The sequence below is a fragment of the Bufo gargarizans genome, chromosome 5 (assembly GCF_014858855.1).
Source record: "Bufo gargarizans isolate SCDJY-AF-19 chromosome 5, ASM1485885v1, whole genome shotgun sequence".
NCBI lineage: Eukaryota > Metazoa > Chordata > Amphibia > Anura > Bufonidae > Bufo > Bufo gargarizans.
In genome coordinates, this window is record NC_058084.1 from 331,478,467 (window position 1) to 331,540,210 (window position 61,744).

At 44.9% G+C, this 61,744-nt stretch overlaps 1 protein-coding gene across 1 annotated transcript; it reads right to left on the bottom strand.

Annotated features, from left to right (window-relative positions):
* Positions 1-2,467: 2,467 nt before the first annotated feature.
* RANBP9 (RAN binding protein 9) lies at positions 2,468-60,716 on the bottom strand. Its single transcript, XM_044293133.1, has 14 exons — positions 60,437-60,716; positions 30,530-30,641; positions 21,981-22,033; positions 20,410-20,577; positions 20,009-20,031; positions 16,933-17,108; positions 15,845-15,957; positions 14,179-14,287; positions 12,767-12,858; positions 11,501-11,648; positions 8,568-8,689; positions 6,272-6,423; positions 5,315-5,426; positions 2,468-3,418 (listed from the first exon to the last, which is right to left on the bottom strand). The coding sequence occupies exons 1-14, from the start codon at positions 60,582-60,584 to the stop codon at positions 3,288-3,290; spliced, it is 1,659 nt and encodes a 552-aa protein (XP_044149068.1). The 5' UTR covers positions 60,585-60,716; the 3' UTR covers positions 2,468-3,287.
* Between the last annotated feature and the right edge of the window lie 1,028 nt (positions 60,717-61,744).

Sequence of the window (61,744 nt, forward strand, 5' to 3'; positions counted from 1 at the left end):
TAATGTTAGTTTACAAGCCTGTAAACGAGACGTCACTGTGCTGGCCACGCCCCCCTTTACTAGGATACTTAACCCCTTCAGCTGCACAGCTCTGCAGCAGGAACAATTCTGGGCACTGGAGCTGAATACTAGAGAGAACATTGCACAAGAAGGTAGGGGGAAGATCCTGTGTGTAATAACAGTGTCATTATACAGCTGGGACTTGTAGTTCTACACATACAACATGCTGCAGAGTCTCCCAGCAGGCAGACATGTCACTCAGGGCAGCTCTTGTATTCACTCCCTTAGCAGTGCAGGGGGAGGGGCAGAGATAGTTGTTATTGCATGTAAACAAAGAGACAGAAAAGAACCAGGGAAATTAGGAAAAAAAAAATATATATATTTTTGCATAAAACTTGCTTAGCTCAGTTATATATCAGATTTTCAATGCTATATTATTTTTTTTCATAACTCGGACAACCCTAAGGATCAACTACAGAAGTTATTCAACAAAGTCACACACGACTTCGCGAATAACTAACTTCGGCTCATCGGAGCCCATACATTCTAATACTGTACGGAGACGGATCAGATGAAGCTTGCTTCACTCATCACTATGGCTGAACTATCTTGAGAATAAGTTATAAATATCAGATCAGTGGGGGCCCAACACCATGCACCCCCGCCAATCAGCTGTTTGAATAGAAAGCCTTCTCTTCGTTGTTTACCTGCTCGCTGTTGCAACCGCAGTGGTGAGCAGGTATAATTACATCTTAGCCGCCCCATTCACTTCAGTGGGACGGCTTCTTCCTATTCACTTGAACTTGGTAAATGGCCTGGGAGAACAGGAACAAAAATGTGGGTATTGTAGTTTTAGGTTCACAGCTGGAACAGCTGTGGAACAAGTGGCGTGCTTGGTTGCATGTGTTGGGTAAAGAAATAAAAACACATTTTTTTGGAGTACAATATATTTCAGAACTAAGCATTTTCAGTGCTTGTTAGTGATTATACAACCAGAAAACTTTAAAGGGGTTTGTCCCATCTCACTGTTTCTACGGCAAAATGGGACTAAGTGCTGGCCCCAGATGGTCGAACTAATTAAAACATCCGAGTGAGCCAGCGCTCCATTATTTCCATGACTGCCATTGTAGTGAATGGGAGCAACACAGAAGTTACGGGAGCAGCATACTTTGCTCTGCTACACTGTTTGTCTGCTCAGCAGTTTACCTGAGCCCAGCCACCTGGGGTCAGCGCTTTGTCCCATCTCATTGTGGAAACGGCGAGATGAGAAAACACCTTTAAATCGGTTGTGCCATGAAAAATATTCTACATCTGAATACTTTTATAATTGCAAGGGAGCTGGCGTAGATTCAGAAGCGGCGGTGGATCCGCTGAAGTTATGTAGAGGATTCTGCCTCCACATAACTTTGGCGGATCCACCTCCAGCACAGGGCCTTATTAAGACTGGTGTCTAAAATGCCTTGGACTTGGAAAAAACATTACCAAAAATGCTTGTTTAAAAAAAAAAAAAAAGTAACAAAAAGAAACGTGTATAGTGATATAGTGATATTTTTGCTCAACGCTACTTGTTGTTTTTGCTTTTAATAGAAAACTAATTATTTTCCGCCTGCACAACAGTTGGGGGAGAGGGTCACCTTGACTAAGGACCACTTGAAGCATAAATGTTGGCGATATTGTTGGGGTGCTGTATTCCTAGTAGCCACTGCTGCATTTATATATTTTTTCAAATGAGGTAATCCTTATAAGAACTCAATAAAACACACCAGGATGTGTTCTCCGAATTAAATTTTTATTGGCAGATTAATTTAAGTACAGTTACATTTTTATTCAATATTTTAGCACTTAAAAATTAAAGTGTACAAAGGTGAAATTAAAGATACCTAGAAGACTAAATATTTGGTTCTTTTCTATAAATAAATGATTAAAGACACACCAAATCCCTATTTATATAGTGTGAAGAAGCTGTCCTGTTACAGAAGGAATAGAGAAATTCTTCACGTCACACGCTGTGCTGACATGTTACAATAAAGTTTATCACACAACAGGAAAAAAAACAACGACACAGCCCGTAGCAAGTACAAATGTCAAAGCTGGCCGTATCAACACATCCTGGGACTATAGAGTTGAGGTGCAGATTAAAGGGAGTCTATCACCAGGAAATTCACTGTTAAACCAGGCACAATGCCTTCTAGGGCTAGCTTAACTGAATGTAATGATACTTTTTACTTAGCTCGATCCATTGCGTCATTCTGGAGAAAAGGTACTTTCAAACCATATGCAAACGAGCAGTTAAGTGCACCAAGGGCGGGCCCAAGCCACTCTGTGCACTCTTGCTCCTAATGCTTCCTCTGCCAGCCCCTCCCTCTCCTTCTTGATTGGCAGGGTGAAGCACAGGAGGAAGGGTGCACAGAGTGGCTTGGGTCCGCCCTCAGTGCACATAGCTGCTCATTTGCATATGGATTAAAAGTACTTTTTTTCTCCAGATTAAGTGAAAAGGTATCATTACATTTAGCGGAGCTAGACCTACAGGGTCTTCTGCCTGGTGAATTTTCTGATGATAGACTCCCTTTAAAAAGAGAAAACAACACCCCTTTTGGGGCATTTCAAGTTTCATGACAGAGATGGCAAACTCTGCAGTCTGAACTGTATGTCATTATCCTTAACGGTGCCCTCTGTGAGAAAACAGAAGCAGATTGATGTCTACACATGAGACATGCCACACACAACCTAGACGAGATATTACATATGTCCTGTGATCTCGGTCACAGTGCGTGCAGGCTCAAGATATACAGTCTGACCAGCAACAATCTGGAGGCCATGAACTGTGCAAATAAAGAAGAAAGAAAGAAAAGACGGTGCAGCCGGTAATCACAAGGATTCTTGCAGCACGGCATTTAAGTGTCTATAATGCATTCCAAAATAAAAATAATTATAATTAAAAAAAACACACAGGACTGCGGCAAGCAAGCTGCTTGGCTGTTAGCGTCGCCCTGCGATTTGTTGTCCACTGTACCTCACGTATTGTAAGAGGATTAACACAGATTAATATAGTCAAATCAAATTATTGCTGGTATGGCAAACCAGAATTACGTAGCAACATCCTCTTAAAACTGAATGAAATAATAAGAATAAAAAAAAAAAAGGCTATTTAAAGTCAAATGATAGGGACGTGCTTGTTACAAAACGTAATAAATGAAACAAACGAGTTCCAAGTATCTAGAGCTGGTCTATGTGTCTTACAGTATCTCCATACTGCATGTAGTCTCCCAACTTCTTCTACTGCATAGCTAATGTAAGTAATCACTCAGCCTGGCAAACGCGCAGGAGCCGATGCCCGAGTGGGCCATCATCTCTAAACACTGCGCAGCTTGCTCTAAAGCCAGGGACAGGGGAGGCTGCTTTGGCAGGTTGTGAATATCTGTAGAATGAAACACAGAAAATATGGTTAGGAACTTACCAGACCACTGACAACAAGATACTCCATTGGGCTACAGTTGTCCGAGACAACTTATTACAAAGCAAACCAATTATTTCCTAATTTCCACCCCCTATGTACCTGCCTCACTTCAGCAAATTGCATTTATTATGTAGAGAAAGTTAATACCAGGCACTTACCAATGTATTGTGGTGGCTGAATTCATTCTTCCATCACATTATACTCTGCTTGTTTCCATGGTTACGACCACCCTGCAATCCAGCAGTGGTGGCCGTGCTTGCACACTACAGAAAAAAGCACCAGCCTACATGCGCTCCCCAAAGTCCCAGCCACCAGAGAGGCGGGTGCTTTTTCCTATAGTGTGCAAGCATGACCACTGCTGCTGGATTGCAGGGTGGTCTCTAACCATGGAAACGAGCAGTGTATAACGTGATGGAAAAATTAATCCAGCCAGCAAAGGAGGCAATATGGACAATCACAATACATTAGTAAGTGCCTTTAACTTTCTCTACAGTACATAATAAATGCCACTTGCTGAATTGACACAATCCCTTTAACCGTATGGTGAGTGACATGCTTTTTAGGGTCCATTCACACGTCCATATGATGAGCCCACCATGGCTTATGCTACAGATGAGCGACACATTTTGCCTAAATTGCCAAATCGGCAGAATCCAGTGGGATTCAGCTGCTACTTTTGAAATTTGCCGAAAGCTAATTGGAGACCTGGCAATTTCTTATACAAATCATGTTGCAATTCATGGACTAGATTCATTGAAACCTGAATGGAGCAGAAAAATGTTCTCCTGATACAAGCTCTAAAATGTGAACGGAAATATGGCACATTCCAGTCATCAGGAAAGGCTGGGGTAAAAGAATGGCTGCTTGTGTGGATGAACATGCAACCCCCCTCACTGCTCAAAACGCGCATACACAGACAATGTTGCATTGAATTTGGCAGAATTCCCAGAATGTTTCTATGGTGACCAAAGCCGGGACATGACAGACTACTGCATAAAAATATCAGGCTTTGTGCTCAAAATCTGTGCAGTGTCTAATGGGCGATGGCAATAGCCAAGGTTACTTTCACACTTGTGGCAGGACGGATCCGACAGGCTGTTCACTCTGTCAGATCCGTCCTGCCGCTCCCTCCCCATTGACTATAATGGGGACGGAGGCGGAGCTCCAGCGCAGCACGGCAGTGCGCGGCGAGAGGCCACCAGACTAAAAAGTCGGATACGCAGGACTTTTAGTCCGGCGGCCTCTCACCATGCGTCAATAAGGACAGAGCAGCGGTCCGGCGGCACGGCGAAATAGCGGCAGGACGGATCCGACAGGGTGAACAGTCTGTCGGGTCTGTCCTGCTGCTAGTGTGAAAGTGCCTCACATGCCAATCTTAGTGAAAAGCCCTGCAGAACATGATTTGCCAGATTTATTAAGAGGCAGTCTCCGCACATATCACCAGAAAATCTAATTGAATTATAATGAATCTGTTGGGTCGCGGCAGGCCACATGTCTCCCACAAGCCCTAATCACTTTTCTCACCACTTTTTACACTTTTAGTAAGTCACAAATCATGCCACAAATATGGTGTGCACAATAATCGGAAACTTTTTTATTTTTTTTTATGAATGTTTTTGATGAATCTTCCCTTTCATTTAACATTTTTGGTAACAAAGAAGGGAAAGAACGTTCTAAAATTTACCTGTACCCCTTCACATCCTCTCCCATCCCCTGGTTGAACTTGAAGGCTATGTCTGTTTCAGTTGTGCTAGCTATGTAACCCAATGAATTAAGGTTGTACAAGCAGGTACAATACAGTGATCCAGAAATGGTGGGAAAGTGCCCTTACTGGTCTGTTAACAAAGCACTTCTTACCTAGTATTGCACTATTAAGAGATGAGCACACATGTTCCCTCTGTATAGGATCAAGCTGGTAACCAACTGGGCTGCTCCAGGGGTCAGAGTATGCAAGTAAACTAAATGCGTCCTGTGTAAAGGAAGAAAAGTACAAGACAGAAATTTAAGAATGAATTGTAGATTAGTAGGAGATAAAACAATTATAGCATGTACAAAGAGAACCATAGCAAAACCACCAGTGATAAAGCAGCTTCCTCCCAATATACAATATATTACCTATTATCAGATAATATTATTATAATAATTTTAAAACTATTCAGACTAGTCAAGCAGCAATACTGTAGCCACTATAGGGTAAACTGATCAATATTGCAAAATCTATGAGATCCAACGTATTTGACGCATTATAAGACACTTGGGGGGAAATGGCAGTCCATCTTAAAAAGTCAATAATAATGAGCTCTTTCCCTTATGGAAGTGCTTGTTAGTACAGTGGGACAGATGGATACAGCGCCACTGGTGCTGGCTTTACTCACCACTCCCTGGTCGGTCAGCAATGCAGTCTGCTGTGTCCCAACTGCCTACAGGGTCAGGACGTATTTGCAGCAGAAGAGGCAAGTTATTTTAATTTTTTTAACTGATCTGACATCTGATTAACATTGAGGTCTGATCTGCAGTCTGATAAACATTGGAAGGGGGGGTAGTCTGATCTAAGGTATAATTAACATTGGTGGGTCTGATCTGAGGTCTGATGAAAATGTTTTTCTTTCTTATATCCTCTCTCTAGTTGTGTCTTATAAAGCGAAAAATACAGTAAATGACCCAATGTCTACCAATAATCAGAATCAATATCAGCTCCACACAGCCCTGTGTGACTAACTAAACCTCCTGAAATGGAGAGGATCACAGAAGTACAACCTTCAATCATGAGTGGAAGGACAGAGAGAAGAGATCTTTATTTAGGCAGTGATATACCTTCAGCATATTTTTGTTAGTTGCATTTTTTCCACGTTCTTTCCTTAGTTGCTCGCTCATGGCTTGTAGTTCTCTCCCAAAACATATCATCCTCTCAACGGCAGCCTGGCTTCCTCCACACAGTTGGCGTCTTACCTGAGTTGAATCTACCTCTGTCAAAAAGGAAAGAAGGAAAGTTACAATAGGGCATCACTAATGTGATGCCTGAAAGCTTACTGGTAACTAGGAAGCAAACACTATGGGATGGGCCAAAACGAGAAAACTTTTAGAGCCTGTTGACTGTTCATTCCTCAGCAATAGAATGCTATACAGACATTAACACAAAACAAAAAAAACGGTAGGTGGCAGAAGCAGCAAATGTGAGCCCATTGGCTACCTATTTCTCTAGTCCTGGCCTAAAAATGCCCTATGCGAATGAGACAAGGCAACCTTAATATGACTTTCAAGAAAATAATAAGCATTCTTAACACTAGGCCAGGAGTTAAAGGGGTTCCCCAATTGACTTCTAGTTGCCCAATGTACTGCCATAGATCCTATTTGGAAAAGGTGAGAAAAGATAAAGTGCAAAGTTGAGATATGCCACCCATGACCTCGGTTAAAGTAAAGGAATCCATGGATGGCCCATTGATTTTAACAGGCACTGTGTAATCATTCATGACCTTACAGTGTAAACCGGGAGAAACCAATGCTTGCTTCAGCTAAAGTAACTGCTGGAGTCACGAGTAACAGGACCCCCTGCAACCACAACAGTGGTTTTATGAAAATTAGTCCTTTTTAGGGGGCATGCACACTACTGTATCCGTTTTGCAGTCCACTAGTCCTATGGCAGCCACTAACTTCCCAGGGAGTCGCCCCAGACACTAATATCCCTCCGCTGTGAGTCCCTGTGAAAAGCGCATTGTAAATGCGCGTCATTGTCATTAATCGCGGATCCACAAAGTACAGATACGGTCTGTGTGCATCCCACACTTTTTGCAGGCCCCATTTTTAAAAAAGTGCCTATTCTTGTGAGCAAAATGGACAAGAATAGAGTTTGTTCATGACATCTGTGCGCTCACTGCATTGTTTGAGGCCCCGTAGAAATGAAACTATCATATACAAACATAAAACTATCCTCAGGCTTTCTGGCAATATCCTGTAGCAAATACGGATGTAAATCCACAGCAATGGCTGAATGTGCTACAATGCATATAGACTTAGTAGGCCTATAAAGCCAAGTTCAGTTGTACTGGAAATTTTTAACAGCAAAGTTGTCAAGGCTTAAAAACCACATTGTAAAATCCATGCTGATTTTTTCCACCACATGAGGGTTTTTATAAAATCCTAGTTTAGGCGAGGAGGCCTCATTAAATAATCAGCACCAAGTCCAACATGTCTACATATCGCTTATAGGTTAACTGGAAACAGGAAAAGTCACTGTCTTTTCAGACAATTTCATTTCTTATAGAGAATGGCGTAACTAGCAAATTTCTAAATCACTTAATTTAAACAATATGCCCGAATCCACCTTAAAATGCTGAATAGTGATGGTCACTAGGGGCCTCACTTCCACTTAACTTACAGTCCACTGCCCGTTGTCAGGCAAGATCAGTCACTGGTAAGAGACTCTGAATACGGCTGAGAGGAAGTAGGGGAGTGTCAGAGCTAGCCGAGATCCTGAGCCGATAAAATAACTGCTTCTACACTGCTTCTCAAGACAACAGGAGCCTCCTGCCTTTCTGTAAGTGTGATTTCCCCCTCCTTATCTGTGCTATGAGCTCCGGAGCTAAAAACAAACATAATGGGAAGTAAAGGAAGTAGGGTCACTGCATACAGTGTTGGCAGAAGGGAGACATCTTTTGCTTCTGAGTGAAATGTATCTATCTGTGCAGCCCACAACAGAGAACAATATGGCTGAAAAACATTAGGGAAGCCCAAAACAGACCTGCTCCGTCATAGTTATGATTGTACAAAAAAACACATTATGCAAATTATTATTTTTTAAACTCAGGTACGCTTTAAGATATGTACCATTAGCATTACAATTTATTAAAGTCTCATTCTAAAAGCTTATACTAAATATTCTTCCTCATTCCCTTGTGTATGGCCTTCTTTATATTTAAATTAGCCATGGGCTTAAAATGATAGACAACGTGAAGAAGAATTTGTATGAGCCCCACATGTACTCTGTGCGTACAGGCACTGAGTATGTGAACTGCTTCCAATTAACAATTGTACCTATATACATACACACACCTTATGTGTCCTTGTCAGATCTATTTCTAATATTTGTAAGAAAAGAAGTATTAGAGCAAACCCATTTCAGTGTCACATTCTTCCAATTCATTGTCATGCTTTGTGCTGCCATTGAGAAATCCATTAGATGACGCGGCGGCAAAGCCGTTGGAATAGTGATCAGTCTCCATCTCTACATCATTACTGAAGTTAAAGAAAAGAAAGAGAAAAAATACTTTGTCTTAATATCATCTCACAAAGTCTTATGTTCACTTGTAAATGCAATGGAATCAGGGCACTAAATATTTGAAAGGGGTTCTCCGGGCTTTTAACATTGATGACCTGTCCGACACCCGGCACCCCCGCCGATCAGCTGTTTGAAGAGGAGGCGCGCGCCGTCTCTTCACTGTTTACCTTCCCGCCGTCTCCTCTGCAGCGGTGAGCAGGTGTTATTACACCTAACCGTCCCATTCATTTCAATGGGACAGATCGTTCCCATACACTTGATCGGCTGGGTTGCCGGGTGTCGGACCCCCGCCGATCTGATATTGATGACCTATCCTGAGGATAGGTCATGAATATTAAAAGCCCGGAGAACCCCTTTAAATCAATACAAAAGATCCATGAAGAAATGATCTGGTTCACAGCCGCATCTAATCAATGACCTGATAATGAGGTTATCCAAAGCCAGCAAAAGACTTATCAAGAATCCTTGCCAATTCGAATGTAACTTTTATATTCATTTAGAAAAAATGACTTTACAGGGGCAATATTGCCTGATAATTAAGGCTATTTTCACACGTTGCAGTTTTGCTAATTACTCCCCCCCCCCCCCCCCCAAAAAAAAATAAAAAAAAAATAAAAAATTATATATTATATATTATATATATATATATATATATATATATATATATATATATATATATATATATATATATATATATATATATATATAATAAAAATATAAATAAATCAGAACCACAGTGTCAGGACTTACCATCCATGTGGTGAACAACATTAGGCTCCGCTTCGCTTATAAGAAAGTAGCCTTTGCCATGTGAACCCCAGCCCAGGTACCATAGGTGAACCAGTTGAGTTCATTTTTGTGAAAGATAAAAGCAGCATAACCCGAACCCTTCCGGCTCGCATTTACTGATGTCAGTGCACCTACACACTGTTGTAACGTGCGCCTACATCTGGAACAAACTCGAGCAATTTGGCAATCCTTGACAAATCCTCTGCACCTAGCTCAGCAAGGGGTGTGGCTTAATGTAAACAGGGTGTGGTCTAAGGGTGCATTTACACGACCGTATGTATTTTGCAGTCTGCAAAAAATATGGGTGACGTCCATATTCTCTCTCTTTTGCGGGGCCGCGGGACGGACACATGGATGCGGACAGCACACAGAGTGCTGTCCGCATTTTCGAGGACCCACTGAAATGAAAGGGTCCGCATCCAATCCACAAAAAATGCCAACCAAAAATACGGTCATGTGAATGGGGACTAAGGGACACAAAATTTGGTCTCATAGTAAGCCAACCAATAGTTGGTATAGAGTTAGACAAAAGTATCCCTGCACCACATGTATCATCCAGCCTGAGCCGCTGCGATAGTAACAGTCTGTAAGGCTGAAAGAAGACATATCATATGGTTCAGCCTGATATCCTGCAAAGTTGATCCATGGGAAGGTAGAAGCAAATTTTCCTCATTTTAGGGGAAAATGATCAATAACCCTTCTCCAGAATTCTAGCAACTATAACTGTAACCTGATAAATCTGGTGCAGGTCTAGACAGCCTGTCTACACTTACACCATCTACAGGTTTGGTAAATCTGTCTCAATGTCTGGCTATCAGATCTACCTTCTGGTCTCCTGTGTGGCCATAGAGGCAAATAAAATAATTTCATCTACAGCAGTACAAGAATTGGTTCTGTTAATAGATATCGGTTTGCATCATTTTCAGCTATTTGTGATAAATGCTACAATTTTTTGTTGTGTACCTGTCCCACACTAAATTGATACAATACTATAAAAATAAGGTAGTTAAATGTATCAAATGCGGAGAGAAGGAGTAGACGATGTCCATACGTTATGGAAATGTCGGTACATACAAAAATTCTGGGGAGAGGTGTTGACTCAAATAATGGGATTATATAATATTGAGATCCTCCATAGTTTTGTAATGTGTGTGCTGATATATGTAATGTAAGCAAAAATAATGATGGCAAGGGGACAAGAGATCGTAGGGAAACTATTGTTCAAGGCAAGGAGATGTGTAATGAGGGACTGGATTAAACAAATAGCCCCTTCAGTTGAAATGTGGGAAAGAATGGTAAAATGTTCAATTTCCTGTGAAAAAAAAACAGCACAAAGATCCCCCCAATTTAATAATGTTCCTTTTTTGGGGGGGAGGGCGAGTTGTTAGACTGAATGTATTAGAAGGGAGGTGGGGATTTGGGTTGATAAACATATTCTATTGATTTTTTATAATGTATACCAAAAAAAAAACAAAAAAAAACGATGAATCGTGGAAAAGGGATTTTTTTTTATTAAGTATAAAATGGCTGCAATTTTAGATTTGATTCAATAAAGATTAATGTGAAAAAAAATGCTACAATATTATAGAATTATTTTTTTGTCGGAGAAAAAACTTCCTATTAACCAAAGATTAGTAGAAATCTAAATGGCTGCGTGTACATAAAAAGCAAACAGAACACGTATATTATCTGTCAGACAGGCACCATGGGCAGCGTTTGATTTGTGTGAACAGATTTACAATGGTTAATGAAGTATCTGTGGGTTTGTAATGGACCTGCTGTATCAGACTAATGTCAGCACTCTCACTGGGAGCCTCAGCCGGAGCTGTAACGGCACGATCATTATGGTTCTCCTTGCCGCAGTGAGAGACGAGTCACAGGGCAGGCTGCTCTGCCGTCGCTGCACAGATTCAAGCTGACAGATCTCGGGAGACGCTTGCCATCAGATAGACTGCTTACTCGAAGCATGAGCGCCGTACCTGGTGTAGCTGTTAATTTGCTGTGACATAGTCATGTTTATACTGTTCAGTTCTGTTACATTAAGGCTGGAAGGCTGGTGTTTACTACGACTGTGGGACTGGTGGCTTTTGTTTGATATTACACCATTACTGCAATTGCTATCCGAACCTGAGGAGAGAAAGAGAAGGCTGTAAGTGCTGTATACAGGGGGTAAGGGCTCACGCACACAACAGTGTTTTGCATCCACGTCCAATCCGCATTTTTTTGCATCTTGCACACAGACCCATTCATTTCATGGGTCTGCAGAGAAAAAAAACAAAAAAAACGGACAGCCCACGGATATCATACCCATGCTGCCCGCATGTCCTATTCTTGTCTGTATTGTGGATGAAAATATTCAGTTCTAGTGACAGGTATGAGAAAAATGCAGATTGCACATGGAAGGTATCTATATTTAGTCGATCCGTAGTTTGCACAATGCAGTACGGAAATGGTTGTGTACATAAGGCTTAATACAGTATAAGAGATATCCAGCACATAGACTGAACTTATGGTGAACCCTTAAAAGAGTTCTTTGGGAATTATTTAAAATGGCCACCAACAAACTGTCCTAGGATGAGAGCAGGAGCAGTTGCCACCAGGTGCAGAACTGCCTAGCATGGCGAGGCCTCACTACACTCTTGCATTTGCATATACTACATATTGGTTAGTGTTCCTGTCAGGCTGCTCAGCCATGAGGACATAGCGTAGGCAGGATCACATCATTACCATCTATTGTACAGCAGTGTAGTGTGTAGTAAGTCCTCCACAGGCAGCTCTGTAAGAGGTGGTAACCAGTCCTCATATTTTAGGACAGGTCGCTGGCAGCCATTTTAAAAGCAAAGTAGAGATCCACCATGATTTCTAGGAATTTATTGACTGATTTTTTTAAACCTTTTACCACAATCACAATAAAGTGGTAGCAAAAAATATTTTAATATGATTCATGCAGTTTTTCCAAGGACATTTCCAAGGACTTCAGACAAAGCTGCATTCAGAATTATTTTGCTTTCCTATTACCAAAGAGCAGTGCATGTGCCCGACAGCAAATTGCAGAGAGAGAGAGAGAGAGAGAGAGAGAGAGAGAGAGAGAGAGAGAGAGAGAGAGATCGAGAGAGATCGAGAGAGATCGAGAGAGAGCATTAAACAGAGGCATCTCTTTTGGTAAAAGTCCATCTGCAGTCCACAGGAAGTCTTTGTGAAGTTGTTTGTGCATAGCCTTATTACTGGATCTCCCAATGGCCTACCTGAATAACTGTCTTGTGACTTAGGACTGCGACCTCCCAGGCATCTCACTTCACTGTCTGTTCCATTCACCATTTCTATGAATTGCCTAACTCTGAAAAGAAAATTATTTCATGACGGAGCATACATCAATACACGAACACAACATTATGACTAAACGACCATTCTTGGGTTTCAGATTTGACTCCGGTCCATATTCTTGTGGTCCAAAATAAACAAAATAACTGACTTTACGACAGCCTCGATGAAACGTGGCCATGGTGGAAAAAACAGTGTTGTCACCTAGTCAGTAGTCATACAGTTGTCAGAAATTTTTAAGGTCCTAGCTGTCGGCTTTATATCAACAAGTCCCGCTCTCCAAATTTTTTCACACAGGTTCAGTGTGCTTTGGGATTTGGTTTTAGCTGGTCACTTGGCTAATGTCATTTACATGTGAAACCCATTTAATGCGTGCCGTGATCACATACGGTCTGTGTTAGGAACTTAAATTAAAGTGATTTTTCCATAAAGAGAGTAATGACCAATCCTCAGGATAGTTCATGAATATCAGATCGGTCAAGGTCAGACTCCCAGCACCTCTGTCCATCAGCGGTTGGAAGAGGCGAGCACAGCTGTCTCTTCCCAAGGGCTCATTCACACAGCCGTTGTTTGGCCGTTCCGTGCATTTGGGGCCGCAATTTGCAGTCCCCAATGCACGGGCACCATCCGTGCAGCTGCCGCAATGGATTCAAACCCATTTAACTTGAATGGGTCCATGATCTGTCAGCGCCGAAAAAAAAATATAGAACATGTTCTATTTTTTTTGTGGTGCAGAGGCACGGACAGAAATGCCACGGAAGCACTTCGTAGTGCTTCCGTGCCTCCGTTCCGCACCGACATTCCAGATTGCGGCCCCATTCAAGTTAATGGGTCCGCAACTGTGATGTGGGGTGCACATATTGCAGCTCGCACAGAGCGAGTCCGCAATGTGCGAGCATCGTCTGAACAACGGCCATGTGAATGAGCCCTTAGACCGTGACATCACGTTTATTACAGTGAACGCGCCTGGTCTGCACAGCCACTATAAAACATACAGAGCTGTGCATCGTTTGCTGAGAGCACTCACCAGAGCGCTGTGACCTCATTAAACAGCTGATTGGCAGACCGCCACCACTCTCATATTGAAGACCTATCGTGCAGATAGGTCATCAGTATTCTACTTCTGGAAAACCCCTTTAAGCCATAATGATTTAAAGGGGTAGTCTCCCTTCCTTGTGAATCATCACTCTTGTCCATTGGACATGACAGGCGTTACACAGTAAGTGTACGGAGCAGACCTGTAATAGCTGACAGAGCCCATGGAAAACAGTGCAGTTGTAACATACATACAACCCTAGTTAAGAGATATAGATTACAGAATGCAATGGACACTCACTTTAAGGTAAAGAAAAGATTAGGGTTCCTTTCTAGCAGGTTGGGGTATAACTGCTGTGTGGTTTCAATAGCTTCGCCCATTCTTCCTGCCAGCACCAATTTCTGAATCCCTTTTAAATAAGCACATAATAAGTCAATTTACAGACAAATACAGAAAATACCAACAGTGCCACAGTAGCATGACATATAGCATGATACACTTAACTTTTTTGTATTCGGACCGGGAACAAAGCCTAGTTAAAGAGGACCTTTCATGCATTTTTTTGTTTGTTTAATTAAAGGGATTCCGTCACCTCTTTTTACCCTATAGAGATGCAGATGCCGCTAGCATGTCCGCAATATACCTGTCCCATATGAGTGGTTTTATTGAGTGTAAAACATATATATATATATATATATATATATATATATATATATATATAGGAAAAGAATGGGCAGCACTCCGAGAAATAAAAATAGCAAAAAAAAAAAAAAAAGATATTTACCCCAATGGAGCATGCAACATTTCGGCTCTAAACAGGAGCCTTCCTCAAGGCTTGAGGAAGGCTCCTGTTTAGAGCCGAAACATCGCATGCTCCATTGGGGTAAATAAAGTTTTTTTGCTATTTTTATTTCTCGGAGTGCTGCCCATCCTTTTCCTATTTTGTATTTATTGGATTGGCTTTAATCCATTTTGGGCCAGTTGCACCCACTATTTTATACCAGGGACGGTGCTGCCACTGTTTTTCATATATATATATATATATATGTATATATGTGTAAATCAGCCTGGTAAGGAACCAAAAGGGGCTGTACTAAGCGTTCTGGAGCCCAGCCACGTCCCCCTGTGAAGGAGCCCAGCACCGCCTGTAACCAGCAATCTCCTCCTTGCTCACGAAGTCAGATCACCGTAATCTCGCAGTGCGCGAGCTCGCGCATGGCAGTTCCTTCCCTGAGGCTGATTGGACAGCTCACAGCCAGGGAGAAGGAGACGCCCCCTGAGAAACACAGCCGTCGCCTCCTCCCTGTACCAATGGCTATTGATTAGCATACAGGGCCCCAAAACGAAGCGGGGGCACAGCACTGCAATGGAGGAGCGGATCATCAAATAAAATACCAAGGTGACATCTCCTAATTAGAGATGAGCGAACCTCTGTTTTAAGTTCGGCGTCTAAAGTTCGGGTTTGGATTAGCGGAGAATCCCGATCTGGAACCGGATATGGATTCCGACTTCCGTTGTGGTCCGTGGTAGCGGAATCGAAAATGGCCGATTATTGATTCCGCTACCACGGACCACAACGGAAGTCGGAATCCATATCCGGTTCCAGATCGGGATTCTCCGCTAATCCAAACCCGAACTTTAGACGCCGAACTTAAAACAGAAGTTCGCTCATCTCTACTCCTAATCATAAGCTACAGCCTGAGGTATTGATTTAATAAAATATAAAGTGGTGAAACGTCCTCTTTAATAAATATCTGTCTTTCTGATGAATGTACTGCTGTCTATTGTACGATGTCAGTCACATCACAGGAGCCCATAATACAATATGGCTGATTCTCCAGGTAAAATGCAGATATAGCCTGATCATGTGTGCACGCAGGAATACTGAACACAGATCTGTACTTGTGCTATGGCCTTGTGTAAAAGCAAGAAGCATGCTACTGTCTTAAAGCAATACACATCTTACTCTGTCTGTTTTTAATGGAGGCCAGTTCTTCCTGCACAGTCTGGTCTGTAGACTTGGCAAAAGCCTCTGCTGTGGAACAGTAGCCATGATGTACAAGATAAGAAGACACCATCCTAAATAGGAGTAAGACAGGAGCACTATTAGAACACGAGTACAGAGAAATGGCCTTTTTACAACACTGCTGCTCGGCAGCCTTTCCTTTTCTGTAACTAAGGGCTGAGGGCACCAATGGATTATCTGACCAATCATTGCTCACATGGCAGTTATACACACCAACTATCGGTCTGATTGGACAGAAATTGGTCAGATAATCTGTTGGTGTAATACAGCACTAAGGTTTAGTTTTTTTTTGCCAAAGCCAAGAGTAGATTCTCCATCCTGCTGAAACAAATACTGTACTTGGCTCAAAAACGGCATAAAAAACTGTGGGGTCATCTACAAACAGATATACGCCACTTTTGACATATATCAGTCGCAGATTGCGGCGCAAAAGGTTATTTAGAGAAGTAACTCTTCTCTTCCTCCCTGAGGAGGCACTGGGGCACGCTTCCATCTGAAAGAAAGAACTAAACTGCCTCTTAAGGACTCTGTGATTGAGCCAAGCCATTGGAGCTTTTACCACAGCTGGACCTTCGAAGGAACAGACCCTGGGAGAAACTCAGGTAGGAGTGAACTATATCACGAACCAACTGCACCATTCGTGTAAGGGAATATTGGATGTGGTGGAATCTTAGAAGGAGCTAATTAAAAGATTTATATTTGATAGCTTGCGTAGAAACAAAGCTTGTGCTCATACAATATTCTTTCCTACTGATTTCCAGGAAAGCTTGTGCTCATACAATATTCTTTCCTACTGATTTCCAGGAAAGCTTGTGCTCATAAACAGTGGAAAAGCAAGGTAAAGCATGTAGGAGGGACACATCAATAGAAGTTTGAGCCTCTGATAAGACAAAAGCCTTCCTCAGTTTCTCTGGAACTGTCGGTAAGCTGGCGTCACTTATCATAACCTTGCGCCAAGTGATCACAGACACAAAGCAGTCAAAACTGAAGGGAATGAACATCAGGTCAGCAATATCCAAACTCCTTACCTCTGTATTATAGACTGCCAATCACCAGCAACAGGGAACCTCTCAATCTGCGCCTGAATTTTAGTTCTCCACTCTCGGATGTAGTCTTCTATGTCAAAAACAAAAGGACTCTGCCCAAAATTTGCATCAACCACTTCTCCAGGAGTCTGCAGTCCAACTGTTGGATACAGGTTGGGCTGAATAAAAAGACAAAATTTGTTTAGATGTGGGCGCCATACTCTACATTTCAAAGAGATTCAGTAAAGGAGGGTGCCAATACAACTCCAGATCAATTGGTGATGTGGCCACCGCACATAAAATTATGGAGGTCATTTATTAAGACCGGCTATTTTTTGGTTGATCTAAAATAGCAGGTGACTCTTTTCCTTGCTTGTGCCCTATTGTGCAGACATACCTACATGTGATTTTTAATCTGTTAATTACATGGTGCTAACATTCTGTAGCTCTAGAAACTTGCTCAAAAAGGAATAAAGCTACAAATATACTTTTTCACAAAGTAAATTCATTTTGCGCAATCCACCTGCCTACACCTTAAAGATGCAAAAACATTTCCACTACCAAACAATTTAGGATAAGTACACAGTTAGGAATTTATCATGTGATCTGTTTTTTAAAGGGAACCTGTCACCAGGATTTTGGCCATAGAGCTGGGGACATGGGCTGCTAGATGGCCGCTAGCACATCTGCAATACCCAGTCCCCATAGCTCTCTGTGCTTTTATTGTGTTAAAAAACCGTTTTGATACATATGCAAATGAACCTCATATGTGTCCTGTATCCGGAGATGAGTCCAGCGGAAAGGAGCCCAGCACCACCCGCGTGCTCCGAATCTCCTCCTTGCTGGCTGACGTCACAGAGCTGGAGCGCCGAAATCTCGCGATGCGCGAGCTAGCACATGCACAGTGTCGGCATCATGTTCATTCCCTGTGCTGGCATCAGCACAGGGAATGAACTACGCACGCGCTAGCTCGCGCGGCGCGAGGTTTCGGCGCTCCAGCTCTGTGACGTCAGCCAGCAAGGAGGAGATTCGGAGGACGCGGGGCGGTGCTGGGCTCCTTTCCGCTGGACTCATCTCCGGATACAGGACACATATGAGGTTCATTTGCATATGGATCAAAACGTTTTTTTAACACAATAAAAGCACAGAGCTATGGGGACTGGGTATTGCGGATGTGCTAGCGGCCATCTAGCAGCCCATGTCCCCAGCTCTATGGCCAAAATCCTGGTGACAGGTTCCCTTTAAGTCATTTTGGATGGAGGCAATGTTGCCATTATTTGTGACAAATTTAACAAGGTTGCAGGTGATAAGTTTGTCGCATCTTTGAAAAAGTTGCTTCAAGTTTCACACCACCTCCCTTACCAGAATCAGACTGCGCAAAAGAATGTGACGTTTTCAAGTCGCAATTAGTACAAGTGTCTACATCCTGGTCAGGCATCAAGCCATGCTAACTTTTTACTCCATATTCACGGCACAAATGGTTAATAAAAGTGCCACATGGCAAACAAGGTGCAAGTTTCATAATAAATGTGGGCTATAGTGCTTAAATGGGTTGTCCCATGTCGGTCATTCCTGGCAGAGGTGGGAACAACAAAAGTAAGCGCAGGGTAAATATGTGAGCGGCCGACTTTTCGCTGTTTCTGTAAATCCCATAGCAGTGACCAAGAGCTACACAAATAGCACAGCAAGCTACACCGTTTACATCCTGGAGGGCTGACTGCTTGGCCATAACCATAACTTTGCCTCCCCGGGGGAAACGCTTCGTCTACTTTCACACTTGCGTTTTGGCTTTCCGTTTGCGAGATCCGTTCAGGGCTCTCACCATCGGTCCAAAACGGATCAGTTTACATTCTAATGCATTCTGAATGCAAAAGGATCCACTTAGAATGCATCAGTTCAGTCTCCGTTCCGCTTCGGAGACGGACATCAAAGCGGTGCTTGCAGCGTTTGGTTGTCCGTCTGATGAAACTGAGCCAAATGGATCCGTCCTGGCACACGATGTAAGTCAATGGGGACAGATTCGTTTTCACTGACAATAGAAAACTGATCCGTCTTCCATTGACCTTTAATGGTGTTCAAGATGGACCCGTCTTGGCTATGTTAAAGATAATACAAATGGATCAGTTTTGTGCGGATCAGTCATGGACGGATTCATTCAGGTAATACAACCATCTGCATCCGTTCTTAACGGATCCGTTTGTATTATCTTTAACATACCCAAGACGGATTAGTCTTGAACACCATTGAAAGTCAATGGAGGACAGATCAGTTTTCTATTGTGCCAGATTGTGTCATAGAAGACGGATCCATCCCCATGGACTTACATTGTGTGTCAGACTCAGAACGGATCCGTTGGCATCAGTTTCATCAGACGGACACCAAAACGCGTTTTGGTGTCCGTCTCCAAAGAGGAATGGAGACTGAACTGATGTATTCTGAGCGGATCCTTTTCCATTCAGAATACATTAGAATGCAAACTGATCCGTTTTGGACTGCTTGTGAGAGCCCTGAATAGATCTCACAAACGGAAAGCCAAAACGAGAGTGTGAAAGTTGACTTATCTGAACGGATCAGTCCATGACAGATCCGCACAAAACGAGAGTGTGAAAGTAGTCTTACTGTGGGTTTTCCTATTCGTTTAAAGGGGGCAGTCCGAAATATCCCCCAATGCAGGAAGTATAATAAAAAATAAGGTATACTAACACATTTCATCCCTCGAAGTTTCCAACATTGCTGCTCTGATCATTGCAGCCATGTCATTTTCTTGGTTACAGCCATGATGTGACCACATCTCTCGGACACTGCTGCAGCCAACCATTGGCCTCAGTGGTGTATGTCACATAGTGTACACGTCATGGCTGCAGCCAAACAAAGCAGAGAACTAGAGCAGCGGTACTGAATAAAATAAGTGAGTATAGATATTTTTGACTATTTTATTACTTACTATTTTATAATTGCTGCATCGGGGGGAGACATTTTAATAACCTGGACAACACCTTTAATAACTAAATAGAAATGGTACAGTGAACATAACCCCAACTAGTATAGGGTTAGAGAATTTTACGGGAATAAAGCTTACCGGAAGATCTGTGAACGCAATACCTGTGCAAGGAAAAGATAAAAACACATTGGTAAGGTACGTTCTTTTATAGCATATATTAGCATATCAACAATGACTTTCGCAAATATCATTTGCAAGCCTGAATTATATGAATCCTTCCTTGTGGCTCCTGCAAAATCCCCTGGAAAATATAAATACCACCGCCCTCTAACGCAGCCAATAGTCAGAGCAGTGTCGAGATCTGCCCTGAATACACACAGGTTTACAGTCAAAGAATGAGGGATTGGATGGATGGTGGCATAATGAGAGCATTCTTCCTCTGAAGACTGACATTAGAAGTCACTGAATGGTTTCTATTCACAGGCCTCCTAAAATTATCTTCCTATATCACACGTAGCACAAACGTAACAGTTTATTACCTAGGCTGTGGCCATTTTTTGTATAGAAGCATGTATTGTCGATCAGGTTAACACAGCATCCAATGACATCGCCAGTTGTAAAAGTCGGGCCATATGGCTGGCCAGTTCCAGAGGAGCAAAACGAATGTCCATCATCTCCGTGATATCCATAAGAATGTTTATCCCAACCTTTTTGTTGCCAATGCGGAAAGCAAAAAATTAATTAATAAATAATAAAAAACAACAAACAAAAAAATAAAATAAAAAAAAACACCACAACAACAAAAAATTTGATCAAAGGCGATGTCAAAGTTATTTTTATTGATGACCTATCCTCAGGATAGGCCATCAATATCGGATCGGCGGGGGTCCGACACCCCTGCCGATCAACTGGTTGAAGAGAAGGTGCGTGCCGTGCCATCGCTGCCTTCTCTTCACCGTTTACCTGCTCGCCGTCGCAACAGCGGTGGGCAGGTGTAACTACAAGTAAGCCACTTGAACAGGTACGAGCTGTCCCATTAAAATAAATGGAATGGCTTCTTGAATTACAACTACCCACTGCTGCTGCGACAGCGAGCATGTAAACAATGAAGAAAAGGCAGCGCTGGCACGGCGCAAGCCTTCTCTTCAACCAGCTGATTGGCAGGGGTGCCAGGTATTGGAACCCTGCCCATCTGATATTGATGACCTATCCTATTGGACAACGTCTTTAATACTTCCCAATAACAAAGAGGATCTACTGGTATAACGCACAGTATGCGTTTCCTTCTGCAGACAACGGCAACATGACTGTACTGCACACGTGCCAACACTGTGGTACTGTGTAAGTGCAGACCACATAACTTAACTCAAAAGAGAACTGAATTAGGCCTCTTTCACGCGACCGTTTTTTTTCCCCCGTTTATGGGCAGTTTTTTGCATTCCGTATACGGAACCATTTATTTCAATGCTTCTGCAAAAAAAACTGAATGTACCGTATTTCATATGCATTCCATTTCTGTATTTCCGTTCAAAGATAGAACATGGCCTATTATTGCCCGCAAATCACATTCCGTGGCTCCATTCAAGTCAACGGGTCCGCAAAAAAATAAAAAAACACACAAAAAAAAACGGAACACATACGGAGATGCATTCGTACGTATTCCGCATCCGTTCTTGCGGAACCATCTATTGAAAATTTTATGCCCAGCTCAATTACTGTAATTACCGTATATGCCATATGGAAAAAAAGGAACGGAAAAACAGAACGGAAAAACAGGACAAACGGACCAACCTATCCGTGAAAAACGGACCGCAAAACACTGAAAAAGCCATACGGTCGTGTGAAAGAGGCCTTAACATGCTAAAATAAGATCATTAAAGCCAGGGATTTATCATTTTACTGCTTATATTTTCAAGACCTCTGTTTGAAATTCCCTCTGTGCCGGAACATTACACTGAATACTCAGTACTATTCTGAGTGCCATTTTATGTCTGAGCAACATGTTACATAGCACCAAGAAATAGAAATTCATATTTTAGAAGTTTCAGTCATGATCTGCTTGCAGAGTACCAGCTACTCAAACAAAGAAGTGTCACGGTACAGGCCTTACCTGGGAGTCTGTTCAGATTGACACCCTGTGTGGATAGCCCAATGCCCATATAACTGTAAAGGAGAGGTACAAAGAAATAAATATAAAAATCTGGTTAATTTTGAACGAAATCATTGAAAATAAGGCTACTTTCACATCTGCGTTGTGCTGTGCAGTTTGGAGATCCAGCATGGGGTCTTAAAACCGCAGAACATCTCTCCAGTTTTGTGCCCATTCATTGTCAATGTGGACAAAACTGAACAAACCAGTACGGAGTGCTCCAGAATGCATTTCGTTCCAGTTTGTTGCATTCCCATGCCAGTTTGTTGCATTCCCATGCCAGACTCAAAACCGCTGCAGGCAGCATTTTTGTGTGCAGCAAGGGAAACTGAACATGCTGGATCCGGCACCAAAAACCATGCAAGTCAATGGTGCCAGATACGTTTTTTTCGGACACAAAGCCCCCCCACAGATTCGGTGCCCATTAACCTGCAATGGTTTTAGTGCCATATCCGGATTATTCATTTTTCATACAATACAACCGGATCCGTTCTGAACAGATGCAGCCAGTTGCAATTATTATTGCTGTGGTGTTGAGATCCCATGCCAGATCTCAAAACCGGACAGCAAAATCACAGATGTTAAAACAGCCTTAGGCCGAATGCACACGGCCGCGTTCCGTGGCCGAGAGCGGTCCTTGGTATGCCGGGCTAGATTCCTGTTCAGAGCAGGAGCGCACAGCGTCACTGGTTGCTATGACGCTGTGCGCTTCAGGTCGCCGCTGCACTACAGTAATACACTATACGAGTGTATTACTGTAGTGCAGCGGCGGCATGAAGCACACGGCATCATAGCAACCAATGACGCCGTGCGCTCCTGCTCTGAACAGGAATCCAGCCCGGTATACCACGGACTACTCTCGTCCGCGGAACACGGCCTTATAGAAAAAAAAGATTCCACACCAACCAAAGCACTCATGAGAACTACTGTCTAAAACCCTCGTAGTGGAGTAGAGCTTTCCTTTAAGACATGCTACATAAGGGTACTTTCACACTTGAGGCAGAGGATTCCGGCAGGCAGTCAGATCTGGGAATCCGCACGCAAACGGATGGCATTTGTCAGACAGATCCGGATGCGGATCCATCTGACAAATGCATTGAAATACCGGATCAGTCTCTCTGGGCAGACTAGATGGGCCAAATGGTTCTTATCTGCCGACACATTCTATGTTTCTGGTGTCATCCGGAAAAACGGATCCGGCATTTATTTTTTTCAAAGATTTAAAAGGCCTGCACATGTGTGGACCGGAAGAACGGATCCGTCAATGCGGCAATTTTAATGCCGGATCCGGCACTAATACATTTCAATGGATACGGCAAGTGTTCAGGATTTTTGGCCGGGGAGAAAAATGCAGCATGCTGCGGTGTTTTCTCCGGCCAAAAAACGTAAGAGGGACTGAACTGATGACATCCTGATGCATCCTAAGTGGATTGCTCTTCATTCAGAATGCATTAGGATAAAACTGATCAGTTTTCTTCGGGTATTGAGCCCCTAGGACGGAACTCAATACCGGAAAAGAAAAACACTAGTGTGAAAGTACCCTAAAAGAATCAACAGTATGAAAAGTTAACTACAATGAACTCTGCGGCACAGAATAAAACCAGAAGATAGGCAGCTGCAACTTCAAGGTTTTCTTATCTGTGCAACTACTTGGCATTCAACTAATGCATCTAAAATAAAAAAATAAGCACCTTTGCACATAGTCTTGGTAATAGATTATATATATATATATATATATATATATATATATATATATATATATATATATATATATATATATATATATATATATATAGAGAGAGAGATATACAGGTCCTTCTCAAAAAATTAGCATATTGTGATAAAGTTCATTATTTTCTGTAATGTACTGATAAACATTAGACTTTCATATATTTTAGATTCATTACACACCAACTGAAGTAGTTCAAGCCTTTTATTGTTTTAATATTGATGATTTTGGCATACAGCTCATGAAAACCCAAAATTCCTATCTAAAAAAATTAGCATATTTCATCCGACCAATAAAAGAAAAGTGTTTTTAATACAAAAAAAGTCAACCTTCAAATAATTATGTTCAGTTATGCACTCAATACTTGGTCGGGAATCCTTTGGCAGAAATTACTGCTTCAATGCGGCGTGGCATGGAGGCAATCAGCCTGTGGCACTGCTGAGGTGTTATGGAGGCCCAGGATGCTTCGATAGCGGCCTTAAGCTCATCCAGAGTGTTGGGTCTTGCGTCTCTCAACTTTCTCTTCCCAATATCCCACAGATTCTCTATGGGGTTCAGGTCAGGAGAGTTGGCAGGCCAATTGAGCACAGTAATACCATGGTCAGTAAACCATTTACCAGTGGTTTTTGCACTGTGAGCAGGTGCCAGGTCGTGCTGAAAAATGAAATCTTCATCTCCATAAAGCTTTTCATCAGATGGAAGCATGAAGTGCTCCAAAATCTCCTGATAGCTAGCTGCATTGACCCTGCCCTTGATAAAACACAGTGGACCAACACCAGCAGCTGACATGGCACCCCAGACCATCACTGACTGTGGGTACTTGACACTGGACTTCAGGCATTTTGGCATTTCCCTCTCCCCAGTCTTCCTCCAGACTCTGGCACCTTGATTTCCGAATGACATGCAACAGTCCAGTGCTGCTTCTCTGTAGCCCAGGTCAGGCGCTTCTGCCGCTGTTTCTGGTTCAAAATTGGCTTGACCTGGGGAATGCGGCACCTGTAGCCCATTTCCTGCACACGCCTGTACACGGTGGCTCTGGATGTTTCTACTCCAGACTCAGTCCACTGCTTCCGCAGGTCCCCCAAGGTCTGGAATCGGTCCTTCTCCACAATCTTCCTCAGGGTCCGATCACCTCTTCTCGTTGTGCAGCGTTTTCTGCCACACTTTTTCCTTCCCACAGACTTCCCACTGAGGTGCCTTGATACAGCACTCTGGGAACAGCCTATTCGTTCAGAAATTTCTTTCTGTGTCTTACCCTCTTGCTTGAGGGTGTCAATGATGGCCTTCTGGACAGCAGTCAGGTCGGCAGTCTTACCCATGATTGCGGTTTTGAGTAATGAACCAGGCTGGGAGTTTTTAAAAGCCTCAGGAATCTTTTGCAGGTGTTTAGAGTTAATTAGTTGATTCAGATGATTAGGTTAATAGCTCGTTTAGAGAACCTTTTCATGATATGCTAATTTTTTGAGATAGCAATTTTGGGTTTTCATGAGCTGTATGCCAAAATCATCAATATTAAAACAATAAAAGGCTTGAACTACTTCAGTTGGTGTGTAATGAATCTAAAATATATGAAAGTCTAATGTTTATCAGTACATTACAGAAAATAATGAACTTTATCACAATATGCTAATTTTTTTAGAAGGACCTGTATATATATATATATCTCTATCTATCTATATATATATATATATATATATATATATATATATATATATATATATATATATATCTCTATCTATATATATATATATATATATATATATATATATATCTATCCTATGGTTTTGTGTTGTCATTTCCTATACAGACCTGCAGATTATACATATTCTGTGTAGTCTGATCCTGCCGTCATGTGTCACTCTGTTCCATCTGTCCCCTCTCCTTGCTAACCTAAATACAGTAGAGGGGACAGATGGAGTGGAGCAACACGTGACGGCAGGATCAGACTACACAGGGCTGGTCTGTAGTCTGTTGCCATGGAGACACATAGATCTGCTAAATATACAAAACTGTAGAACATTAAAAATAAGCAGCTATTTTAGATGCATAAAGCAATTTTTTTTAAAAATATTGAAAAAAGGTGTACAACTCCTTTAAAAGGGTTGTCCTATAATTGGCATTTATGGCGATAAATGTCTGATCGCTGGGGCCCCCACTGATCACTAGAATGGGGGCCGGGGGCAGTCTGCAGCAGTTTTAATGGAGCAGACTTTACATTTTAATAGAAGTAAAACTGGACATTTAGTCAGAATGTGAAACGTGGCGGCCCCAGGGTGGCATACATATCTAGAGGAACGCAGCCAGGTCATTATCAGGGTGACAGTGCAACTCTGTTTCTGGCTCCTAGTGATAGGCACATAGCACAGAGCCTAGTTATTACCTGGAGTGCCCGCAGACACAAGTACTGCCTAATCTAAAGTTTATGTGCTAGAAAACAGTTTATAGCCACACAGCAATCATTTCTACCGGCTTCTTAGACCAGATTTACAGCTGAAAATGAATAGTGTTACCCATCTAGCTGATGTGCTACCACCATGGATTAACCTTGGCCATACTTACCCTGTTGTAGGTAATAGTGCCCTCCACCCCCTCATATTAATTCCTTTATTCTCTGTCTCTATTGTTTGTTCAACCAGCTTAGGGCTGTCCTTTAGGGTCCACTCACACGTCCGTATGTGTTTTGTGGATCAGCAAGACACAGACACCGGCAGTGTGCGTTCCGCATTTTGCGGACCGCACATCGCCGGCACTCTATAGAAAATGCCTTTTCTTGTCCCCAATTGCGGGCAAGAATAGGCATGTTCTATTTTTCTGCGGAACGGAAGTGCGGATCTGGAAGTGCGGCTCTCGACAGCACATTTCGGCCCCATTAAAAATGAATGGGTCCGCACCTGTTGATGCTGACCCATTTTGCGGACGTGTGAATGGACCCTAAAGAGAGACTTTACTGGAGGTGATCCATGGTACAGACACTTGTTGTCAACACACCATGGGAATGCAATATGCAAAGAGGAGGTCTCCCACGGAAAGGGAACCATCTCACTAACTTTACCATATGGAAGTGGTCCCATAGGAGTCAAAATACAACTTTTTAACACGCCTTGGGACATGACAAGCCACAAAAAGTTGGTCTGTTTAAAGGGCTTGTACATATTGATGAACTATCCTCGGGTATAGGTGATCAATATGTGATCGCTGGGTTCGACTCCCAGCACCCCCACCAATCAGCGGCACTGGTACGAGCACCACTTCCTCTTCAAGATTACACTGCTCATCCTCTCGGAGGCGCAGTGTAATTACAAGCACTTGAAGGGGACCAGCACTTGTAATTACATTGCGCTGCCGCTGCAAGCGAGAAAACATGTAGTGTAATCTTGAAGAGGAAGCAGTGTTCGTACAAGCGCGGCCTCCTCCTCAAACTGCTTATCGGTGGGGATGCCTGGGGTCGGACCCCCAACGATCAGATATTAATCACCTATCCTGAGGATGTGTCATCAGTACGTACTGGCTGCACAACTGCTTTAATTCTACAATTCAATATAGAAAACCCCAGTTCTGCTTCATATCTGATTGTTCCCTGTTCACCCTAGGATCTGGGGGTTTATTAAGAACATATTTTTCTACTGTACTTTCCCCAATTCTGTACTGTTTTTTTACGTGTTATTATCACTTTTTTTCCTTGTATACTTATTGAAATACTACTGTATAAAAGAAAAAAAAATAAAGTGTAAAGATTATACTGATATGCTACTATTTTTTGGAATCTCCACACCCCTGCCACATTCTTCAGCCTTAAAGGGGTTGTCTCACTTCTGAAAATGGCATTTATCTTGTAGATAAAATTAATACAAGGGACTTACTAATGTATTAGGATTGTCCATATTGCCTCCTTTGCTGGCTGGATTCATTTTTCCATCACATTATACACTGCTCATAACCAGGGGTTTACGACCACCCTGCAATCCATTAAAAGGGGGTTGTGCTTGCACACTATAGAAAAAAAAAAAAAGTGTCGGTCTATGCGCATTCCCACCAGAGAGGCTGGCACTTTCCCTATATTGTGCAAGCACGGCCACCACTGCTGGATTACAGGATGGTTCTAACCATAGACACGAGCAGTGTGTAAGGTGACGGAAAAAATGAATCCAGTCTGCAGAGGAGGCAATATGGACGATCACAATCCATTAGTACGGTAAGTGCCTTGTATTAAACTTTCTCTACATGATAAATACCATTTGCTGAAGTGAGACAACCCTTTTATGTTAGGAGCTATGCAATTCCATTTACCAGTATTTATTGTGTAGCGCACTTTTTTTTTATGAAATCTCATCACTTGGAACAAAAGCTAGCTTAAGACGCAGGATCCTGCTGAAGACAGGAACTGACAGAGGACATTGCACCATTACAAAGATTCATTAAAGAAAATCAGTCATGAAGACATCAATAGTAGATAGAGTAGTACTCACTGAATGCACACAACCCACTACAATGCAGGGCTAGGATTCAAAATGCAATAGGAAACGTCCCTTTGATTGGTAGAACAGGATCAAACGCCTATTCTTGCAAAAGGACTCTGGTGATCTCAACCAATAAGCTAGAAGTGGAATACAGTGGGGGAGATTGATCAAACTGGTGTGAAGTAGAACTGGCTTAGTTGCCCATAGCAACCAGATTCTAAACTTTCATTTTTCACAGCTCCTTTAGAAAATGAAAGGTGGAACCTCTGAGCAACTAAGCCAGTTCTACTTTACACCAGTTTGATAAATCTCCCCCAGTATGTACTAGCTTATGACACAGAATAGGAGTCTGGTCAGCAGTGTTAGGGAGAACTAGATGACAGCCTCTACCGGAACAATAATGGTCACCTGCCATTTATTTTTGAGAGAGCATACAGGTATAACTAAAAAAAATAATTAAAAGGGGTGTTCCTATCAGGGACACCTATAGCATATTGATAGGACATGCCATAAATGTGTGATAGGAGCACCTGTCTCAAGAAACAGGCCCTGAAGTGAATGAAGAGCGTGCCGCGCAGTCACCGCTATGGGACTTCCAAAAATAACAGAGTGCTAGCTGAGCACTTTTGGAAGTGGTCACACATGCGTGGCTTGCTCCCCACTCACTTCTGGGTCCCATCCTTGATAGGAGCAGGCCCCAAAAGTGCAACCCTCACCTATTGGACATTTATAGCAGATCCCATCAATATGCCATAATATGCCTTTAAATCACAATTCAGAGGAATATTTTATATTAAGGGCTCGTTCAAATTGCAGTCCGCAATGCACGGGCACTGACTGTGGCCCAGCCGCATAGGGATCGGGGACCCATTCACTTGAACCCCAGAAAGCACACCGTAGTGCTTCCGTAGTGTTCCGTATCTCCGGATTTGCTGACCCACTGAAGTGAATGGGTCCGCATCCGTGATGCAGAATGCACACAGAACGGTGCCCGTGTATTGCGGATCCGCAAATGCGGTCCGCAGTACGACAACGGGCAGCACACGTCCATGATTCGGGCTGAAAATATAAAAAAAAATCATGGAAAATTAAAATTCTGAATTATTTTTTTATTATACGGAATGTCTCATCATTCATGTGAATGGCCACTGTAGAACATTCCCCCGGCAGACTCCGCTGATCACTGAGGCAGCACAGCTACGTAATGGCTTGCCTATAATGAAACCACTCCTTTGGGCTAGCTGTACATGTTACAGATTATGCACGGCTTTTAGTGTGGGAACAAATCCAGCCTAATACACTCCTAGCAATGTGAATAAGATTTGACAAATCTCATGTACACTTTGCTTATTTTTTCTTTCTGGAAACTGACCTGACTTTAAAATCCACAACATGTCAATTGTTTTGGCGGATTTTGGTGCAGATTTCACCCTTTGCAATGCAAAAAGGCGAGATTGGGGCAAAACCACAACAAAATCCGCAAGTAACACGTGCAGATTGTGGTGTGGATTTGGTACGGAAACAAAGAGAAATCATGGAAACTTTATTTAAAACTCTGCACCCATCTGCATGTATCCTTATGGTACGTGTAGATAGGTGCGAGTCTCAAATCAGAAATTCAGTGCAGATTTCTCTGCGTTTCTGCACCAAATCTGCATGGGTTACTTGTGGATTTGTATATCGTTTTGCCGCAGATCTCACCCTTGAATTACAAAGGCTGAAATCTGCACAAACAAATGCCACATGACAGAACAATTTCCGCACAGAAGAAAAAGCTAAGTGTACATGAGATTTGTCAAATCCCGATCACTTTGCTGGAACGCACGTATTCAGCAATATGTGCAGGTAACCTTAAAGAGGACCTGTCACCACGAAATGCAGTGCAGGCAGCATGTTACAGAGCAGGAGGAACAGGGCAGATTGATGTATACAGTAGTTTTGTGGGAAATGACTCAGCAAACCTTATAAGCTGTACAGTTAGGTCTCTGCTTTTTCTGAGGTCGGCTGTACACAGGGGAGGTATTACCAGTGACTGGCCACTCTCTCTGTATACACACTTACACAGAGAATGCTATTAGTCATTGATATCACCGCCTCTGTGTACAACAGAACTCTAGAGATTTTTTAAAGGTAAAAATAAAAAATTCAAGCTCGCTGAATCTTTTCCCACAAAACTATCAATCTGCTCAGCTCCTCCTGCTCTATAACCTGCTGCCTGCAGACTGCACTGCATTTTATGGCAACATGTTCTCTTTCAGTAACACAATGGTTCTGAATTACTATCATTATTTCCAGAGAATTAGTTACAGAATACCGGTACTTACCCATCTCTCCCCTTACTAATAATTTTCACTTCAAAATAGTATATGCCACATGCTGCTGGAATAGGATGCGTAGCCCGCACTGAGGCGGCATCTCTTGAAGTTTTTCCATGTCCTGTACAGGAAAGAAACACAGAATTATTTTGTGGAATTTTTATTATTAGATACATAAAATGTGGTGCAAAATGAGCCTGTCAACAGAAAACATGTCGCCTTTTAGGCCTCTTTCACACAAGCGAGTTTTCCGCGCGGGTGCAATGCATGACGTGAACGAATAGCACCCGCACCGAATCCTGACATTCATTTCAATGGGTCTGTGGTTTTTTTTTTACTGATCACTTTTGCGTTGCACGAGAATCACAGCATGTTCTATATTAAGCGTTTTTCACGCAGCCCTGGCCCCATAGAAGTGAATGGGGGCTTCAGTAAAAAAACAAACAAAAAAAACCCGCATTGTTAGGGCTTGTTCACATGAACGTATGTGTTCCGTTCCGTGCATTGGGCACCACAATTTGCGGTCCCCAAAGCACAGATAACGTTTGTGCAGGCTCCGTTCCGGAAAAAGAAACAGCAAGTTCTATCTTTTTGCGAAATGGAAGTACGGAACGGAATGCCATGGAAGCACTCCGTAGTGTTTCCGTAGCATTCCGTTCCGCATCTCTGGATTTGCGGACCCATTGAAGTGAATGCGGTCTGCAATACGGAAACGGAACACATACGTTTGTGTGAACAAGCCCTAATCCGGATGTTTTTCACTGATGGTTGCTAGCAGATGTTTGTAAACCTTCAGGGTTTTTTTCACACGCGTAAAATAATGCATTGCACCAGCGCGAAAAAAAAAAAAAGAACTAATGAACTCAATCACAGACAAAACTGACTGAACTTTCTTGCAAAATGGTGCGAGTTTCACTGAACGCACCCTGAACGCTTCCTGAGCCAATTCGTATCGTTCGTATGAAAGAGGCCTTACAGTGGTCTACCCACAAGCAGCAGAAAAAGGCTGCCATAAAAGAGTGTGTCTAGTGGCAGTCTGCAGGCCTCTTCTGCTCCATCGCAGGTGGACATGCTCATAAAGAGACTAGCCTAGATTTACAATCAGTTAGGCCTCATGCACACGACTATATTTTGCATCTGCGTCCAATCTGCATCTTTACATGTCAACAGTGTGCTGTCTGCATTCGTATGTCAATTTCACAAATTATGGAACATGTCCTATTCAAGTCTCAGTAGTGGACAAGTATTCTAGTAATGGGAGTAAATAAAAATAAGATAAGGTGCATATCGCACATGGAAGGCCTCCATATTTTCCAGATCCATAGTTTGCGGACCAAAATACGGAGACAGTCGTCTGCATGAGGAAGTCTATAAATGTTCCAGAATTATCACAGTGGCCCAGGCTGTATGATAAATCTGGCGAATCTACTGTATAGACTTCCTATCTAAAGGTTCAGGGCAGCTATTAGTTTTCATACTGGTGGTTTCACACAAATTTTTTGGGGAAATAAAAAACTGCAGTTTTTGTGGCATTTTTTGATGCAGTCTTTTGAGCCAAAGCCAAAAATGTATTCAAAATGAATGGGAACTTAAAAGAAGGGCTTCTTCTTCTGCATCCTGCATGATCCACTTCTGGCTACGGCTCAAAAACGGCCACAATAAGCTGCGACTGACACCACACTTGCCTTCTTAAAAACTGAAATTTTGGCAAAAAAGTAATTTTAGGTTACGGCTCCTTTGCTGCTAAGCCACGTCCCCTCATTGTGCGCAGTAAAACAACTGTGTAAAACACAAGATGCAACATTTAACACCACAACATTGTAGACAAATCGAGGCTCAGAGTCCACAATCTGGACCAGTGATTCAGAAGATAGATGTGCACACAATTTCTTAATATGCAGGCACGGGTTTATCTTCAGACCATTTGTCGATCACATAGTCATGCTGGGTGTCATTAAAGAGGACCTTACACCGCTCCTGACATTCCTGTTTTAATAGCGTCATGCACTCCCCATGTAATAACAATTCTGGAGCATGTATTCTTACGGCTCTATGATGTGCCATTCCTTTATTATTTCTACTAGAAGTATGAACAAATTGCTAGCAGTCTGCAGTAAGGGTACAGAGGGGAGGTAACAAGTTGGGGGGGGGGGGTACCTGCACTGACTCACTCTAGCCAATCAGTGCTGCCATTGTCAGACTGTGCAGGAACAGCCCCCAACTAGTTACCACCCCTTTGTACCCTTACTGCAGACTGCTAGCAATTCAGTCATAACTTATAGTGCAAATAATAAAGGAACGGCACAACAGAGTCGTAAGAATAGATGCTCCAGAACGGTTATTACTTGGGGAATGCATGAAGCTATTAAAACATGTCAGGAGTGGTGACAGGTCCTCTTTAATAGATCGACCAGAATTCCGGAATATTAAGTTGAATGAAATACCGGCAGCCAGCTATAGCGCTTCTAGCACGTAGTTGTTTCTATAGTGTACAACCAAGACACTAATAAGGCGGCACATCCACAGTGTAACCTACAATTACAGGGAACCTGTCACCATAAAAATGCTGAGTAAGCTACAGGCCGCAGGTTATAGAGCAGGAGCTGATCAGACTGATTATAGGTTTATAGGAAAAGATTCAGGATAACTTGTATTTTATACATTTATATTCCTGCTCATTATGGGCTGTGAAGTCCAGGAGGCGGTCCTACCAGTGATTGACAGCTGTCTCTGTATACACAGTCATAGAGGGAAGGCTGTCAATCACCGATAGGACTGCCTCATTGACAGCCTTCCCTCTATGACTGTGTATACAGAGACAGCTGTCAATCACTGATAGGACCGCCTCCTTGACTTCACAGCCCAGAATGAGCAGGAATATAAATGTATAAAATACAAGTTATCCTGAATCTTTTCCTATAAAACTATATATCAGTCTGCTCAGCTCCTCCTGCTCTATAACACCCTGCCTGCAGCTCAGACACTACGTTCAACCTGAAAGGGTCACATTATATCTTCCACTACAAGCACAGAGAAGAGCACATGCATAAAAACCACAATTGTCCTAAGTCTTTTGGAGTCTAGGGACCCCTTTACATGGCCCAATGGAGCAGGCGATTGCTGGGAGGAAAACATTTTTTTTTACTGACAACTGCCCACTTGTGAGTGGAGGCGAAAGCCCTAGTTACATGCAGCAATCACCTTAACTGTATGGGGAAGAGCAATGGCTACTGCCATCGCTCATCCCCATACAGATTCATTGGGGGTCATTTATCAAACTGGTGTAAACATTCAATTTTGACAGCTCCTTTGGAAAATGAAAGGAGCAATCTGATTGGTTGCTATGGGCAACTAGGCCAGTTCTACTTTACACCAGTTTGATAAATGACCCCATTGTTTCTGGGCAGCAGATCGCTGTTTAGACAGGACAATCTGCTGCCCACAAACGATGATTGCGGTGTCTGCATTAACGATTGTTTCAGCGGATGAACAAGTGTTTTGCTCGTTCACATGTAAATTATCAGGAACGTTCATCCCCGATTATCTGCTCGAAAATCAGGCAGTGTAAAAGAGCCTTAAAAGAGTTAGGCCTCTTTCACATGGGCGTCATGTTTTCTAGCATTGCAGGTGACAGTAGGGAGGCTCGTCCCCGTATGTTTTGATCTGCACGACGCAGAGATGCAGCGGCGGCCATGAGGGGAGCAGGAGCCACGTGGGTGAACACACAATTATCAGGATGGATGCTTCCTGATAACTGCCAGCTCATCAGTGGAGGTAAAGATCTGCAATTACATGCTGCTCTCATTCATCCTCATACAGATTCATTGTTTCTGGGCAGCAGATCACTGTTCACATGGCACAATCTGCTGCCCAGAAACAAGCAGCTTAGACCAGACCTAAAGCTTCAAAACCAATAGGTTTTCCGTACCAAACATATATACAGTATAGAGATGCTGCCAGTCCAGATGTTTGCTTGATATAGCAGTGAGCAGATGGCAGGTTTTCCAACATCTGACTATATGAGAAACAAGCTAAATGTAGTCAGAAGTGCTGGGGTCGGATTACTGAGCTGGAGGCCGGCGGGCAGTGTCCCGGGATCAGGCACTCCCATAGACAGTCCTCCCCAAAACATTTCACCTTCTGCTTCCAGACTCAAACACACTTACTGAAGTGTCCATTATTCTGTAGGAGGAGGAACAGATGTTAGAAGCCCCCTGCTTCTATGTCAGTGAATGAACTGACTGTACAGTACTGTAAAGTCGCTTCTTTGTCCTCTATAGACTATGAGATTTACTTAAAGGGGTTGTCCAGGTTCAGAGCTGAACCTGGACATACCTCCATTTTCACCCAGGCAGCCCCCCTGACATGAGCATCGGAGCAGTTCATGCTCCGATGCTCTCCTTTGCCCTGCGCTAAATCGCGCAGGGCAAAGGCATTTTTCTGAGTTCCAGTGACGTACCGGGGCTCTCTATGGGGCTGACAGGCAGCCCGGTGACGTCACCGGCACTGATGGGCGGGATTTGGCTCTGCCCTAGCCAGTAAAACGGCTAGGGCAGAGCTAAAGCCCGCCCCTCAGAGCCGGTGACGTCACCGAACACACTGCTGGGCGGAAGTTACCGCCCGGCAGTGTGTTATTGAAAACACAAGAGCCTGTGCCCTGCGCGATCTAGCGCAGGGCACGGGAGCGCATCGGAGCATGAGATGCTCCGATGCCAGGCTCAGGAGGGCTGCCGGGGTGAAAATAAGGGTATGTCCGGGTTCAGCTCTGAACCCGGACAACCCCTTTAACCCAGTCTGTAATGGAGCCATACAAAGTGCATGCTCCATGGCTAGGGTTCATGACAGCAGCTCCCATTGTGACATGCTCAAGCCACCATTAAATTACATGGATGGCAATTTATCTGTATGACCGCCATGTAATACTTCACCAAGGGAAGCTGTGGCCAATCAGCTGTTTATGGCCACATTCTGGAAGTGGTCGTCTCAGTGCTATCTGCCACACACGTGTGGGTCTGAGGGTTTTTTATTCTAGGTGAATATGGTCAACCACCTGTAATCAATGGTGGCTCAGTGGTTAGCACTGGTGCCTTGCTGGGGGGGTCCTAGAATCAAATCCGACCAAGGACAACATCTGCATGGAGTTTGTATCTTCTCTACGTGGGTTTCCTCCGGGTAATCCGGTTTTCTCCCACACTCCAAAGACATACTGATAAGGACCTTAGATTGTGAGCTCCATTGAGGACAGCTTGATGCTAATGTCTGTAAAGCGTTGTGTAATATAGTAGCGCTACATAAGTGCATCAAATAAATAAAAATATTGTTCCTTCACAGAGATTCAAACCATAGCTTTGTTAGATTCATCACCGTTTCTCCCCTCCAGAAAATAAGCTTTGGATGATATGTAAATGAGGCCCATAGAGCCCAGCAGAGCATTATCAATATTTCAGAGGCCAAGCCCGCCTCTTCAATTGCCTTCAGTACCTCCCCCTTGCGCTCACAACTGTCCCCTCGGCCCCGGTTTGTGCGAGATTTCAATATGTGTGCTAAGGGGGAGGTACTGGTGGGCTCGGGCTCTTTGAAATATTGATATGGCCCTGCTGGGCTCTATGGGCCTCATTTTCTGGAGGTGAGAAATGGCAATAAAGCTAAAAAGGTATTGTTCGAATGCCGTTTAAGGGAACTAAAGTGCATTGGTTACAGGTGGTAGAAATAGGGGACAGATTCCCTTTAAAGGCAACCTGTCCGCTCCTGTAAGCTACCCACACCGAGGGCGCATAGTGTAGTGACTACGCCATTTCCTACCTTTCAGTGCTACATACAACTGCCACACTTTCTCCACTTTGACTGCAGCAGCTGCAGAGAAAACAGAGCCTCTAGGTGTAATGGCAACGCCCCCATTGCTCCTAGAGGCTCATTTGCACATTAAATATATAACAATTTTTCTCAGTAATCTGGGCACATATGAACATGGGACCAACACTGAGGCCTTCAGCTCCAAGCGCACATGTAACAGGTCAGCTAGTTTTATAGGTACAAATCTCCTGACAGATGCTTTAAAAACCTTGTAGAAGTAAAACATTCAGTACACAAATCAATACTAAAGATAATACAGGTAAGGATGTGTTGTGTCTCCTGAAACCAGCATCAAATGCTGCTCCTTCCTTCAGCAGGATTTCTGTAACTGATGGGGCAGTGTAATACATTACATGCACAGATGAGGGAAAGCCCAGCTGCTTCCCACCAAAGACAAAAACAAACTGTGAGAACACCACACCTTCTACACAACCATTGAACATACTGTACTCAGGAAGCCATTTTGTGGAAGCTGACTAAAAATAGCACAGCCACTCTGCGCAGTGTAATTTTCTACACTGGAAACGACTGGTTCCACTTACTACTTGGGTGACCTCAAGGAAATGTAACAGAAGCTGCGTGTAACATGAAGACACAATATAATAGTAAGGCTTGTAATATAGAGTGAAATCTCAATGTAAAGTGTGGTGCTTCTAAGGGCTCATGCACACGAACGTATGGGTTCTGTTCCGTGCATGGGGCACCTCAATTTGCGGTCCCCAATGCACGGAGAACGTTTGTGCAGGCTCCGGGACGGATCCAGACCGATTCAACTTGAATGGGTCCGCATCCCTCCGTTCCGCAAAAAGATAGAACATGTTCTCTCTTTTTGCGGAACGGAACCCCACAGAAGCACTTCGTAGTGCTTCCGTGGGGTTCCGTTCTGTGCTTCCGTTCCGCATCTCCGGAAATGCACACGGAACGGTGTCAGTTTATTGCGGATCCGCATATGCGGTCCGGAATATGGAAACTGAGCGCATACGTTTGTGAGCATGAGCCCTAAAGGGATGCTTCCACCACAAAGGCGTACGCCTCGCCATAAATTAGGGGCACCCTTCGACAGTCCGTGTGCCTAGATTGAGACTCCCTGACTGGAGAACATTTCAATCGTCATTTATACCCCTTTCCAGGAAATATATGTTAGTGAAGTTGCCGGGACCAATGGCCTGGCACCCTTTGCTTCCCAATGTCTAGGGCAGTGCAAAAAGCGTGCGACAAAATGTCACATGAGCATTAAAAAATCTGCAAAAGAGGTCTTGCAACTTTTTTACACCAAACACTGGCCCCCATAATCATAGAACACACTGTTATATAGCAGTCAACATAAATGGTAAGACTGCCTATACAGACAGGTAATCCTTTTGTAAATTTACTGCTGTTGTGAGGGGAAGGTAGTCCTCTATCGTTCTCTTGATAGGCCTCGATGACGATGCCCACAGAAGAGTATTGCACTGATGAGTAATGTGTGGTGTCACTACGGGGGGGGAGTCTCTGGTAGTCACAGTGATGGTCTGACTGAAAATGTTAAGCAAGACATTGCTGTGATAAAAGTCTAGAGAATGTTAAAGGACAAGAAATCAAATACATGGAGCAGCTAAATAATTATATCCACAAAACCATCCACCCATTTATTAAAATAAATTAAAATACATAGAAAAGATTCACATATAGATTGTAATATGTAATAAACATTTTAATAGCATAATTTTCAGCATAATGTCCTACATAACACCCTTAAAGGGAACTTGTCACCAGGATTTTGTGTATACGGATTTTATTTAACTATCAGATTTGCAGCGCAGGCCGCAAAGTTACTTTATGGAAAAAAAAATATATGATTTTTTTCACCCATAATGAAAAACATATGGATTTAAAGGGAACCTGTCACCGGGATTTTGTGTATAAAGCTGAGGACATGGGTTGCTAGATGGCCGCTAGCACATCCGCAATATCCAGTCCCTATAGCTCTGTGTGCTTTTATTGTGTAAAAAAAACAACTATTTGATACACATGCAAATTAACCTGAGATGAGTCCTGTACGTGAGATGAGTCAGGGACAGGACTCATCTCAGGATAATTTGTATATGTATCAAATCAGTTTTTTTTACACAATAAAAGCACACAGAGCTATGGGGACTGGGTATTGCGGATGTGCTAGCGGCCATCTAGCAACCCATGGCCTCAGCTCTATACCCAAAATCCCGGTGACAGGTTCCCTTTAATCCTTTAGGTTTGCATGCCTAAAAGGGGTTGTGTCAGGCCCTAGTAACTGTGGGAAAATTTAGTACAAGCCCCAAATGGTCTAAAATAAAATCACATCGGCAGAAAACCCGTCATCAGCAGCATTACCACACAGCACTGACACAATCATCTGCACACGTGCCAACATGCATAGAGGCGTATTATCTCCTGGAAGATAAAAGAAATAAAAAATGCAGTTCACCCACTCCTCCTCTCCTGTCACGGGAGAGTCGGGATTCAGGAAAGCTCTCCCCCTACACAATACTGTATATTGTCAACCAAAACCAAATTCTCGGCAGGTTCAGCAGACAATACACTGACGTGTATGGGGCCTTTGGAAAGAGGACAAGTCATGCATTGTATAGCAGTTTATGAGGTCTCTTTTTGCATCACTGACAGCACTGGTAACACCCACCATAATAACCACCATAAGACCGGGTCATTCCTTTGTCTGAGGATTATCACAGGAAGCTACAGTTTTGTGAGGGGTCTTACGTGCCCCTAAACAATTCACAGGATTATGGGGAACATGCAGACATCAATGAGCATTACTATAACAGAAGGGAAGGACAAAATACTGTTGGCTTAAAAGGATTGCCTCATTTTCAGCATTTATCATGTGGACAAAGTTAAGGGGGTTCCTCTCGGAACCCAGACATAACCCCTTCTTCAGGCAGATCCTCAGGGTGGAGTGCTCCGATGTCCCACTCAGAGGGGCTACCTGGGAGAAGGGGGGGATATGTCCGGGTTCAGCTCCGAAACCGGACAACCCTTTTAATACAAGTCACTTACTAATGTATTTTGATTGTCCATATTGCCTCCGTTACTGGCTTGATTCATTTTTCCATCACATTATACACTGCTAATATAGACAGCTCCCATCCTGGCAATCACAATCCATTAGTAAGTGCCTTGTATTAACTTTCTCTACATGATAAATGCCAATTGCTGAAGTGGCCCAGACCTGCCCGACCCAGGGTGGGAGTGATGCTCATCTGATCCTCACTGCCGGATCCGGTCAGTTGTGCTCCCACGACAACATCAGTCAACACGTGACACAGGGGGAACATCAGGCGTGACACAGGGGGAACAGGTCACTGCTGCGGCCTGTAATTGGCAGCAGCATTCACATGTGCCTCCATCGGCGGATGTTGTCCTCGGCACATGTGAGGGGCGGAATTGCCGCCCCAGGAGGCCCTACCGACCGGATCCAGTGGCTGGGATCAGGCGAGGATCACCCCCACCCTGGGTCGGGGCCGGGCAGGTATGGGCCACTCTTTAAAGCTGCAAAAACATGATGCAGACTGGCAGCGGGATCCGCAGACCCTGTACATGCGATATGTTTATTATATATAGGTGCGACTTGGCGACTAGTGCAGATTCTCATGTGGATCCTGCTGCCAGACCGCCTCGTGTATGGGCAGTTTTAGGGTGCCTTCATACTTGGCAGAAAAATCGGCAGAATAAGATTAGGATGTAGATTTCATTGTGAATTTTGAGGCGGATTTTTGTGTGAATTACATCCACTATAGAAATGAATGCTCAATGGAGACATTCTGCTTTAGCAAATAACATGGAGGAAGTCTTTACGTGAAAGCACCCTTAGGAGCAGGTGTGACCACAACCAAAAACTGTTAATACATTTCGAACATGAATCCCAGGGCCTTGTTTCCACTCAACTAGAGGTTGCACTACATTTTTTCCAGAAGAGTAAAAAATATAACATTTTGAGGAGTATTTTTAGCCGAGGAGGAGTATGATTTTTTTGGTAATTCATATACATAATGCATAGGCCCACATAAGGTTATGAGGCTGATATTTCTGCAGGGAAACCATTGCTAGTCTCCCATGCATAAATAAATGTAGACAATTTTACATTTATCCAACATCATACACTAAGGGTCCATTCACACGTCCGTTTTTTCTTTCCTGATCTGTTCCGTTTTTTGCGGAACAGATCAGGACCAGATCAGGACCCATTCATTTTCAATGGGTCCTGGAAAATGTGTGCTGTCCGTTTCCGTTGTTCCGTTCCGCATGTCCGTTTAAATATAAAACATGTCCTATTATGTTCCTGAAAAATCTGATCCTGGTACAATGCAAAGTCAATGGTTCCGCAAAAAAACGGAAGACATTCGGATGTCATTCCGTATGTCTTCCGTTTTTTGCGGAATCCGTTCCTGGAAACACATAGCAAATTTTATTTTTTTTGTTAAAAATTTTTTTCAAAGAAATCCAAACAACTTTATTTGATTATTGAAATGTATACATGTTTCCGTTTTTTGCGGATCCGCAAAAAACGGATGACATATGGTAACATTTTCAGGAACAACGGATCCGCAAAAAACGGACCGAAATTCGGATTATAGAAAAATACTGACGTGTGAATGTAGCCTAAACATAAGACCACTGCTGCCATACACAGGGCCCACCTGACGCTACTATATACATATTACATACACAGATCTACCACATGCTCATTGCACAGATAGTTTACTATATACACACAGCTCTGCTACATGGTCCTGTAACCACAATGTAGTGTTTAGTCCAGACTCTGGAGCTGCTCCTGGTGAGAGAGATGTCCGTGAGGGGCTTCACGGGAGAGTGGCGGGGATTCTTGTGTGCCGAACCTGGCAGCTTCCAAAACAGCGCTCCTGACTAGAAAAAGACCATGCGTAAAAGTACGTACGAGTCCTTTTCCAGGGAGTAAAATGGCCTGACCAGGCGTCTATGACCCTTGTACAGGCGTTATTGCGACCTCTGCACTCAACTATACACAAAAACATAGAAAACTGGGGTGCAGAAAAATGGCAGTAGGAGCTCTGGACGGAGGACTCAATTTGAAACAGAAGCCAGTTTCTTCGCTAAACACCTGGAGAGCGGTATAATAAATGGAGGCATCAGTGAAGCATGGTTGCTTGCAAGTTTGTGGTTGCATTTCAGTAAATGGAGTCGGGGATTTAGTCATGAATAATGGTGTCCTCAGTGATGACAAATACAGGCCATTCCCAATATCATAAGTGGGGCATCTGATTAAAGGGGTTGTCCGGGTTCAGAGCTGAACCCGGACATCCCTCCATTTTCACCCTGGCAGCCCCCCTGACAGGAGCATCAGAGCAGTTCATGCTCCGATGCTCTCCTTTGCCCTGCGCTAAATTGCGCAGGGCAAAGGCATTTTTAGGAGTTCCGGTGACGTACCGGGGCTCTCCATGGGGCTGACAGGAACCCCGGTGACGTCACCGGCACTGATGGGCGGGATTTAGCTGTGCCCTAGCCAGTAAAACGGCTAGGGCAGAGCTAAAGCCCGCCCCTCAGAGTCGGTGACGTCCCCGAACACACTGCCGGGCGGAAGTTACCGCCCGGCAGTGTGTTATTGAAAACAAAAGAGCCCGTGCCCTGTGCGGTTTAGCGCAGGGCACGGGAGTGCATCGGAGCATGAGATGCTCCGATGCTAGGCTCAGGGGGGCTGCCTGGGTGAAAAGAAGGGTATGTCCGGGTTCAGCTCTGAACCCGGACAACCCCTTTAAGGCCTGTTGCACATGACCGTAGGGCTGCAACGATTAATCAACGTTATCGATAATAGATAACGGGATTCGTTGTCAACGAATCCCGTTATCGAATAATCGTCCGATTCGTTGATATGCGGGCGGTGAGTACGTGAGTAAGTGACGTTACGCCGCCGCCTGCTCTGCCTGTTACTGGAGCTTCATTGTAAGGTAAAAGAAGATGCAGTGATTTAAAGTAAAAGTTACTGCCAGTTAAGGAATAGTCTACTGCGGAGGGGGGATCTGTGGATGGCACTGTTATGGGGAGGGGGGATCTGTGGATGGCACTGTTATGGGGAGGGGGGATCTGTGGATGGCACTGTTATGGGGAGGGGGGATCTGTGGATGGCACTGTTATGGGGAGGGGGGATCTGTGGATGGCACTGTTATGGGGAGGGGGATCTGTGGATGGCACTGTTATGGGGAGGGGGGATCTGTGGATGGCACTGTTATGGGGAGGGGGGATCTGTGGATGGCACTGTTATGGGGAGGGGGGATCTGTGGATGGCACTGTTATGGGGAGGGGGGATCTGTGGATGGCACTGTTATGGGGAGGGGGGATCGTGGATGGCACTGTTATGGGGAGGGGGGATCTGTGGATGGCACTGTTATGGGAGGGGGATCTGTGGATGCACTGTTATGGGGAGGGGGATCTGTGGATGGCACTGTTATGGGGAGGGGGGATCTGTGGATGGCCACTGTTATGGGGAGGGGGATCTGTGGATGCACTGTTATGGGGAGGGGGGATCTGTGGATGGCAACTGTTATGGGGAGGGGGGATCTGTGGATGGCACTGTTATGGGGAGGGGGGATCTGTGGATGCACTGTTATGGGGAGGGGGGATCTGTGGATGGCACTGTTATGGGGAGGGGGGATCTGTGGATGGCACTGTTATGGGGAGGGGGGATCTGTGGATGGCACTGTTATGGGGAGGGGGGATCTGTGGATGGCACTGTTATGGGGAGGGGGATCTTGGATGCACTGTTATGGGGAGGGGGGATCTGTGGATGGCACTGTTATGGGGAGGGGGGATCTGTGGATGGCACTGTTATGGGGAGGGGATCTGTGGATGGCACTGTTATGGGGAGGGGGATCTGTGGATGGCACTGTTATGGGGAGGGGGATCTGTGGATGGCACTGTTATGGGGAGGGGGATCTGTGGATGGCACTGTTATGGGGAGGGGGATCTGTGGATGGCACTGTTATGGGGAGGGGATCTGTGGATGGCACTGTTATGGGGAGGGGGATCTGTGGATGGCACTGTTATGGGGAGGGGATCTGTGGATGGCACTGTTATGGGGAGGGGATCTGTGGATGGCACTGTTATGGGGAGGGGGATCTGTGGATGGCACTGTTATGGGGAGGGGGATCTGTGGATGGCACTGTTATGGGGAGGGGGATCTGTGGATGGCACTGTTATGGGGAGGGGGATCTGTGGATGGCACTGTTATGGGGAGGGGGATCTGTGGATGGCACTGTTATGGGGAGGGGGATCTGTGGATGGCACTGTTATGGGGAGGGGGATCTGTGGATGGCACTGTTATGGGGAGGGGATCTGTGGATGGCACTGTTATGGGGAGGGGGATCTGTGGATGGCACTGTTATGGGGAGGGGGATCTGTGGATGGCACTGTTATGGGGAGGGGGATCTGTGGATGGCACTGTTATGGGGAGGGGGATCTGTGGATGGCACTGTTATGGGGAGGGGGATCTGTGGATGGCACTGTTATGGGGAGGGGATCTGTGGATGGCACTGTTATGGGGAGGGGATCTGTGGATGGCACTGTTATGGGGAGGGGGATCTGTGGATGGCACTGTTATGGGGAGGGGGATCTGTGGATGGCACTGCTATGGGGAGGGGGATCTGTATATGGAACTGCTATGGGGAGGGGGATCTGTATATGGCACTGCTATGGGGAGGGGATCTGTATATGGCACTGCTATGGGGAGGGGGATCTGTATATGGCACTGCTATGGGGGAGATCTGTGGATGACACATATAGAATAAGATGCTATAGTGTGCCATCCACAGATCCCCCTCTCCATAACAGTGCCATCCACAGATCCCCCTCTCCATAACAGTGCCATCCACAGATCCCCCTCTCCATAACAGTGCCATCCACAGATCCCCCTCCCCATAACAGTGCCATCCACAGATCCCCCTCCCCATAACAGTGCCATCCACAGATCCCCCTCTCCATAACAGTGCCATCCACAGATCCCCCTCTCCATAACAGTGCCATCCACAGATCCCCCTCTCCATAACAGTGCCATTCACAATTTGTTTTAATATGGCCTTTGAACATAATTTTTCAAGTAAAATCATATAAACCCCTTTTTTTTGTCATTTTGGTGTTTTTCCCGATTAAATCGATGAAATTATCGACAACTAATCGATTATTCAAATAATCGTTAGCTGCAGCCCTACATGACCGTATAGCTTTTCCAAAGTTTTGCGGTCCGTTTTAAGCAGATCCGTTTTTTGTTTCAATAGTGTTTCCACTTCCGTTCCGCTGTTCCGTTTTACTGTTTGGTTTCCGTTTTTTGCGGATCGCAAAAGGAAACATGGCATATACAGTAATTACATAGAAAAATTGGGCTGGGCATAAAATTTTCAATAAATGGTTCCGCAAAAACGGAACAGATATGGAAGACATACGGATGCATTCCGTATCCATTCTGTTTTTTTGGTTTTTTTTTTACAGCCCCATTGACTTGAATGGAGCCACGGAACGTGATTTGTAAGCAATAATAGGCCATGTTCTATCTTTGAACGGAACAGAAAACGGAATGCATACGAAGTACATTCCATTTTTTGGGCGGACCCATTGAAATGAACGGTTCCGTATATGGAACGCAAAAAAAACTAAACTTTGTGTGCAAGGAGGACAATGACCTCAAACATACAGTCATTAAGAACTATACCCGGTGTAAAGAAGAACAAGGAATCCTGGAAGTGAAGTTATGGCCCCTAGAGAGACCGGATCCTAACAACATCAAGTCTGTCTGGGACTACATGAAGAGACAGAAGGATTTGAGCAAGCCTACATCCACAGATCTGCGGTTAGTGCTCCAAGACGTTTGGAACAACCTTCCTGCTGAGTGCCATCAAAATCTGTGTGCAAGTAAGTGCACCTAGAAGAAATGATGCTGTTTTAGAGGTAAACGGCGGTCACACCAAATTTTGATTTGACTTAGGCCCCTTTCACACAAGCGAGTTTTCCACGCGGGTGCAACACGTGACGTGAACGCATTGCACCCGCACTGAATCCTGACCCATTAATTTCAATGGGTCTGTGTACATGAGCGGTGATTTTCACGCATCAGTTCTGCGTTGCGTAAAAATCGGAGCATGTTCTATATTCTGCGTTTTTCACGCAGCCCTGGCCCCATAGAAGTGAATGGGGCTGCGTGAAAAACGCAGTGCATCCGCAAGCAAGTGCGGGTGCGTTGCGTTTTTCACTGATGGTTGCTAAGAGATGTTTGTAAACCTTCCGTTTTTTATCACGCACGTGAAAAACGCATCAAAACGCATTGCACCCGCGCGGAAAAAACTGAACGCAATCGCAGACAAAACTGACTGAACTTACTTGCAAAGTGGTGCGAGTTTCACTGAACGCACCCTGAACGCATCCAGCCTCAATCCGCAACGCCCGTGTGAAAGGGGCCTTAGGCTGAGTTCACACGGGCGTGTCCGGATTAGGTTCGGATGCGTCCCGGTGTATTGTGGCAAACCCGCGCGATTAGGTACGCAATTGCAGTCAGTTTTGACTGCGATTGCGTTCCGATGTTCAATTTTTATCGCGCGGGAGCAATGTGTTTTGCACGCGCGTGATAAAAAAACGACTGTGGTACCCAGACCCGAACTTCTTCACAGAAGTTCAGGTTTGGGTTCGGTGTTGTGTAGATGTTATTATTTTCCCTTATAACATGGTTATAAGGGAAAATAATAGCATTCTGAATACAGAATGCTTAGTAGGTGATCAATTGAGGGTTAAAAAAAATAAAAAAAAATAAACTCACCTTCTCCTCTTGATCGCGTGGTTGCCGGTCTCTTCTTTACTTCTTTAATGATGAGCTGTCGGCTAAAGGACCTGTGGTGACGTCAGATCACATGCTCCAATCACATGGTCCATCACCACGGTGATGGACCATGTGATTGGAGCATGTGATCTGACGTCACCACAGGTCCTAGCCGGTAATTCATCATTAAAGAAGTAAAGAAGAGACCGTGAACTACGCGATCAAGAGGAGAAGGGGAGTTCATTTTTTTTATTTTGAGGGCATACGGTCGTGTGCATGAGCCCTAATACTGGGCCCCCTCTTGCCCTGGGCCCCATAGCAGTCGCATGGTCTGCCGCTATGGTAGTGACGCCCCTGATCACACGTCTCTAAAGTCTGTAGAGGTGACACCACACTATTTTTGATGTTACCCAGTAGAATCAATGCTGGGGAAAAAAAGCAGAGCTAAGAAATCCCATGGGATCGCAGGTGCTGGAGGCAAATACCACAGTAGGCAACACTGGTTCATAAGGAGACATTTTAAAGGGAACCTGTCACCTCCCAAAACCATCCCAAGCTGCCAGCAGTACCTGCGTGTAGCCCGCAGTGTATTTCTGATTATGCCTTTCTTCCTGAAGGCAGATGCAGCAAAAGTACTGAAAACGTTGTTTTTATCCCTGCCCGGCGCACTTCTCCACACATGCTTGAAGTCAAGGGGGCAGCGGCCTTCTTGCTTCAAGTCACGGTAACCCCCCCTTTCCCTGCTCCTTCGCTGTAACCGACAGTGCTTATGCAGAGAGTTCGGCAAAGCCAGCCAAACTGCTGGCTGTCAGTCACAGGGAAGGGGGCATGGTTAGGCTACTTTCACACTAGCGTTCGGAGCGGATGTTTCATCAGACGGATCCGCTCCTATAATGCAGACGTTTGCATCCGTTCAGAACGGATCCGTCTGCATTATAACTTAGAAAAATTTCTAAGTGTGAAAGTAGCCTGAGCGGATCCGTTCAGACTTTACATTGAAAGTCAATGGGGGACGGATCCGCTTGAAGATTGAGCCATATGGTGTCATATTCAAGCGGATACGTCCCCATTGACTTCCATTATAAGTCTGGACGGATCCGCTCGCCTCCGCACGGCCAGGCGGACACCCGAACGCTGCTTGCAGCATTCAGGTGTCCGCTCACTGAGCGGAGCGGAGGCTGAGCGCTGGCAGACCGATGCATTAGGGCCAGACGGCTGCGTTTAGGGCCGCTTGTGAGCCCCTTCAAACGGAGCTCACGAGCGGACACCCGAACGCAGGTGTGAAAGGAGCCTTACTGTGACTTGAAGCAAGAAGGCCGCTGCCCCCCTGACTTCAAGCATGTGTGGAGAAGCGCGCCGGGCAGGGGATACAGGAACGTTTTCTGAGCTTTTGCCACATCTGCCTTCAGGAAGAAAACGATTGTCAAACACACTGCTGGCTACTCTCAGGTACTGCTGGCGGCTTGGGATGGTTTTGGGAAGTGACAGGTTCCCTTTAACTGATCTGTCGGGGGGCATGAGTCTATCTATTTACATTAGAGATAGTCGACGGTTCGGTCAGTGATAATCTAATGTGTAGGGGGACCTTAAAGGGGCTGTGCTTATCCAACAACCTATCCCCTATATACAGAATGCATCTGAATGGTGGGAGCACGACCGTTGCTGCAACCCCCCTCCCCCATTCAGCTCTATTGGACTGCTGGAGGTAGCCAAGTACAATCGCTCAGCTATCTCCAGCAGTCCGCTGAATGGAGTGGTAGCGCTAGCTCATGTCTGCCGCTCCAGTCAAATAAGGGGAACATGGGATTGGCAGGGGCCCCAGCAGTCAAAGCCCTGACGATTAGACAGGGGATAAGCTGTTGCAATGTGACAGCCCCTTTAAAGGGAAGCAGCATTCTGCTGTCACAGAGATTGAGACTGCACCCTCACATGCAAGGCCTGCTTATATACTACTTAGATCTAATGGTTTACTACTAGGATTAGCTTGTATTTTTAAGTGTAACACCACTAAATGCAGTTTTCGGTTCATAGAGATATAAACAGAACACAGATGGGGCATGGGATGAGCTAAAAATAAGGAGCAGAGGTCACAAGGAGAAGTAACTACACGTCTGAGCAAAGTATAGCACTAGTGTTACATCTGAGGACAGCTAAGCCATTTACAACACTACCATTGAAGTCAGTAGATATATTTGTAAAGGGAAGCTAAACCGACCTCACCAAACCACAGCATATAATAAATTCACAAAATATTTTATTTAATACATATTAGAAAACACACAAGTAAAACCATAGCAGCGGCATGTATACGCAGACAATAGGTCACATGTCAGAAACCAGACCCCTTAGGTCCCTTTCACACAAGTGAGTTTTCCGCGCGGGTGCAATGCGTGACGTGAACGCATTGCACCCGCACTGAATCCTGACCCATTAATTTCTATGGGGCTGTGTACATGAGCGTTGTTTTTCACGCATCAGTTCTGCGTTGCGTGAAAATCGCAGCATGTTCTATATTCTGCGTTTTTCACGCAGCCCTGGCCCCATAGAAGTGAATGGGGCTGCGTAAAAAAACCTCATTGCATCCGCAAGCAATTGCGGGTGCGATGCGTTTTTCACTGATGGTTGCTAAGAGATGTTGTTTGTAAACAGTTTTTTATCACGCGCGTGAAAAACGTATCAAAACGCATTGCACCTGCGCGGAAAAAACTGAACTAAACGCAAATCGCAGACAAAACTGAACTTGCTTGCAAAATAGTGCGAGTTTCACTGAACGCATCCAGCCCCAATCCGCAATGCCCGTGTGAAACCAGCCTTAGGTTGTGATAGGCTTAATAGAGATTGAATGGCTATTATATAGTAAAATAAAAATAAATCGCTAGTATAGTTAATGTATTAAACTCCCATCCCCTGAGGAAGCTATATGTGAACCGCGCGTCGGGGTTGGAACCACATGGTCGGTAATATTTATTGTAATCAGTACTTCTCTATTGGTGTATATGATATATGGCACTTGTTATATGTCTTGTATGTGATAGTCACTCTCTCCTATTGATTACCTATGTTCCCACTGGGAGTTTAAAACATTAACTATATTAGTGATTTATTTTCATTTTACTATATAATAGGCTTAATAGAGATTGAATGGCTATCACAACCTAAGGGGTCTGGTTTCTGACATGTGACCTATTGTCTGCGTATACATGCCGCTGCTATGGCTTTACTTGTGTGTTTTCTAATATGTATTAAATAAAATATTTTGTGAATTTATTATATGGTGCGTTTGGTGTGGTATAAGCTTATGTGGTGAGGCACAGCATTTAATTGTGTTTGGGCTGTTTCTATTTGGCGGAAGCTAAAACAAGCCAAAAAAGCTATGAAAATAAACATCACAAATTCAGAAATCTGTCAAACTTTTCTTTCTGATCTAAAGGTTTCCTAGAATGATGATAAAATAATAAGTTGATATTTTTTGTAGTTTCTGTGTTGTACCACACAATTCCCTATATATAAGACAAAGCAATACAGTAAGAGATGTGCCAATCAGAAAGCAATAAATACTTCTGTGGGTGAAGGGTTCTGTCACCGCTCTGTCAGTGGTGCCTTCCAGGCAACCTAGGCCAGGGATCAGCAGCCTTCGGCACTCCCGTTGCTGTAAAACCACAACCCCCAGCATGAACGCTTGCACAGCTGTTCTTATAACTCCCAGAGAAGTGAAAGGAGGATTTTGGGAGATGTAGTTTCAGAATAGCTGGAATGCAGGAAGTTGCTGATCACTGACCTAGGTATAGATGCCACAGATCACTTCTGCAGAGCCAATCTCCGGCACAGAAAATGGGTGCTACTGAAGTAGGTTCTGATTGGCAGATCACAGTCACATCCTGTTAATATTGAGAGACTACAGGAGGAGGCAAGCTAAATCTTGTTACTTTTTTATATTTTTTTATATTTTTTTTTTTATTGAAGTATTGAGACATCCCTCTAAACCAGTGTTTCCCAACCAGTGTGCCTCCAGCTGTTGCAAAACTACAACTCCCAGCATGCCTGGACAGCCTTTGGCTGTGCGGGCATGCTGGGAGTTGTAGTTTTGCAACAGCTGGAGGCACACTGGTTGGGAAACACTGCTCTAAACCACATCTGTCGAATAAGCCACTGCCTCCTTCTCCCTGGCTGTGACGCTCTCCGCTGCAATTGGACCGTGCTACAGCGTCCCTGTACCGACGCTATTCATTAGCATATCAAGCTGGCAAAGTGAACGGGGGCCACAGCGGGGGAACGGAGCGCCGGACAGACACACTAGTAAGCGATATTACATCCATGAATTATGCCCTACACAACCCCTACTTATTTCATAATGTCTGGACCCATGAAAGGTCCTCTTTAGGTGTGCACAAGCACATATGTACTCAGCATTTGGAGGTCTATATATTCTTTTGGCCTCTTACAGCTAATTGTTGGGCCGCACCTGTATTCTGCAACTGAAAAACGTACGCAGCCCCACAATTAGTTGAAACCACACCACAACCACTGCAGACCTAGTTTAAGTGACTGAAAATCCAGCTGAAAAATCTGCTGCAAAACTGCATGCATTAGGCCCCTTTCACACGGGCGAGTATTCCACGCGGGTGCAATGCGTGATGTGAACGCATTGCACCCGCACTGAATCTGGACTTAATTTAACTCGCCTTAATCCTTGATCGCGCAGCCGGCATCTCTTCTGTCTGTCTTCTTTGCTGATTGCAGGAACAGAACCTGTGGTGACGTCACTCCGGTCATCACATGATCCACCACCATGGTAAAAGATCATGTGACGGACCATGTGATGACCGGAGTGATGTCACCACAGGTCCTTTGACTGCAATCAGCAAAGTAAGAGACAGAAAAGATGCGCGAGCAAGTGGTTTAAGGCGAGTTAAATATTTATTTATTTATTTTTTAACCCCTCCAGCACTATTATACTATGCATTCTGTATTCAGAATGCTATTATTTTCCCTTATAACCATGTTATAAGGGAAAATAATACAATCTACAGAACACCGATCCCAAGCCCGAACTTCTGTGAAGAAGCTCGGGTTTGGGTACCAAACATGCAGATTTTTCTCACGCGCGTGCAAAACGCATTACAATGTTTTGCACTCGTGCATGTTCCCGCAACGCACCCGCACCTTTTCCCGCAACGCCCGTGTGAAACCAGCCTTAGGCCTCTTTCACACGAGCGTGGCGGATAGGCTCCGGATGCGTTCAGGGTGCGTTCAGTGAAACTTGCACCATTTTGCCAGCAAGTTCAGTCAGTTTTGTCTGCGATTGCGTGCAGTTTTTTCCCGCACGAGTACAATGCGTTTTGATGCGTTTTTCACACGCGTGATAAAAAACTGAATGTTTACAAACAACATCTCTTGGCACTTGCTTGCAGAGCCAATGCGTTTTTCATGCAGCCGCATTCATTTCTATGGAGCCAGGGCTGCGTGAAAAAACGCAGAATATAGAACATGCTGCGATTTTTAACGCAATGCAGAAGTGTAATGCGTGAAAAAACAACGTTCATGTACACAGACCCATTGAAATGAATGGGTCAGAATTCAGCGCGGGTGCTATGCGTTCCAGTCACGCATTGCACCTGCGCGGAAAACTCGCTCGTGTGAAAGGGGCCTTAAGGTGCCTTCACACGCCGCAGATTTTGTGGCCAAAAAATTCCACGACTGAAAAGCAGTTCCATTCATTTGAACGGGGCAGCAAGCGCATGGATTTCTGAACGCTCCATTAAGGGGAATGGAACACATTTTTTTAGTTCCGGAATTTTCTGCCGCGTGTGAAGGCACCCGGAGAAGAAGAGGTGAAATCTGCAGGAGACATCCGCAGTATAAATTGTCATGCTCTGGATTTCAAATCCGCACTTTGCTGGTACTGTGCAAGATGGCAAATCCGCCGCTATTCAGTCACATGTGAACCAGGCCTTAAACTTTTACTAAGTAATTACATTTTTATTTAGCTATTAAAAACATACAAGTCATAGCGTATTAGAATTACCTGGCTCCCCTGCATTCCCAGTGAGTCATAGGAATGCACTGGAATATAGCAAGAACATCTGCAGATCCCAAGTGTTAAACCACCGGCACACGTTGCAGAATACGCGCGGCTTTTCTGCATGACTTCCATGAGGGAAAAGATGCAGCATACCAGCAAAGCGCATGAGATTGACCTGCCGTGCGTCAATTAGGTTTGTGGTGTTAGCTGCGAATCTCAACCTTTTCTAATGAAGGGTGAGATCTGCTGCAAAACCTCATGTTTTTTTCGGCGGGTCTGTAATTTGCGGACCGCAAAACACATACGGTCGTGTGCGTGTAGCATCTGCATTTTTCATGCAAATTCTGCACACAAATCTGCACCATGTGCAGGCAATCTTAGAACTCATTCACATGACCATGTGCCAGCCGGGCCCTTGCTGCGAACCGCAGATTACGGTCTGCAATGCACGGACCCCGACCGTATGGCCATTTGTGGGTCGCAATACGGGCCCAGCCAGCACATAGTCGTGTGAATGAGCCCTTTGGCTGGGTTTTCCGAAGGTGGCAATGATTAAGTGAATGCAACATCACCAATGTGGGTTAATGGAGACATTACTTTTAAATTTGTGAGGCCATCGGCCACCCCATGGAAGCTCAGCTTCAATGACATGATGAATAACTACCTGGGCCTAAAAGAGGAGGCTGGACTCATAGCTGTTAAAGCCACCAGGGACACCTAACTAGAAAACTAGAAGACTCGGAAAAGAAAAAAAAAAACACCCAAATTATGGAGAAAATATGAAACAAGCAGTTTTTAAACAATTAGTGTGTTTTATTATGAAGGAACAAAACTAAGTAAAAAAGCAGTACTACAGTATCAGAAAACCACCCGATTCTACAAAATAAGAAAATTGGATGACTTTCCTGCAGTGTTAGGCAGGAATACCTTAAAAAGTGGAACCATGAAGCGGCACCCCATCAGCGCTCATTAAAGTGAGGTCCAGTTTCTGAGGGATTCGGCCGTTCTTCACCAGGGAACACCGACAACCCCAATGGTCAGAACTGGTGCCCTGTAACCAGCCACTTCTGGTCCCCACCAGAAAAGAAGCAGTTTGGTTCCATGACCGCTGTGACCAATCACTGGCCTAACTGGTCAAAGTCGGCTTAGTTGCCCACAGCAACCAATCAAGTTGTTCTTTTCATTTTTCCAAGGGACCTCTGAAAATGAAAGTTGGAATCTCTCTTTATAAGACTAGTCAGACATGTGTATGCAGATGCTTAGCCTGAACTATGCCATATTGTAATCTCAGATGAACTTATTTTAAACTGGATCTTAGATCCTTGTAAAGTGCACTGGAAAAGAAAAGAGGAAGACCAGTTTGGGGTCTGAAAACAACCTTGAAAGGAAACTCTGCAATGAGAGGACATTGGGCCAGAAAATGACCTACTGTTTAGGGGCCATTCACACATCCGCAAATAGGTCCGTATCCGTTCCGCAATATCGGGAACGGGTGCGGACCCATTCATTCTCAATGGGGCAGAAATGGAGATGGAGAGCACACTGTGTGCTCTTCGCATCCGCATTTCCGGAGCGCGGCCCCGCAAAAAAATAGACCATGTCCTATTCTTGTCTGCAATAGACAGTTCTATGGGGGGTGCCGGCCGGGTGCAATGCGGATCGTGTGAATGGACCCTAAATCACATTTTAAACAATGTTTACAATTTTTGCACTGGCCACTAAAACTAATAATAGGCACCACTTCTTGGTCTGTACAGATTACTTTATTGTAGCTACCTGCTTATCTGTCATTCTAATCCTGCCTGTATATGATATCACCTCTGGGTATAGATAAGACAGAATCTACCATTCACAAAAGGTGATTGTACAAGGAAAGAATGACCTCTGCACATCCCCTTCTGACCATTGTGTCTATGGCCCATGGGGTTGCAGTAAAGCAATTTCAATCAATTTCTCAATGCTGTTAAGGACAGCTCAGACAAGATGGCCGCCACCATAATCATGTTCAGGAAATAGAATTAAAAATTCTGCAATCAGAAAATAAAACAGACTATCTGGTTTAAACTGGCAGATACAATTTCTGGCGACACATTTCCTTTAATGGAGGAGTCCATAAAGTGTTCCAATGGCTGATTGGTTGTGTTCCATCTAACCATCAGTCTGGGGACGATAACCTAAGATGAACCCAGAGAAATATTCAGAAATGTACATATGAGCACACTGAACTCCTCGATCAGAGACTGTATCATGAGGGCGGTCACAAATGTAAAAAATTTGACCAATCTCAGAAGAAGAATGAATTGAGCCATTTTTGAGAACCTGTCTACCACCATGGAAATCAATGGCCAGAAGAGTAGATGTTCCATAGGACTGCTCGTTCCTGACAGTCGGCAAATTATAATCGCGCTGCCAGTAAACGAACAAAAGGTTGTTTATGGGCCGAATTAGGCATTTCATCAGGACGAGAGATGCACAAATATTGGGCAGAATAACCCTCTGTGTAATCAGAGAAATGCTGCTGATAATTAACAGAACTGAATGAGGAATTGCGGTAGCGATCATTCCTTCCAGGTTCACTTTGCATTGGCGTGTGTAATAGGCCGCTGCAAATGAGCGCCAATAGATGCGTTTATTGTCCATAGGTGCTAGGCCAAGGCTACCTGCAGGTTGTTTTGCAGAAATTCTGCACAATATTATGTGCCTTTCTGCATGAAAAACCGCAGTGTTAGGGCTCATATGCATACAACCGTGTGCTGGCCATTCGGTGCATTGGGGACCGCATTTGAATGGGTCCGTGATCTGTCCGCACCACAAAAAAGTAGTGCATGCACTACTTTTAAGCGGTTCGGAGGCACAGACAGAAAACCCACGGAAGCACTCTATAGTGCTTCCGATCCGTGCCTCCATTCCGCATCTCCCGGATTGCGGACCCATTGAAGTGAATGGGTCCATGATCCGTGATGCAAACGGCCAGTTCCTGTGTATTGCAGACCCGCCGTATGCGGGCCGCAATACGGCCACGGGCGTGTGCACGAGCCCTTACTTGCGGTATTGCTGCAGATCTAACCCTTGCATTGAAAAGGATGAAATTCGCACAAAGGAACCGCACAAAGAATTGATATGCTGTGGATTTCCATATCCACATGGACCAAAAAAAGTGTACATAAGATTTGTCTAATCTCATACACTTTGCTGGTACATTATGCTACGGTTTTTCCACGCGAGTACCCATGAGTAATCTGCAAGGTGTGCCAGTGGCCTAATAGGGCCTTAAAAGGGGTTATCCTGGAAAAGATAATGATGACTTATTCTCATGATATGTCATCATTATCACATTAGCGGGGGGTCCCTGCTTCAGGGAGCCGTTGCGCTCACCGGGGCTCTGGCGAACGATGTAGGCTTCCAGTATCTTTCCAAGGACAGCGCCAGGCAGTGCTTGGAATTGTAGCTCAGCCCCATTGACTTGAATAGTGCTGAGCTTCAACTAGGCCATATGACCGATGTACAGTGACTTCACATGAGCTAGGAAGAGGCTCTTCTAACAGCTGATCGGTGGGGGTCCCTGGTGTCGCACCCCTGCAGATCTGATACTGATGGCCTATCCTGGGGATAAGTCATAAAGATCTTTTCCTGGATAACCCCTTTAAAGGGTTGATGCAGCCAGTAATATTGATAACCCATCCTCATGGTAGGTTTACAAGATTACACTGCGAGTCGTCTCACTTGCAGCGATGGCGCTGTGTAATGACAAGTGCTCGTCGTACACGGTGCCGCCGAGACTTGCCAGACGACTGGCAGTGTAATCTTGAAGAGGAAATAGCACACGCATGAGCACCACCTCCTCTTGAAGCAGCTGATAAGGGGGGTATCGGGAGATGGACCCCCACGATTAGATATTGAGGACCTAACCTGAGCATAGGTTATCAGTATTACTGGCTGCGCAAACCCTTTACCTCTTCAGGAAACAAGACCGGTATGTCTTCTGTGTAATAATGCTTTCATACCCGTAGGACAAGACCGGCAAAGAAAGGAAGGAAAAGATCTTCAGGTATGGAGAAGGTGTACATGAGTGTGCATGTTCATCCACCGCTTCAGTCAAACAAAGGAATCGCGACACCTCCATTCTCATGATCGGATGGCGTCCCAGTGGACAGACTCTCGGTGGATAAGTTCTTACCACCTGTCCTCTGGATAGGTTTCTGAAGGCCATAAAAATCATGGTTTGCCGACAGCATACATAAAAGGGATAGGGCTATATTACACCAACAGATTATCTGACCAACATGTGTCCAATCAGACCAAAAGTTGGTGCGTATAAGGCTGGATTCACACGTCCGTGCGATACCGGCCTGGATTTCTTCTGAGTACAGGAACGCATGGTGTCATTGGTTGCTATGACGCTGTGCACTTCCTGCTGCCGCCGCAGTACAGTAGTACACTGGTATGATCTATACTAGTGTATTACTGTACTGCCGCAGCAGCAGGAAGCGCACGGCGTCATAGCAACCAATGACGCTGTGCGCTCCTGCACTCAGAAGAAATCCAAGCCGGTATCACACGGACCGTGTTCCACGGACGTGTGAATCCAGCCCAACAAACGGGTTCAACAGCCTCCGCGCTGTAGACCATACATTTGAGCCGGTGAAGTCTCCACCTTGCACAGTGATGTGAGGCCCGATACGTCACCGGCAGCAAACAAACAGACCTTGCGCAAGGCGGAGCACTGAAGCAAGGAAATGCTCCACTCATGCATAGTAAAAGAATAAAGAAGTGCTTATAACCTGGAGAACCCCTTTAAGCACGTCTACAACTAAACATCTACTCCATATATCTGAAGGACTTATTTCTGCAGTACTGTATGTGCGTAGATTTCTGCAAACCCCATACAGATGAATAGGACAGTCATCTTCAAAAAAATCTGCTGTGTGTGAGCATACTCCTTTCTATTTTTGGAACCCTTTATTTCATTGTATGTAAAAACCTGTACAACCTGGTGCCTGTCAGCTGAGCATTCCTGTGTCTAGCATGAGGAGTGAGAAGAGGGGCGGCATAAGGCTACTTTCACTCACACTAGCGGCAGGATGGATCCGACAGGCTGTTCACCCCGTCGGATCTGTCCTGCCACTATTTCGCCAAGCCGCCGCTCCATCCCTGTTGACAATAATGGGGACGGGGGCGGAGCTCTGTCGCAGCACGGCAGTGCACGGCGAGAGGCCGTTGGACTAAAAGGTCGGACATGTCGTAGTTTTAGTCCGGCAGCCTTTCGCCGTGCTGCACCGGAGCTCCGCCCCCGTCCCCATTATAGTCAATTGGGGACGGAGCGGCGGTCCGGCAAAATAGCGGTAGGACGGATCCGACAGGGTGAACAGCCTGTCGGATCCGTCCTGCGGCTAGTGTGAAAGTACCCCAAGTAGCTGCCAGATACCCACGACCAACTTATCTTCTGGTGGAACATAGGATCCAACAAACCCTTTCCTTGCCCGGCTGCCCCATACACATTGGAGCTCAATTACTAAAGCTCGCTTGGCGTAAAAATATAGTCGAAAGGACATTTTTGCAACTATTTTAACGCCTGTTTGACAATATTTTGTTGCATGGGTGTTTTTAAACTAAATATAACAGGTGGACGAGATAGGGGTATGCTGGGGCCAAACTCCAGCCCAGACAAATTTACTAATAAAAAAATAAATAAAAATCTAAACCAGCAAGTGGATGGCGTAGTTTTTGCAACAGGTGCACAGACTGCCATATATACTCCTAATTTATGACGAGGCGCAGCGTAGGGGGGACAACTAAGACTTAGTAAGGGTCCATTCACACGTCCGCAAAATGAGTCCGCAATTTTGAGGAACAGGTGCGGACCCATTAATTTTCAATGGAGCCGGAATGTGCTGAACGCATCCGCATTTGCGGACCCGCACTTCCCTTCCGCAAAAAAATAGAACATGTCCTATTCTTGTCAGCAATTGCGGACAAGAGAAGCCATTTTCTAGGACAGTGCCGGCGATGTGCGGTCCACCCTTTGCTGGTGTCCATGTTTTGCGGATCCGCAAAACACATACGGACGTGTGAATGGACCATAGATATCCCCCATTACCTTATCAGCTAGATGCTCAGTTTAAAGAGGTGTTCCCATCTCATAAAGTGATGGCACATCGCTAGAATACGCCATCTCCAATGGATCCCATTAGAGAGGAGCAAGTTGATTCGTAGGAATCGATTGGTGCCATCAATAAAAGTTCTCCGCCAGCCAGGGCTGTCCCCGCTGCTGAAGAGGCTCCCCCTGCCGCTTCTTCACCAGGGATGAACATCTCGCCCGGCCCTAGCACCACTGCTCCGAGTAGCGGCACAAGCGCAGTGGCTCTGCTTAGACATCTAGAGCGGCGACTGTTCACGCGCCGCTAAACAGAACTGTCGCAGATGTGGCAGCAGAAGCAGAGGCTACATGGAGCAGTGGCCCAGGCACAAGGGGGGGGGGGAGATTTATCAAGCTGGTATAAAGTAGAACTGGCTTAGTTGCCAATACCAACCAATCAGATTCCACCTTTCATTTCTCACAGCTTTGTAAAATGAAAGGAGGAATCTAATTGGTTGCTATGGGCAACTAAGCCAGTTCTACTTTACACCACTTTGATAAATCTCCCCCAAGATTTTTAGGGACGGTCAAAATGCCTGGCCCTCCCAAACAAGTAGCAGGGGGGAACCTCTTCAGCAGCGGGGACAGCCCCACACAGGTGAGGAACTCTTGATGAGACGAATCAAGTCTGTGATAACTAGACCCAACCTCTGGCACCAGCACCGATCCTGAAAACGCACAGCGGAACTCGTGGCCACCCAGCTGTGCAGAGTACTGACGCCGGCCCAACTCACTTGAACGGCGCAGTGTTGCGGTTCTCCTACAAACCAGACAGTGTTACTGTGCAGTAGAGGGCGCCGCAGAGCTCACTGGGGTCACATCCTAGCCAATACTTTATGACATGAAAATACTCCCTCAATCTTCTAAGCCTAGATAACCGGATAAACATGGTTTTGTCAAAAGTTAAGACCCCCAACCCATCTGATAATACACTTGACCAGCAGCCAATATGGAGAAAATAAAATGCTGTGGTCTTTTATTACACAGGAAACACAGATTTAGGGTGAAAGCAATCATTTCCGAGCAAAAGGACATCAGTCGCTTCTATATATTGGGCCAGGCCTCACAGACATTAGATTGTGCCAGAACCCATGGTGGTCACTAAGAGGTGGGTCAAACCGGCCATGGAAACCTCTGATGACCTTAATCAGGGTCACTCTTCACAAGTCTAGTAAACCCACCCCTGACCCCCGGCACCGGGGGGGCCATTCCTCCATGCTGCAATGGCCGTAATAACTGCAGCTGCCTAATCCACCCTGGAAGAAATGACATCACACCTGAGAGCCTGATCCAAGAACCCACCGTGTCCAGATGGGGGCTTCACCGACCCACCAGAGGCCCTGATATAATAACAGCTCTATCTGCTTAACAGGAATTAAAGGGCAAGCCAGAAAAAAAAAAAAAAACACGGACATATGTGACTCCAATGTAGGACGATGACAGATGATGGGCGAAGGTGGAGCCAGGGCTGGGGTAGAAAGAGGGTTTGTGGATTGTCTTTAGTTTTGGATAGTGACACAGCAGATCTGCAGGATCACAGAGTCCATGGGATTGTGCAATTCTCCAGCCCTGCGGGATCACACAATGACTGTTCACAACAAAGCCTGTGTGAATGAGGCCTTAAACCGTCCCATCACAACAGTCTGCCAGCTGGGGGGGGGAAGGCAAACTGCAAATATTTAGAGTTGGGAATCATATGTTTGTCAAGTGATCTGCAAAACAACCCTGAGTGACAGATGTGCAGCCAGGGGTATTAGCTGAGGCCTAGGAGGATGACGGTGGTAGTGCAGATGATGGTGGTTGTGAGTCACTGCAGGAGTTATAGGCTGTCAGTTTCAAACAAACAACCCATCCCCCTCCCTGATCCGCCAGCTAGGGCTCCCTAACAAACGCTCATGTAACAACACGTATGTGCACGGGGCCCGAGCCCCTCCATTGTTGTGTACAGCTGACAGTATACGTGGTGCTATAGGTGCTGGACGGGAAAACACAAGCCCCCCCCTCCCCAAAATGATTACCGTCTATACACCCCCAAAGCAAACAGTCTCTCGAATCGCTCCCCCCCCATCCGGTTTTCCCCGGTACCGTACTGACCTTTGTAGTGGACCCGCAGGTTACCGTGGGACAGGCCCAGGTAGCTGCACTTGTCCCGGGGACTCCAGGCTCGGGGTGGCGGGTCCCGGGGGAGGAGAAGACCGGGGGATCCCCCGACTACAGGGGCGAGCAGAGGAGGAGACGACATGAGACACAACACAAGCACACGGGGGCCGAGCACACACAACACTGCACAGGAAGCAGGAGGAGCCGCCCACAGGACACCAGTGTGTGACACATCCAGCCGGAGCCCTCACACTGTGGAGACCGTCCTCTCCCCGCTCCAATTCCAGCTGTGGTGAAACTACCACTCCCAGCATGCTCCAGTCATGTCTGTGGCGTTCTGAGAACAGCCAAGCAAGTGTACATGTTGGGAGTCGTAGTTTTCACACAGCTGGACTGCCGGCGATTAGCCATCTACACAACGACATTTGTCGCACGACAGTTTTTATAATGATAGTCTATGGTGTCGCACTGCGACATGCTGCGTCGCGACAGTTGCAAAATATCCATTTGAGATGGATTTTTCTGCGACGGTCGCGTCACAGTCGCAGCGCGACACCATAGACTATCATTATAAAAATTGTTGAGCGACAAATGTCGCAGTGTAGTTGTACCCTATCTGTCACGCGACACATGTCATTATGTAGACCTAGCCTTAGGGTCTATGATTTCAGACGGTGGGTTTTGGGGTGCGCGTTTCTTTGCGATTTTGGTGTCAAAAACCGGGCTGAATCTGCGCCGAAACTGCCTTCCAACGCAGTTCATGAGACAGAGGGTTTATACAGTTTACAGCACAGATCCCTTAGGAGCTAAACCTAGAGCGGGTCCCAGTGGCGTATCTAGAAATGTCAAATTTTTGAATGGGGCCCGCATCCCCCAGTAATTTTTTGGCAACCCCTTCCTTTCATGCCGCCCCCATTCCTGTGGCTAGTAAAGATCGCCCTCTCAGACCAGGCCCGGCAGCTGTTCCATCCGTACTGTATATAATTTCATTGTGTAATACTGTTGAGGGGCCCTGACAAAATCTTTTAGTCCTCCTCTTCCTGGATGGGCCCCCTTCTGGGTCAGGGCCCCAAAGCAGCCGCTTCCCCTATAGTTACGCCCCTGACGGGTCCATATGAAAACCCACCGCGGAAACCACAGCGCAGTGGTTTCTGCCATGGAATATGCGGCTAGATTTTCCCTTAGGCCTCACACACACGGACTTATTTTCTTTCCGGGTTTTTTTGCAGACCGTATGCAGATCTATTCATTTCAATAGGTCAAGATACTGCAAAAAAATGTCCTATTATTGTCCGCATTACG

Coding starts and splice junctions, on each gene's coding strand:
- RANBP9 (XM_044293133.1), bottom strand. CDS start 60,584: ATGTCGTCTCCTCCTCTGCTCGCCCCTGTAGTCGGGGGATCCCCCGGT. Junction 15,958..16,932: donor TGGCAGTCTATAATACAGAG/GTAAGGAGTTTG, acceptor ACTCCTATTTAG/GATGGTGTCTTCTTATCTTG. Junction 8,690..11,500: donor CAAATTAACAGCTACACCAG/GTACGGCGCTCA, acceptor CTTTAACTTCAG/TAATGATGTAGAGATGGAGA.